The following is a 72,089-nucleotide window of genomic DNA, read 5'->3' on the forward strand; positions in this document are numbered from 1 at the left end:
TGTGTGTGTGTGTTGTTTTGGTGATGGGGGGTGCCTTTCTTGGGTGGTGGGTTGAGAAGGTCAATGAAAGATGCCAAGATTGCTTCTCGGCCAAAACGCACTCCTCCGCAACGATTAGAAACAAAAGAGATAATTGTCAATAAACCCCCCCCGCCCCCACCACCGCCGGCACACCTATGAAGCCAGAGGTGTTCCAAACTGGCGAGCCAATCAGAAGGTCAGTCAGCCAGTCAGGGATCATTTCGGGCGGCTAACCAGCAGGTAAGCCAATCATGCAGCCAGTCAGCCAGTTAAACAGAAATACATCAAACTCATTAATACTCATAATTCACCTTCCAACCTGCTATTGTCTGGGAGTTTCAAACCTTAACACAAATCAAAATAGTTGAATGCACATTAAATGGGACCGATTATGCTTTTCCTGTTGTTAAAATGTGGGATGTTCATATTAGACGTGACCAAAGTGTCAAATAATGAGGTCAACTAATGACAAAGCAATCGTTGTGAACAAAACACTCCGCCCGGTTTGCGACCCTATTTTTTTCTACTCTCTGCACGAGCTGACGTCCACTTGTCACAGATATACCAATAAAAATAGTGGGTTTTTATTGTAGATGTATATATTTTATATATTTTGTATATATATTATATGGGGTGAGGGTAAGAAAAAATCCCCGCGCGCCCCGGTGCGTCGGGTTGCGGTGTCCCCCCCGGCAACGAAAGTCAGAACAAACTTTGAAATGAGGCCTCGTAGATCTAATGTGAGTGATGACTCAGCAACTGGATTGGTTATTTCTCATCTCAAATTTGTTCAGAAATTTTGGTCGACCGATGAGGGGAATTCAGTGAAAGTTACGCGGTAAATACAACGAAAGCCGGAAGCCACGCTCAAATGCCATTGGCTCACATACCTGGGGGCCTCGGGAGGGAGGCTCCTCCCACTCAAACAGCCCGTTTTGGAACAAGAGGGTGATAGAGGCATGTTAGAATGGCTCCAATGCATCATCTGAGTGGTATTTACAGCAACACACTTCAGAAACATGTTTTGGGGACCTCAGAGATTAATATGCACTTATTTAAAAAGGAGCACAATAGGTCCCCTTTAATGGATATTAAATGAAAGAAATATATTCATATGAAATAAACATATTCATAAATACATATATTTCCAAAGGAGTGGTAAACTGCTTTTTAACACTTTTTTTTTTTCTTTTAACCAAACTGCCAATTGATGACTTGGGGTTCAAAAGTAAATCATATTTTTATGTCTTTAGATGGGAACCACAAATCTTTCATGCAAAGTGTCAATAATCATTGTTTTTGTTCGTCGAGTGTTTGCCACTCCCTTCGTTTGACTCCTTGTCAGGACCTTGACAACATTTCCAGAGGTCCCAGGCAGGTGACTCCCCTTTCTCTCTGTCTCTCTAAAATCTGGACTCTGTCTACCCTTTGTTTCTCATCCTTTTTCTCCGTCAGCAGGTCCCGTCCATCAATACACGACTGTCCGTCATCCCAGTGACAATTGGCAGCTGTCGATACAGGAGGCCGGGGCTGCCTGTCTGGATATCGGCTTCAACCCTGAACTTTTATCAGCTGCCAATACACACACACACACACACACACACACACGCACACGCACACACCCAACATTCATGCTCATAGATTACTACATAAACGAACATTCCGCCATCTACACGCACAAACACACACAGAGTCAAGCAGACAAACACACACACACACAGGCACAGACACTTGTTCACTCTCTTTCTACATCACAACCTACCATCGCTGACGCAGGAAGATTTTGAATGGAACGTCGTTATGTGTGTGCCATGTGTGTGTGGTAAAATCAGATTAGAGAGGAGACAAAGAACCACCTTCTGACTATTCAATTGCAGTGAAAATACGTGCAAGCACACACACACACACTACCACACACACAACCACACACACACAAAAAGACACGAACACACTCTCACACACACACACACACACACACACACTTTACAGATAAAGGTCTTTGAGACGTGAAAAATAGCTCCCCCTACTGGAGACCTATTAGACCTTTGGCGGCTGCACTTGTCTGTGGATATGTTAAGCCTTTGCTCCCCTGCTCCATTCCTTCATCAGCTCCATTTTCATCTTCATCACTCTAAATCCCAAATTCTTTCTTTCTATCTTTCTTTCTGTCTCCATCCCCCCTCTCTCCATTCCTTCCATCCTTCATTTACTTATTCAGAGTTTAGGTGTGAAGTAGAAAGGAGGCTATGAATTTAGACACCTAAATTGGGTGTGTGTTAATAAGTAGAATTTCAATTGTTAGCTGAGAACAGATGAGAGCCGGCCAGCGTGGAGTTCACCACAGAACCGAACGGACTGTAGATATGTGCAGAACAAAAAAAAATCTCCGCAGCGGCCAGTGGAAGTGGACTGTCGAAACATTGCTAAAATCGGACGCGGATGACGGGTGTTTGTCTGGCTGCCACTTCCCCTTTTACGCGCGAGGTGTCAGTCTGTGTGAGAAATGTGATTACAAATGAGTGCGAGAGTGCGAGCGCTCGGCTCCACAGCTGGCATGGCATCTGGCTTGGCATAGCGCTGCCCAGCCTCGCCCGCTGCCGACGCTCTCTAATGTGACTGTCGACAAGCCCATTAAGAAGCCATTACTAAATGCTCCATCTCCGCTCAACTTCCACGCCTTACAGCACGGGCCCGGGGGGACGCCAGAGATACGGAGCAGAGGGAGGGCACAGCGACGGAGAGGAGAGGAGAGGAATGGAGGGAGAGAGAGGATTGGGGTGAGGGGAGGGCGGGGGAGCAACGGAAGTAAAGGTGTGGGAGAGGTGATGACAGTGGGGAAGTAGAGAAGGAGGGGAATTCTTTCAAAGAAAGAAAAAAGGTGGCGAGGGAGCGTCTAACTGTACATACTATAAAGTACAACAACTGTGTGTGTTTGTCCATGAGGGAGGAATTCTAATGCACGCCATGTTCGAGACCTGTTAATAACCTCAATGTCAGCTTCTGACCTTCTGACCTTCATTCAAAGGCGCAACGACCTGTTAATTTCTCATGAAGTGAATGTGGAGTAATAGTGTTTTTTTATACATATATTTGTGATAAAATATGGATATAAGAGTGGGTCGAGGTGATTATTAAACTTGCACTCTACTTGACCTCCCGATACAGATTTTAAAACACATGCAATAGACACAAGCTAATTGACACGGTATATAATATAATATCATTTTACATAATATACTTTTGATAAAAATGTATTTTTTATGTTTTTGACTTTGATAGGTTAATGTTAAAAGCATTGATAATTGAGCGTTCTTCAAATATGCCTATGTATAAATTAAATTAATTATTATTATTATTATTATTAATAATAATAATAATAATAATAATAATAATAAACGACAGCGTCTTGTAGAGAACCGTTATGTCGACTCAGGAAATGTATTACTCAGCAATGTCAGACTGCATTTTTTTTGTGGAGTGTCCAATCAGAGAGGATGATTCATCATTGAGGCTTCAGAAGTGCCCTAACCCTTTCAGACTGATAGTTCTGCTCTGGCAGCGCTGCTAGAGCGCAACAAGAACAAGGAGGAATTTATTTTCGGCTGTGTGGAAGCCCAGTGTGTACCGTAGGTGTGGGTTATGGGAGATTAAATGGAATAATAAAGGTGTGATGCGTCCTTTTTTTATAGCTATCTATTATTATGAGTGTGTCCACACGTCTGTAACATAATAAACCGTCTTTACAAAAATAACTTAGTTCAATGCTGTAATCCAACCTCTCAGTTGTTAGCTACAAAATTGTGTATAGCATCCCATCTAGGACCTTAAGTCTTCCCCAAGCGGTGATAAATGAGAGCACAAATCATTATAAAGAAACAAACGTAAAAATGTTTTGGCGCTTTTTATTGGTGTTATTGACTTTGGATGAGTAATAATACCTACGTGTGCAACATGGACGTTTCTTTCTTTCTTTCTTTCTTTCTTTCTTGGTCTCTCCGGACTGGACGCAGTATCACACTGTGTTTCCAGCCTTGGAAGGCAGGCGGCCAAAGTTTTCAGTGACGTCACATGGTGTGAACACTGTTCTGAAAGGCTTGAGAAGAGGAGGAAACAGGAGGTGGGTGGACACAGAGGAAAGGGGAGAGAAGAGAAGAAACGGAAAGTTAAGGATGGCAAATCTGATTTTCATGTTTATAGTTCCATAAACCAGGTTAGGCTGCATTAAGACCATGTGGGTGCGCACCACCTCTAACAACCCCAAAATAAATAACAACCATATACATGTGCAGTATGTTCTGTGGCTTAACAATTGTTTCCTTGAAAAAAAGATTTGGGGAAAGTGAAGTGTGTGTACTGCACACACTGAAAAAGCTTGTTGGAGTTTTCTAGCTGTCAAGAGAACGCAAATGTACAGTACATCCATCATTATTTTGATATACAATGACTAAACCTCTGTGAAACGCTCCACAGTGATTGTGTCCACGTGTGTGTCTGAGTGTGCCTGTGTGTGTGTGTGTGTGTGTGTGTGTGTGTGTGTGTGTGTGTGTATGTGTATGTGTGTGTTTCGCTGTGAATTGCTCTTTTCATGAGTGATTGTGACAGGTTTGTCATCGGGCCCTGAAGCCCCCTCACAGTGAGAGACTGTACAGTACAGCCCTCAAACAACAAAAGCTAACACACACACACACACACACACACACACACACACACACACACACACACACACACACACACACACACACACACACACACACACACACACACACACACACACACACACAGTTAAGTGATGTCCACATACCTGTTTGTGCCTGTGTGTCTGTGGGGTTGAGGGTTTGAAAACATATTCTCCATAAACCAAGGAGCACAGAGGAACATTAGTTGGTACCGCGTTATGAGTGTGTTCGTGTGTATGTGTGTGTGTCCACACCGGCTGCTGGAACTAAGCGGGGCTCTTAATCATGGCTGTAACGGGCAACATTACCGGCAGCGGCAGCAGGCTAATGATGAATGCCCGAATCTCCGTGCAAAACCTGACCTCCTTTTCTGCTGCGCTGCACAAAAACCTCATTCTCACCAGCACACACGCCTACACAAGCCCCCATAGAAATAAATACATTCATACACAAGAAAAACACACACACACAGGTTTTCATAGAGACATGCACATTACCTTAAAAATAAAAAATATATATATAACTGAAGTGCCCGAACAAAATCACTCCCTCCATATACACACACAGGCGCATGCACGCACGCGCGCACACACACACACACACACACACACACACACACACACCAACTCATGTATGTGCACATGTCAGCGTGCAAAAACAAGTACTCACAAATAATATCCACGCTTACTATAGCACACAATTATTGCACACACCTCGCTGTGCCATACTTATATTTTGCCTCTATAATAACTGGCCTAGATGCTCTGTGTGTGAGTCGGTACAACCTGTTCTCTACTCTGCCCTCATGTCTGATCCCTGCGATTACCCATAAGGCTTTGCAGTGTTTTCACAAAAAACCTAAAGCTAAAAACTGAGGCTAGCCGCAGAGGTAAGGAAGAAAGATGGCCTGCAAGGAAAGTAAGTTGAAGAGAGGGAAAGAGTTGGTGCTATCCAGCAGTCAACGTGACGGACGTAGAACACAAGAATGAAAAGAAAATAGAAAACGATAAAATACGTATGAAGTGAGAGAAAAAAATAAGAGAGAGAATGTGCATCTGAGAGGCCGAGGGAGGGGCTAGTTGTAACAGGGTGCAAAGTTTCATGAAGGACAAACTAATGTCAGGGACTCGGGCAGTGGAGGCTCGCTGCTCCCCGGCTACCACATGCCATCCCGCCTGTCACTCACACTACATCACCATGACAATCATCGCCATGCCACCGCCCGGGGGCGGGGACAAGCCTGTCCTTGTAACAAACACAAACCCTCCATGATCTGACGCCCACTGCCAAGAAGCCATCACAAAGATACACGTACACGTACACACGTACACACACACACACACACACACACACACACACACACACACACACACACACACACACACACACACACACACACACACACACACACACACACACACACACAAGGCTATGTGTGACTACATGTGTCAATGTGTACATGTAGTCACCCTTAAAAAGGTACTCTTGCTCTGCACACAGAAATCAGAGACGTAATCATTGAAATGACGGAACAAGAAGGGCTGCGAAATACAGCAATGTAATGAAACAAAACACAAAAACAGTGTGAAAGCCACTTCAGGCTGTAAGCGCAATTATGATGTATAGTGGGGGTTAACCTATACAAAGTTACATAAAGCTGCCAAGACTAAAACAGGTTATATTCTAATTTACACTTAAACTGGTATCTAGGTTTGTTTATTTATTTATGTTTATATATGTTTGTGCACAAGGTGTGTGTGTGAGTGTGTGTGTGTGTGTGTGAGTGTGAAAGAGAGAGAGAGAGAGAGAGAGAGAGAGAGTTGGCCAGGGGTAGGGAGCAGGGACTTGTCATTCTGAGAGAGATGGCAGATGAGATGGTGATGCCAGCCATGTGTGACAACTCTCTCGCTCTCTCGCTCTCCCTCTCTCAGACACATGCACATATACTGTAGAAGAACGCTGCAAACCCCCTCAAACCTGACCTGCCCCCTCTATAGAGCTGTGAAAGCTGGGACAAGGAGTGAAAGCGAGACTGGGGGACCCTCCCTTTACTGGGGGCGGAATGGCTGTTTTTTTTTAGTGTGTGTGTGTGTGCGTGTGTGTGTGTGTGTGTGTGTGTGTGTGTGTGTGTGTGTGTGTGTGTGTGTGTGTGTGTGTGTGTGTGTGTGTGTTCTGTGGGGGAGGGGGTCTATGTGTCATATCAATTTGTGGCTGTGCAGGTCTGAAAGAGGCTAACCCCAGTGCCATTTCAGCTTAGCACAGTACTGGACTGCATCACAAGAGACAGAAGCATACAAGCGCGCATGCAACATACACACGCACGCACGCACACACAGACACACACACACACCATTGACAAATGCAGACAATTATTAAAGTAATATTATTATAGCTTAATACTAAAGTAAAAAAGCACAGCATTGTAATTGATCTAAACACACACACACACACACACACACACACACACACACACACACACACACACACACACACACACACACACACACACACACACACACACACACACACACACACACACGGAGAGAGAGAGAGAGAGAGAGGGAGATGGACTGAAACTTCAACCACCATTGTGTAAATAATAAAACATGAAAGCAGGAAGCAGGAAAGCAACAGTGTTAGCCATTAGAGCCAGTGAGTCTCACTATAGAAGGCCTTGGCAGGCACAGGGTCAGTGCTGCTGATACTGTGGTCTCGGCCGTCTCGGGTTGAAGTCAGCGGAGGAGGGAGGCCGAGGATTGCGACAATGCAGGCCTTACAGTGCACACAGGAAAATGGCCAAGCATGGCCGTTGAATTTAGTTTTGAATGTGTTCTCCTAAAGGTGACCTCGACGAGGCATTGCTCCAAGTGACATACAAAACCAACAACCAACAATATTTTTCTCATTCACAAAAAATGCGTTATGTGATGCGTTATGTGTTTTTCTCATTGAAAATTGTCCTGAAGAACTCGGCTTTCCTACACACATGCCCACATGCATACACATAACCACAAAGTTATGTGGTTATGTGAGTTGAATTGCACTCCGTGCAAATCTATTAATGCAATTGCCAGAATGTGTATTTTGGGATGAGGCTCGGTTGTGCCTCTGAGCCCAAGGTTCTTGCCATCAGAGGAGCTTGCGTTGCCAGTTAGAAATTCCCAGGGGTCACCTGGCCAGGGCCCACAGACCACTTTAACCACTTGCCTCCATTATCAGGCTCCCAGATATCATTATGCTCCCTGGGGACCAGGCGTCATCTAACCAACCATTTACCCTCTCCCTCTGCCTCCCTCTCGTCTATTTCTCTCTGTCTGCGCACCCCCTCTCTGCCCTCATGTTAGCCAATGAAAAAAGACAGCGGGGAAAAAATATGAGATTGATTTATTTGCTTCAGTGTTCTTTGGGATGGAGTACTCTCCCTCTCTTTCTGTCCCTTGATCTTTTGCACACTCTCTCCCTCTCTTTTTCTCAGCAAACTGAAACCAATTAGCGAACAGAGCACTTGTAGCGGGGAATGTAGGGCAAGCAAGGAGTAATAAAAAAGTATTGACTTTTCTGTGACTGTACGCGGCGTGAAAGGGGTGCCGCGGCCTTGTCCGACATGAAAGGAGCTCCATTAATTTCACTTATTTCACCAGAGCCTCTGTCAGGAGGCCCTAATGCGTCCCGGCCACACTTCTCCCATCCAGGCACAGCCACGGCGCACAGCTAGCCCAGATGGGCCTTGCCTAGCAATAAGTTTACATTATACTGTATATCGGAAAGAACGAGAGAGAGAGAGACAGAGAGAGAGAGAGAGAGAGAGAGAGAGCGAAGGGGGGGGTTCATACATGGTTCTTTAGTCCCAACCTTCCCTCCCATCTGTATGTAGTCGTTGTTGCTCTCTGCATCAAGGACGAGACACTCCACAAAGAAAACAAGCAAACACCCACAGTGAAGAATAAGTGAGAAGCATTTGAAGTGGGTGTAACACGAGTTACTATTTGAGCAAATTAATTGCATTAATACGCATGCAAGATTACAAATATCACAAAAACCAATACTACCACTAAACACAAGAGGATCAAATACCTAAAAGATGGATCAGTAAAACAGAATGACCAGAAAAGTAAAAGCATCAACAAAGGATGCGTAAAATCATAATCATAATAATACAGTATACAGTAAGAAATTAAAATGAGTGTTCCAAAGCTTAGGAGTCCTGATCTGGGAGCACCAAGCAAAAGCTTCATCACCTTCACTCTGGGACATAAGTGGTACAGAACGCCAGCTTGATGCTGCTTGAGGCTGCTCAGGCTCATAAATAAATTCAAGTTGAGAACGACAGCAAGGGGCCAGGCCATGCAAGGCCCTTAAAGTAAAACACCAGAAAATCACGGACAAGAAGGTAGCCAGCTAAAAGACTTTGTGAGGGGAAAGGGGACAGAGAGAGGATGACATGCAGCAAATGGCCACGTGCCAGAATCGAACCCGGGCTGCTGTGGTAAGGACTCAGGTGCACTCTACCCGCTGCCCCTGGAGGAACTTTTTTGTTGTGTTGCTGAAAACCTTGGGTCAAGTAGACACCCTTTCTACAGTACGAGACAGGCCTAATGTTCTCAATGAATGTGCTCAAGTCACATTCTCAATTGCTATGAACACTAAGTGGATACCAATTACTTAAATTGTGCAAACTACAAACTAATATTTACATTTACAAACCGGGGCCAGGTACCAGAGTCCCCAAGATGACGCCGGGAGACCCTGCACTAGTGAACCGTCTGGACCGAATGACAGAAGAGCTCCAGCTGATGAAGAATCAGGCTTCAGCAGCCAGTCAGCTCAGACAACACCCAGCAAGTGCAGCCCCGCCTCCTACACTCCATGGCCCTAAACCAGTAATGGGCCTTGGGAACTCAGCTAGTCATATCAGCAGCTGGATTCACGATGAAACCAGGAAAGAGCAGCTACAGCTGCATCCTACAGCTCCTGTCTCTCAGCGACCACCTATGGGGGCCCCCACTGATATGCCTCGGCTACCTACAGCCCAGACACGATCTAGCTACCCCCCACCTCCTCCATGACCTACAACATTGCCACAGGGACCCCAGCCACAAGCCACTGCCCATCCCCCCTACGTGGCCGCTGACATGGTTGAACCAACATAGAGGGGCCCAAGGCTGACTATAACAAACTTCAGCCATCGGGAACCCAGCGAGTTCACCCATCTAAAGATAGCCCGGGAGAACCTCCTGCCAATAAACGATACAGAACTTTTCAAATATCAGATCCTGCTGGATCAATTAAAGTTGGAAAAAGCAAAACTAGTGGTCGATTCTTACTTTAACTCGCCGACCCCCTATACCGATACTATGGCTGCTCTCAATGATATGGACACCCCAGATGTCTGGTGTAGTGACCACACTGCCTTCAAAAGGTTTGCTCTACACGTTCAGTCTTTGGGGGGGCTGCTTAAGACCCTGGTCCCAGAAGGAGATGTGGAACTGCGGTGTGGGTCTCATGTGGCGCGCCTGCTGAGCAAGCTACCACCAGAACAGCAAGCAGACTTCCGTCGTGGTACCCTTTGTCGGCCAGGGACAACATACTCCCTCCTGGAATTCTCACAGTGGCTTCAGTAAAAGTCCTGGTGCCAAGGGTATGACTGGCAGTTGTCCACCAAGGGAGGGAAGGAGAGACCAGCCTTCAAGCTAGATGGCCACCAGTGAAGACAGTCAGTCACGGTTCTCCACGGGGCCACGGGACGAGAGAGCCCAAACAAGAAAATGGGTAAAGCTAAACCCTACTGTTCCTACTGCGAGACTGCTGACTATTTCCTTAGCCAATATAAGGAGGTTTCGAAGCTGTCCAAGGAAGGGCTAACAGAGTGGATAAAGATGAACCGCAGGTGCTGGCGCAGCGCTAGATCCCACTAACAGCCCAGTGTGACCTGAAGAAGCCACAGGGCCACAGGGTTAAAGTCCAAGTCCAAAGGTTAAAGTCCAAGCTAACAGAGAGCCTACGAGGCCCGAGAAGGAGGAGAGCTACCTGGTGAGCACTACAGGAGTCCTGTACGTCGACCGTCCCGCTGATGGAAGTCGGGTCCAGCTCAAGGTGGCTCGAGTGCTCCTCTACTATGGGAACTATATGTTGGACCCATTCACTATCCTGTACGATGCATCCGGATGTCTGATCTGGGACTACAAGGGACTCCCCAAGACATACCATTGAGGATCATCCGGCAGGATGTCCAGGCCCTTTGGTGTCATTCTACATCTCCCCAGCCACCAGACCAGGGAATAGATACCTCCACATGCCTCACACATGCCTCACACACGCCTCAGGCTGGCATACAACTCAAACACAATGAGCAGCCTTCAGAAGAATTACCTGGCCAGCCTGCCAATCCCGAGCTTCAGGTATGCCAAACCCTTGGTTCTCATTGGCGCTGACCACCCCCACCTCATCACCCTGGTAGAGCCTGTACGGTTGGGCCCTAGAGGAGGGAGCAGTTCGGACTCGGCTAGGGTAGACTCTCCGGGGCCCTGGCAAGGCTAGTTAGACAGCACCTAAGGTCACAGCAGTGCCTGGCAATGTCAGTTTCCCCCCAGACCTCAGAACTCTTTAAGAACGCAGAGAAGCTCTAGCAGATCAATACATTGCCATATTGGACTGAGAAGCTAGTGGTCCCGGTCAAAGCAGGACCGCAAAACTATCGAACTGCTTGAGCCCAAGACCCCCTGTGTGGAGGTAGACGGGACCTTCCGCTATGCCACCCCTCTGAAGTGGCACACTACCCAAGCTGACAACACGGAAGGCTCCGTTGTAATGCTGATGAACCCCAAGGTGCCTCGGGCCCTGTGGCCCATCAGACACGTTACTAAGGTCCACCCCAGTGCGGATGGACATGTAAGGTCCGGTGACCTGAAGATTGGTGATTGAGAGTGCACCAGACCAGTGCCCGGCCTGTTGTCCTGTCGGAAATCCCAGCGGAGAAGGATGGCGATAACACTAAACTTGCCTATTCTTAGCTACGCTTTTTCACCTTTCGTAGGGGGTGAATCAGGGGTGGCTGTTAAAAAGGCTCAGGCGGTTTCGTTCAGAATTTGATAATTATTTACTGTTTATTTAACTTACAATTTACGGGGGTAAATGCCGCTAGAGTGCGAGTGCGCTGTTTAGTGTCGGCATATATTGTGTCCCTTACCGGGCGCCCCTTACCGGGTGCCCCTTACTACTACTACCTACTTTCGGGTTACCGCGTCATCCGGGTCAGAGCTTAGAGGTGAGAGGTTAAGAGCAAGAGTTCGGAGCAAATGTGTCCCAAAAGCAATATGTCTGGTCTTTAATGTTGTGCGTCATTGACAAGATACCACACACACCCATATAAACACATATTTGTATCGGAACGATATACCACCTTGCCTTGAATTAAAGCCACTGAATGCCACTCAGTGCCTCCCTGCATTTTGACTGATTCCCTGGGGGGGAGATACTACATTAACTAAGCCAACACCACACTTATATATATATATATATACACACATATATTATAGTTTTACTCATACTATTTAAATGTTTTATAGTCACTCCACATAAACTTAAAAATACGAAGTAAAACCCAGGGTCCCCACCCGGAGACGCGCAACGAGTAATACAGGGTGCCATACAAGGCAGGCCCACTGTATAGGTACATTGCAAGGCATGGTATTTGGTCTGTAGTTGTTACTTGTAACTGTCACATAGTGTGTTTTGGCTGGTTTTAAAGGTGCGTAGAATTTTGTGGAAGGTTCTCTGTTCAAGTCACTACCTGGAACCCTCTTATCTGGGTCTGGTCATCCCACGGTCATCTCATTTACCTGAAAACCAAGAGCTTTCCAAGCATTTCAATGTTCTTGTGAGTGTATGTGAATGTTTTCTTATGTGTATGTGGCGCTTCTATGAGTGTACACGAGACTGCAGAGCCTTGCTTGTATGTGTGCTCATGTCCAGAAAATGTGTGTGTGCGCGTGTGTGTGTGTGTGCGCGCGCCGCGTCGAACATTTTGCGATGAATGTTAAGAGAAAGAGTGAGAGGCTATCTGCAGACAGAAACTAATCAGTGTGTGTGAGATAAGGAAGCAGCCTTTATGGTGTATGGTAATCACCCCCACCCCTCCTCTCCCCGGCCGGCCACCTCCATGCATAATCACCAGGACTTATTCACATGATTGATGAAATATGCATCTGTGAAATCTGAGCTGCTTTTGTTATCATCTTGTTTTTTCACCCCCTCTTGGTACCCACTTTCCCTCTCTTTCACTCCTCTCTCTAAATATTTGTCTTTCTTGTCTTGTTCAACGTCTCTCACTCTTTTTACATTCCCCCCCTTTGCTGCAGCCAAAGATGTTTGAGCCGAAAACACAAACAGGAAATTACACACACAGTGAGGGGTCCCCCTTGAAACCATGTATTGGGACAACACACACTCACACATACATTTGTGCTCTTATAAGGCGATAATATATGAGATGCATGAGAAAGGCAATGTCCTCTGAAGAGGAAAATTAAGGATGGAGAGAGAGAGTGAAAAAGAAATAGAAAGGAAAGAGGGGTGAAGGGAATTAATTTCCCTCAAATAGAAGTGTTGGCTGAATTAGAGCAGGGGATGAGAGGATGGTGAGAAAAAAGGATAGAGAGAGGGAGTTAGATAGATGGACAGATGTTTCACAGAGCTCTTGTCGTTGACACTTGACCACATTATTCAGGGGACGGAAAAATTATTCCAAATTAGGACACACCGGCACCGGAGAAGAAACAATTTTAAGTAAAGAAACATAACCATCAGGTCTATACTACAATAGAGGCATAAAAACAACAACATTATGAAAACACTGACTGTTGTTTATGAACTTTTGTCTTTGGAAATCCTATATCTTTATATCTTATCTAACAGAGACGTGCCATTGGTTAAATCACAGTTTAACCCACATCAACAACCCGAAACAACAATCTTTATGCGCAACTGTACATAAGGAGGTTTGCAGTCCATGGTATCTAACGCTAGACTTTGACTGGAATGATGTTGCAGCTCAGGTTAGGCCCCACCTTTCACTGTCACAAAAATTTTACATTTCTTCCATGCAATCTTTTTCTGTCACTTTCCCTTGTGTGTGGAGGACTGAAGCTGGTAGAATGATGTTGGTGACTGGAGTTCAGGGCCTTCACTGAGGCAGAAGGCAGTGGGGTAAGGTTTAGACCCAGACCTCACATTGAAGACGACAGCTAGGGCTGCGCAAAAAGTGCACGAGCACACAGTGAAGGTTTTAAGAGAGCAGGCTGATGGAGAGGTAGTGGGAGAGGGCAGAGGGTGGAGGCTAGAAGGCTGGAGCTGATGAAGAGGTTAGGGCAGGCCTGAGCAGCGGTGTGCTGGAGAAAAAAGGGGGAAAGACTAGAGCCACGGTTAAAAGAAAAAAGAAAAAGGCGTCCATCTAGGGAATGGAAACAGAGCTGAGTAAGACAGGGCTGCGTGTGTGACGGAGCCGGGCTGACAAGGGACCGGTGGAAGGGTGGGAGCTTGGATGAGGGTGAGATTAAGACTGAGGCTCGGACTGGTGAATTAAGGTCCACAGCCTCAGGGTGCTATTACACATCCATAATGAGAAAGGGTGGGTGGGGGTGGGGGGTGTCTTCAGCACCTCCACACACCTTAGATTAAATATGCACAATTCCCATGCAAAGCGGGCCGGTGGCAGCCGGGACCGGCGCTGGTGTCTAATCCCCTGTGCTGGGGCTGTTTCAGTCAGGGTTAACAGGCTCATCAGTCAACACAGGCTGCTTAGCATGGGACATCAAGGCCATTTGCAGGTTTAAGTGTTTGTGATTGCCTCCCCATCCAGGCCCTCCCCAGCCCCCAACGCCAAAGCTAGCGAGAGTATGTCTACAGGACAGTCACACCCGCATAACGCATAGGAAATAGTTTGCGTACACAGGCACACATCCACAAACAGGCAGGGAGAGAGTGATGGAATAGGTTTGTTTCCTGTCCTCTGTTTAGAGTACTGCTACAGAGATAATTTACTACAGAGTACAAATAGAAGTTGTGATCAGGAAAATGATGGGATAAGAGTATAAAATTACCAAACTACTACTCAAGTAATTACTAATTGAGTTATTTTTTTAGCAATGCATTTTAGGGGGGGGGGGGGGGGGGTGCTATTCTTGAGTTAACATGAGATATAACCAAAATAAGTAAATACCATCAACAAGCAAAACTTATTTTGTTTTGGCTAAATAAATCATCCCTAAAAAAAAACACCTGGCTATTTCACACTTATGACGGTTCTTTCATTTAAAAAGGACGAAAACTTTCCCAAAATTCAACTATAGACATTTGACAGCTCTTGAGAATACTGTTGCCTCTGATGTATTTCAGACCATCTGGGACTGCAGACTTTCATCTTCTGTATTGTAACGAGCAGCATTCAATTTTGTCCACACAATAGTGTGGAGTGCACACACACACACACACACACACACACACACATACACATACACATACACACACACACACACCCACACACACACACACACACACACACACAGCCAAACTGCAGTTTGCATACAAGCATAGACAATGCTTTGCTTTGATTGCTTTGGAATGTAAATATTTCAAAATGTCCCCTTAATTTCTTGTTTAGTCTATACAGTTTGATAGACAGATAGAAAGATACCCCTACATCCCAACACCCCTGCAGAACATGACAGTGCAAGGTAATGAAGGCACCTGTTTTCCTGCAATCATAAAATGTATTCTTGGAAGATTTACGTAAAGTTTGTGTATCCTGTCCACTACATCCTGTGTGTCAGTCTGCAGCATAGCTTCATCTGCATTTCACAGCCAGACTTGACTTCTATCACCAATACACTGCTGTTTGAGAGGGCTGTCATGTTCTTCAGGAAGATGAGTGTGCATGTCTGTGTGTCTTTGAGTGTGTGTGTGTCTCCGTTTTGTAGGTGTGCGTGTGTGTGCGCGTGTGTGTGTGTGTGTGTGTGTGTGTGTGTGTGTGTGTGAGAGAGGGATTTTGGAAGCAGTCAGAAAAATTCACACACACACACACACACACACACACACACACACACACACACACACACACACACACACACACACACACAGTATATATTGTATATATACAGTATATATATACAGTGAAAACTGTGTGTACAGAGTGATTGGCTGCTTAAGTCTAAGAAAAAAGGAAGTGAGTAATAAAGGAAGAGACAATGAGCGGCCGGCAGCAGAATACAAATAAACGAGGCGGTCGTAGAGGAAAGAAAGAGAGACGGCGGCAGTGATAGAGATATGCGGTGATCCTACAACCATACGCACAGTATGGTTCAGTGGAGCATGTCCGCGCTGGGACAGCCGGTCCATTAAAGCACAGGCATCCTTATCCAGCGGGCCTGCCTGCATCCTTCTGATTTCCATGTACACACGCAGTGGAAAATAGCTAAATATCCCCAATAACATTTCCCCATTCTGCCTCCAAAATAAATTGATGTCAAGGCATTTTCTTTTGATTTTTTTATTTATGCGGCATCAATGTCCAAAGTTGTCAACATTTAGTTTATTTTTATATATATATGTATATGTTTCTAATCTCTTTATGCATTTGAGTGATAATGGCCATATTATCCCAGTAATGTACCAGTAATATTTGTCAGTCCTCAAGGAAATATATCAGCCTATTTCGATTTTTTTTATCCTTCCTTCTACCTTAATAGTTACTCTACAGGCAGTATAAGCGGTGTTGCTTATGCCGTAATGGAACGAAATTGTCGAGTTAATTGATAAAGGTGTGGGCCATTGAAGGAAGGAGCAGTGGCAGTGGAATGCTTTATGGCTGTGCAAATGAAGGGGGCCGCAGAGTTTTACACATGCTGTAAAACAGTTATGGAGAATTAGCCCTCGCCAGTGCTCTCTCTCCCTTTCACCCAGACACGGCTGCAGCATGGAGGTGGATAGACCAAGGGATGAACTCCATACACATTACATGGTGATCTATCTATCTATCTATCTGTCTATCTATCTATATATATATACTGTATATATTATAGTCTATGGAGTGTGGCTCTTTGTTGGTAAGTTTTTATAATGTCTGGTTCCTTCCTTGGAGTAGTGGGGATTTTATTAATGCTTTGGCAGGAGAATACAGGCAACTGTATCATTACACTCGGGCTAACTAGGCTACGTTTTTCTAATTCACTGACTGTGAAAAGAGCTATAATTAGACAAAACATTGGCTAATTGCGTATCGAACCTCCCTGACTTCCACCTACCCAGGGTGCAACACTGTGAGTAAGCTACAAGCAGAATTTACAGTGCAACATGTTGAATATTTTTAGTTCACCCCATTCAGCTGTTCAAATGAGGCCCCAATCATTCAAAAATAAATTAAAGTTATTTATTTTCCTTATTTTTAAAATGTATTTTCCCTGTTACACCAAAAACCTGAACTCTGACACCAAAACTGAGGTCCATATCCAACCATTTGTGTGTGTGTGTGTGTGTGTGTGTGTGTGTGTGTGTGTGTGTGTGTGTGTGTGTATATATATATATATATATATATGTATATATAGTTGGTTCTATTGAGATGAGTTTTAGCTAAGTTGAGATGGGTATCAGTCTAATGCGAGAGGAAGGGAAAGCTTGGAGCACATAGAGACACAGATGTGACCACTCATTGTAGTGTACTTGATTAGCACATCTCCTCCTAATTAGCCAGTTTTTGTGGTTACAGGCAGCACCGCCGGTGACACTGCTAATGACACAATCATAAAATTAGCAAAGGATGTAGAGGGCTTTCCCAGATTTGAATTCTGAATCTCACTCAGTGCATTTGAGAGAGACCTTTACTTTACTAACTTGCAATGGACCTTTCAGTGCCTGTTTTTTCTGTATTGTCCTTTCTTTAAGGACCCTGGCAATCCAGAATCTTGCCATTTAAAAAAAATGTAATTGTGAGTAATATCTCACAGACAGTAGAGTCTTTAAATCACAGACTAGGGTTTGAACCTTTCAAATTTTAGATCTGAGTCAGAGCACTGGGGCTAATGCTGATGTGAAGTCTCTGTATGGAGACCGAGGCTTGGGGTAAAGAAGTCGGCCTGGGGCGCAGAACCTTAATGTAGTTGGAGGCAGGGACGCATGAGGGCTAGGGCAAGGGCAATCATGACGCAGCCCCACTTAGCGCAGGAAACAAGTTGGGTTCCTGGTTAATTGAGGATCAGCCTTTGTACGCGCAAGCATGCAATCGTGTGCGCAAGCATGTGCGAGTGTCCGTGTGAGGTCAAACTGAGGTGCGCTTGGCGTGATGCGTGGTCTTGCTGTAACAACATGGCTGAGTTATAAAAGAAAGCCTGAACATCGGCAGCCATGTCTATGGCCCAGTCTGTACTGAGGACACTGTGTGCATGCTGCTGTGAAGGCAGAGCTGGAACACCAGGCGGTAAGGCCTGAAGTCAGACAAGAAAACAGGACAACATTCCTAATGAGGCCCTGGGCCACAGCGAGGAACACAGCGAGGCTTCTGGTGACGATAACAAGAGCAACTAGGTAATATGTCAGGGGCTGGGGTAGGGCGCCATGGACTGGGTTTAGAAATAATTAGGATCCCGGCTAGAGAATGCCGCTACACAATGCGGCTGATGGGAGGCGGGGGTATGTTGATGATGAGTACCAGCGCCGAGCTGTCCACTCCATTGGCTCTTTGAGCTGTGACAAGAGGCTCTGCTGGCTGCTGCTTTAGCTGGGGGTGATGCCAGCGATAGGACTAACACACTAATTACAACAAAGAGAGATAGAGAGAGAGAGAGAGAGAGAGCGGGGAAAGTGAGAGACTGTATATAGAGAAAAATAAACAGAATGATGGCCTTCGTCAGGGGTCTGATGTGCTGTGATTGACAGTGGTCTGACATGGCGGAGGTGCAGACAAAATAGATTAACTTCATCACCATTGAAAATCATCTGAGGAGCAGAGCCGCTACCATAGGAAGCAAATGGGAAGCAGGAACACTCTTCAGCTTTGGATTTATATGACGATAATTAGAGATATAAGATAATAACAGATACGGCCGTTGCCATTTGTACAAAAAAATACAAATCTGTATCTCTCAATTTAACTCCAAAGAAAAAAAAATTGAAAACACTAATACATAATATATTTTGCATGTAGACACAGGCTTAAACACATCGAAAACTCAGTGATCACAACCTCACGGACGAGAAAATGCAACTAATCCCACCTGGCACCTTACAACGCGTCATAAGTGTGGCACTAAATGTAAAGGAAATATTATAAGAATAATATTATATACAAGAGGTTCTACAATGTGGTTTAATAAAGACCATTAAAAATGTTCACACACGCATACCCTGCCACCACCCCCTCCAGAAACAAACAAGAGCACGCACACACACACACACACACACACAAACGCACACACACGCACACATACAGGCTGGATACATCTTGTTCCAAAGAGGCATAAACCAACAGAGACACTCTAAATCAAAACCGTCCCTCCTTTCCTCCATCCTCGCCAAGCTTGTCCTCTCAACTGCAGAAGACCGCTGGCATCTCAATATACACACACACGCGTACACACACACACACACACCCACCCACCCACCCCCCCCCCCCACACACACACACACACACACACACACACACACACACACACACACACACACACACACACACACACACACACATACACACACACATTCTTATTTATCTCCCCTTCCCCAGGCCTTGGAATAGCTGGTTCCCCTGCCACTGCTCTCCTGTTCTTCCCTTGCTCCCCTTTATTCTCTGGTTTTGCTACTCGTTTACGGGCAATTGGGTCTGGGAGGCGGCCGGGAGGGGTGGGATGGTTGGGGGCTGCTGGGAACTTTCTGTATGTGTGTGTGTGTGCGTATGTGTGTGCATGCTCGGAAGTGAGCTAATAAAGGACGGTGATCCATGAAAGGCCTTGAGCAAAGACACAGTCAATTACCTAATGCCTGGACCAGACCGCAGGGCCTGTGCACACTCTCACACACACCTCATTTACGTATACATGAAGAGAGGGCAGTCGAGGGCTTGAGTGGGAATTGCTCGTATATGTGTGTGTGTGTAAGTGTGTGGGTGGGTGTGCATACACGTGTGATGAAGAACGGCGATTTATTAAATTGCTGTCACTTTTGACAAATTTGTACAGTGAAAGTTGGAGGGGCTGGTGCATGGTGCTTTTTTTTTTCTATCAGAGGAGAGAAACCATTGGTTCCTCTTGGAGAATGTTTTTAGCAAGTGCATGCAGGAAAGGGAGCGTTCTTGGGCGATATGTCTCTTCACAGTTGGGTGGTTGGGTGAGAGTGGGAGGGGCTCTGGTAACAAAGACTTCATGGAGGTGGCCAAAATCCTAGCCTGTGTATGAGTGTGTGTGTGAGAGAAGGAGGGTATACTGTATTGCCTACTTCCTTCTCCTTAAGGCGGTCGGTGTCCTCTCTGAAGTGCTTGGTGCCATAGTCTAATGAATGGATGGAGGAGGTGCAATGGAGGAGACGCTCGTACTTCCTGCTTCTTTGGTGGGCTTTGGAGAAAGGCAGAAACCTGTGATAGGAGAAGGGTCAGGAGCTGGATTGATGAAGGATCTAAAAAAAATCTGAAGACAGTATATATCAAGATAATGATGATTGGGTGTAATGTATAAGCAAGGTCATTCATTTACATTCCATGTATAAATATATATTTTATGTATATTGTATTTTATTATATGTATATTTTATTTTATTGTTCATTAACATGTGGCCTAAAAATGTTCATTCCACATCTCATGTCGCTGCATTTATTTCAATGTTCTAAAATTCGGACCTGTCTTTTATGCAAGTTGTGCATAACATCTTATTCCTAACCCTAGCAAAAAACGACATCTCCTCACGATCAGCTTTACATATCACATATATCACATATCGATAATGCCTTTGAGAAAAACTGATAAAATGTCAAAAACTTTCTTTATTAAGTCTCAACGAATCAACGTATTTACCAATCAAATCACATGATATCGTCCTAAAGGTATGGATTGTCTAATCAATTCCAGATAAAGACCAGGTAGAATAGAGGTGTGTGCAGTAGACACCCTTGGCCTGCTCTTCTGGAGGACAAATCCAAATTGGAGCAGATCTGCTTTTCCCCGGGACAGGGATCTGATGCTCAAATAATGCAAATAATATGAGGGTCTTTTTGTGTGTGTGTGTGTGTGTGTGTGTGTGTGTGTGTGTGTGTGTGTGTGTGTGTGTGTGTGTGTGTGTGTGTGCGTATGTATGTATGTGCATGTGTGTCGATGTGTGTGAGAGAGCATGAATAGCAAGCTGTGCCTTAAGATACGTGTCAGCTGTTAATTACACTCAAGTTGATTTTCTAAATTATACCCAAGACTCTGCCTCGGGAACAAGTAAAAAAATAATTCCCTTGGTTTAACCCAGCACATCATGTGATGACACCAAATGACATGTTATAAAATCAATTAAATGTTTGGCTGCCGTCTTTTACTCAGCGTTCCCACTGATGGTGAGTGGAGTTTGAAAGTAAGCTGGAATATTAAAAAAATATAAATAAATAAGAACATTTAAGTAAGCATGAAATCAACATTAGGTAAAAATGCTGTAAAAACAAATAAAGCCGAAACTGAACAATTGCACAATTAGCGGATTGAAATTTCTAACAAATGGAACGCTGAACACAAATAAAAGCCCAGAATAGTTCTAAACAGTGCTGTTGCAGATGAGCAACTGATTTGAACTGATTAACGCAGAGCATAAAAATTTGATTAGCGGCAAATGGTTTGATCTCACCCAATTTGTCACATTTACATACATATTGAAAGCAAAATATATTCATTTTGGGAGTGAGGGTTAGGGTGAGCGTTACGATAAAGTCAAGTGTTCAGAAGAGCAAACTACCCAGTACCTTGAGATGCTGACACTGAGACAAAAATATGTGCACATTTGCATTTTAATGTGAGTTAGTATCTGCATGTGTAACACTATGAAAATGTTGGTGTGTGTGTGTGTGTGTGTGTGTGTGTGTGTGTGTGTGTGTGTGTGTGTGTGTGTGCGTGTGCGTGTGCGAGTGCGTGTGCGCGTGTGTGTTTGAGTGTGAGTGTGCGTGTGCGCTCCGTACGGTGTGTCGCTGAGGCTCACTGTAGCCTCCCCTCTCTGCAGCTCCTCATGGGCGTCCTCCAGGCGAGTGTATGGCATCTGAAGACGCAGCGACGGCTCAGGGGAGCGAAGGCGCTGCTCCCAAACCTCCTTCGGCTCCTTAAACGGACCCTAGAACACACACACAGACAAGAAAACATCTGTATGATGTCTTCATTACAAAGAGAAAAGGTCCTCTAAGGTCCTCTTTAAAATGTTCTCTCCATCTCAGCCCCCCTCGCCCCCCACACCAGTTCTATCTTTCTCTGATCTTTTCTTCCCCAGGTAGTGATGGCTTACTGGTAAATCCAGGGGCCAATCCCCTTCATCTCCCCAATGGAACAGTGATAGATAGAAAAGAGAGAGAGAGAGAGAGAGAGAGAGAGAGAGAGAGAGAGAGAGAGAGAGACAGTGAGGGACCGAGGCTGATAGAGCAGAAAGAGAGGGTGAGAGAATGATTGATAAGGCAGCAGGGAAAAAGAGAGAGAGAAGGGACACGAAATACCAAAGGAAACATAATAGTTGGGCGGGAGGGGCAGTGACAAAGCGGCAGACGCAGGCGGAATGAGAGAGAAGCAGACAGGTCTCGACAGATAGGTATTTTACAAAAAACAAAGACACACACAGAGGCAGCTCCCTCCATGAGTTGCTCGTGAATAGTTACTAATAAAGAACATTTTTTCCACAACAACCAAAGCTGACAACGTCGGAAGCTTGAAACTTCTATCGTCCAGTGTGGTTAGCAATACTTACTGAATTGGAATGGGAATCAGATATCATTATAATATTGAATTGGGATGTCCCTGCCGATTCTGTCCTTACATCTAACAATGTGCACCTGTCTGAAGAAGAAAACAACAGTGAGGATGAAAACGCTCCCCCATATTCATCAAACCTTGACGGGAAAAAAAACAAAAAAACTTTGTATGTCCCACGCGCTGCCTTCTCGACGATAACCTGTTCACTTTGGGACAAGCGCATCAAGTTAAATGTTGTTGTTTTGTTTGGTGTGACCTTGAGATGTTGTTTGGTTGTTAAAAAAAGGGGGGGTGGGAATGGGAGGGTTGGACTTGTGTGCCAGAGGACCCCGTCCTTGCTCCTATCGCCACGGGATCAGTGGCCTGGCCTGACCACTTTCACAGCCAGAACCTCTGCCTTATCCATCACCACGAGATAGTTATCACACCAGGGAGGGAGAGAGAAAGGAGAGACTGAGGGAGAGAGATAGAGAGAGAGAGAGGGGGAGAGATAGAGTGGGGTGGACTTCCTACACTAATAAAAAATGCAAATGGCAGGTAGAATGGGGATAGAAGAGGGGTCCAGAGAAAATTAACGTAAGAAAAAAGCAAAACACACACAGGCGCACGCAAGCACGCACGCACACACACACACACACACACACACACACACACACACACACACACACACACACACACACACACACACACACACTCACACACACACACACACACACACACACAAACACAGCATGGAGAGACTGCTGGAGTAGTTTAGCATGTTTGTAAGAAAGGAAAAAAAAACGACACTGATGGCTGAAAGGACACCAGAGAGTTGTGAGAATGGAGAAAGAAAGAGGGAGAAATGGAGGGAGAGGAATAGGTCTAAATGTAGATAAATAACTTCTCCTCCATGCAGCACCTAGAGACTCTCTCGCCTCCATTAATGAACTCACCCTAACTAGTGCCAGCTGGAGATGAGTGTGTGTGTGTGTGTGTGTGTGTGTGTGTGTGTGTGTGTGTGTGTGTGTGTGTGTGTGTGTGTATGAACTGTGGGCCAATAAAACGAGGCAAATCCACGGCTCATTTCTGCTCACTTATGTTTTACATTACTAGAAACCAATAATAGGGAAAGCACTTTGCCATTAAGAGCTACCAAGCGTAAATAACACAAATGGCAAAGTGGCCTCTCACCAAATCATCAACAAACACACAAACACACACAACCCCACGCACACACGCACGCGCTGCATCAATAATTCCTCTTAAACATCCACTATTAAAACTGGAAAACTGCATCCCCAAAGCAGGACCTTCTGCTTAGTCTTGACTATTGAATATTTTCCTAACATTTAGAGTCTATTTGAGTGAGTAATCTTACGTAAGGAGGCAGTTCTATTCTGATTAGGATCATTTGAATCTATTTTTGAAAAGTAAAAAAAAAAAATACTATGATATGAAACAAAACCTACGATATAGTTTCAACAAAGGTTTTAAAAGGACAGCATCTAGGAATCGGTAGATATAGTTTTTGTATATATAACACACATAACGCCTGTCTTTTCTTTTTACAAATCGTGTCATATAGTGCAAAAACATCTCTCCCATCTAAAAGTGGAATAAAGACACGCACGCACACACACGCACGTACACACACACACACACGCACACGCGGTCATACGTACGCGCACATTAAACAGACTCTTGAACGGTCCGCTGAGGCATCCCCAAGAGAGCCGTCTACCACCTTTTAATGATGTCATCCTTCTTAAAGAGGAATTTTAAAGGATCTGGGCTTTCATCAGGAAGCCTCCTGTCCTAATGGGGGGCCGGGTGTGAGCGGCGGTGGCGGGTGGGGGGGTGGTAGCCGTTCATTAATATGGCACTCAGTTAGCCTAATAATAACAATGTCTCCCTAAGTCTTTGACTCTTGTTCTCTTGCTCCTAGATTTATTTTCACTGCCTTGTCAAATTGTCCCTTTTACTCTCAGTGTTAACCTGTTTGTCTCCCTGTGTTGCTGTTCACTTCCAGTTATTATACACAATCCTCTTTGTATATACTTGGGGTATTTTTTTACTCTGTAACTTGTGTTGTAAATTGCGACAACTGAATTACCACCTGTAAACCGCGAAAACTAAATTTCCACCAGAGACGTTCATTGAATAACTTTAATAATCTTATCATTCTGTCTATTGGCCTGCCTCCCTTTGTTTCCAGGGCACAGATAGAATTTTCACCCAACTCACCTGTGGTTTCTGGCTGGTTATGGGTGGGAGGCAGAGCCATGAGGAGCAGCCGGATTTCGTGCTTTTGACGCCAGGGGGCCTGGATGCCCCGGGGAGGGAGGAGACCGGGCTGTCCCTGGGGGGGAGTCGGATGGAGGGCTGGGGCTTGGCCTGTCTCAGCAGCAGCTCCATCTGATGTGGGGATGACCTGAAGGGAGAGTTGAAAACCCCTGGGCTCTGCAGAGAGAGAGCGAGAAAGAGAGAGAGAGAGAGAGAGAGAGAGAGAGAGAGAGAGAGTAAGAGAACGCTTCACGAATTGATTGACTACTCCAAATGAAGAAATGAAAACTCTCTGCAAAAAATAATGTAAGCAAGATAAGCAAAATGACACAGCACATATATCAGGTATGCTAAATGATATTAGCTCTTTGCTTTATGTCTTTCTCCTCACTACAAATTCACACACCACTGGAGAGTGGAGGTAGCTACTTGTGACCTGAGGTAATGGAGCTGGAAATGCTACCGCTTTGCTCCACGGTGGCTGCTAATGACACCAAAAAAAATCCCAAATCACTTTTATTGCCTTTAATTACAACTTAATAAGAAGTGACGTGGTTAATATGTGCAGATACTTTGCTCGCCTTATTTATACTAGGAAATCAACTGTTTACTGTGCATTGGAGAGTATATTTTCAATCGACAGACAGACAGACAGACAGACAGACAGACAGATAGACAGATAGACAGATAGACAGATAGACAGACATAGATAGATAGATAGATAGATAGATAGATAGATAGATAGATAGATAGACAGACAGACCAACAGACACCGACATATAGATAGATAGATAGATAGATAGATAGATAGATAGATAGATAGATAGATAGATAGATAGATAGATAGATAGATAGATAGATAGATAGATAGATAGATAGATAGATAGATTAAATGAACAAAAAAGATGTAAACCATCTGTCTCCCTCTCTTTTTCTCTCTGTAACTATCCTTCTTTCTCTCTTCCACACACACAAACAGACACACATGCAGACACACGCAGAAACACACTGAAATGGGATAGGAGATTTGCCACAGAGTGCCCCAGTAATAATTATTCAAATCACAATGATCCTTTTGGCTGTGTGTTAATTACCAGACCAAAGCTTAGAGTTGGAGTACTCTCTATCTACTCTATATGCTAATAACAGTGTCTGCTATTTAGGCCACTCTAAATGACTGGGGCAACAGAGAGAGGGAGAGGAGACGGAGAGGAGAAGTGGGAAATTGCTCTAACTCTATTGACCTGGGCCCCGCTCCTTTTAAAATAACACATTAACAGAATGGTTAATTAGTAAATGTGTTATTATTAGACTGCGAGTACCTCTGATGTAAATGTCAAGTATTCAAATGTGTGTAAAGGGAAATTACGGCAACCCCATTGACTCTGGTTCTTTTAACTAAGGGTGCAACCCAAAATCATCAGCGGGCCCGTTGCTGGCGGTGTCCCACATGATCTTGGTGATACAGTGACGCTAGTTTTTGCTCCCATGAAAAAAAAAGTTGAAGAGCCACTTAAGATAAGCTTCATCCAAAATGAAAAAATGTGATTAAAGAACCCCTCCTCCCATGCAAAAAATAAAACGACAATAACAACAAAATAGACACCAAGATGCAAAATGCGACACAAGGTTTCCCTTTATATCTATGTTGTCAACCATATCCACTCTGTTGTATGAACGATCAACCATTTTTTAATATATTTTGTTTTATGGATAAAATACTTTACCTTTATATTTGTACACATTTTACTTTAATACAATCAGCAGCCTGTAGCATTCTGTTAAAATGGGCTGTGCACCACATTGATTTCTGCAGAATGTAAGTTTTCCACTGTGTCCGTTAAGTAAAGGTAGAGTTGTCGGAGTCGGGTATGACATGGAAACAAAAAACTCCATGGGGGGGTCCAAGAATTTTGTCCTACGGCATGTCGCAATCGAGTACACACACACACACACACGTTTACACACATAGACACAAATGCATTTGCGTATCTATAAACACATATAAACCTGCACACCCTGATATAAACACACACACACACACACACACACACACACGCGCGCTCACAAGCGGAGAGTTCTAACCTAGGCAGAGGAAGAGCAATGATGTTGACCCCGGCAACACATCGTCTCTGTCTCTGTCAGAGAGACTTGGGGCTTTTCGGCTGGCTATGTGTGTGTGTGTGCAACTGTGTTCGTGTGTCTTCTTCTGTGTGTGCGTGTGTGTGTGTGTGTGTGTGTGTGTGTGTGCGTGTGTGTGTGTGTGTGTGTGTGTGAGAGTGTGTGTGTGTGTGTGGGCCTGGGTCCGAGAAGTGAGAAAGGATGAACTGTGTGGGAGAGCCATCCATTCACTGCTGACAAGGTCACAGCTATGCAGGGAAAGACTCCCCTGCCATATGTAGAGATAGAGAGAGCCAAAGAGAGACACTTCCCACAGTAAACTTTCTTCTCCGCTTCTTTAACTATCTGATTATTTTGTTCTTTCTTTCTTTCTTTCTTCTTTCTTTGCTCAAAGGAATAGCTTTGAAAACATGTGTGTGTGTCATAAATGCATGTATTTCTCCCTTTCATGGGTATTTGCATTTGTCTTGTCTGGATGACCTGCTAAGCAGTATTAACTTAATAACTCTGAATAAAAAAAAGAACAAACAGAGAGACAGACTGACACACAGACAGACACGGACATGAATGAATAGATAGACAGATAAAAAAAAGAGCAAACACCTACTTAAGAAAGTGTCCTGCATCAATCAAAATAATGGAAAGACGTATCTTTGAATCCTTTACAGCTTTAGAAAACACTATTTTGGATACCTTAAATAATTACAAGAACATTTTAAAAGTAAAAATGAAAATATTTGCATTGCTCCCATAGGAGTCCAGGTAGCGGTACCACAGCACGGACATGCAGGTGTGAGGCAGCGAGAGAGTCATATGGTAAACATACAAAAAAAACTGTGTTGTGACGCTGAATCAACAGTGACCAGTGTCCTTTGTCTTCATTATGATCCTAGTGGTGAGTCACATATGTACACACACACACACACACACACACACACACACACACACACACACACACACACACACACACACACACACACACACACACACACACACACACACACACACACACACACACACACACACACACACACACACACACACAGCTGTGTCAGGGGAAGTACTAAAACATTCCACTCAGCACATCAAAAGAGCTATGAGGAGATGCACAACGTACCCCACTGCACACACACACACACACACACACACACACACACACACACACACACACACACACACACACACACACACACACACACACACACACACACACACACACACACACACACACTGTGTAAACAGGGTTTGTCACAATGAAGAGTAGAATAAAAAGAGAAAGAAATACCAGCAGGGTTGTGTTTTTTGACCTATTTATTTCTCTCTCTTCACCTCTTGCTAACTTTGGAAGACTTGAGCCAAATTCCTGCTTTCTTGTAACCTGTGTGCAGGCCTACTGAGCACTGTGTGAATTAAAATGAGAAACTCCAGGTCTTTCTCTTTGATTCTCTCTGTACGTGTGTGTGTGTGTGTGTGTGTGTGTGTGTGTGTGTGTGTGTGTGTGTGTGTGTGTGTGCGTGTGTAGACCTACTGTGTTAGTACTGAGGAGGTAGTGCAGTTGGTGAGCTCGGTGGATATTTGCCACTTGCTCTTTCTGTAACTCCAGGTGCTCTCGCTGTCTTTTCCGGAGGTCCTCAAGCTCATCCAAACCCTTCCTACAGGGCAGAATTCACACACACACACACACACACACACACACACACACACACACACACACACACACACACACACACACACACACACACACACACACACACACAAGCACACTTAACTACACTTCGTTACAGTTTTCCGAGTTCGCCACTTCCTGCTTGGCGAACTCGAGTGTGGCACCGCTCAAAGCGGGGCATTTGCCCCAAGAAGCGATCTGCGATCTGCTACAAAGCAGTAGGAAATGGAGTAAATCAAATACAACTACAATAAAAACACAATGTTTTTATTTGCTTTGTTTCTGAGCAGCACTCTCTGCTCAGCAGCACCGCAGCTCCAATCCATTTTTTCCCCAGTCTGTATTTGATGCAGGCTTGAATTTGTTTGTGTAGACCACGCACCCGGCATTTTTTAGAGGCCCGGTTTTTATTTGACTACCGATTTATATTTGAGGAGATATGGTAATTTTTAAGATTTTGTTCCTGAGCTAATTTGTTTATTTCATCCATTCAACCATCACTGTTTAATGTGCAAAAGAGATGTAGTGGCAGAAGGTAAAGCCATCAAGGTGATGCATGTTTATTTATATTCAACTGCGATACAAAGGTCACAGACACACGTTTGAACCTTATTGTGTTTTAAACATTTACCTATGAGCTATGGGGTGATCTGCCATTGGGATTTTCACAACTTTTCACAGCATCCTATTTGCCATGACTTACAGACACGGGTGATGGGCTTTTCTCTATCGATTACGGAGCATGTCACTGGCCAAGGGAACCCTCATGTTTATGAAGAACTTCCAAGATGAGTGGGTTGACACATAATATTTTTAAAATCACTTCAGTGTGATAATACTTCATGCGAGTGTGTTTGTATAAGTGTTCTTTTGGAACTTGGCCATCTCTGGTAAAAAAACACCCCTTTCCTGAGCTGTCCTTCAGAAAACAAAGTGCTTAATGGTTGTTATCAGCAAGATACACAAAAAAAAGAAGAGAAGAACAAAAGAGGAAGAGACATAGAAAGAAAGAGAGGCCGGCCTAGTGGGAGACAAAGAAAGAAGGGAGGAAAGAGTGAGAGCGAGAGAGAGAGAGAGAGGGGCCATAAGTGGGAGGATGATGGATATATTTCATCAGCACACCCAGGACAGGTCTGTCTGTGACATCTGTTAGGCGAAGCTGGCTAAATGGAATGCATTAAAAGCCCATGCACAGCAATCTCATTCTGCAATCACACAGCCTTATTGTTGCAAGGGGGTAATAACTTAAACTGGGAATCAGAAACAATTACTAAAACACACAAACCATGCTGATGGGAAAGCCATACATGCGCACAAACGCCCACACACACGAACACATGCACGAACACACACACAAACACATGCACGAACACACACACGCAAGCGCGCACGCACGCACGCACGCACACACACACACACACACACACACATTACGTTTAATGTTAAACCAACCTAATTCTTCAGACCCAGGCAGCACCAAAAATAATTTAGACATTTGCTCATCAGGAATCCTTCCTTTCTTTTCTCTCGTACCCGCTCTCCTTTCTTTCTCTCCTTCTATACTTTTTCCTCTGTCTCTGTGTTCCAAACTTCCCATTTCAATTACAAGTGTGCACAGAGTTATCAGAGAATTCACAGTGTGTGTGTAATGGGAGGTTAACACATTCTGCAGCTGCTGACATTTAAAAAGAAATCACCACACCACTCCCTTTGCCTTTGCATTTTTATTTCTTCCTTGCAACCAGATTAAATTACAAAATAAATGAAATATGCAGAGCAGTCTGTGCGCGTTTGTGTGCATGCATGTGTGCCATGAGTGTTTGTACGCAGTGCTAAGCAGAGTAATACATCCCAGTGCGGTAAAGTGTTTGATGGAGAGAGAGAGAGAGAGAGAGAGAGAGAGAGAGAGAGAGAGAGAGAGAGAGAAAAAGAGAGAGAGAGAGAGAGGGAGGGAGAGTAGCATGCCCCCTATTTGGGCAGCTAAATTGGTTGTTGCTTAGTTTATTATGTAACTTACAACTCAACACATCAGTGCATATTTATATATATATATATATATATATATATATATACGGTATATACACATACATACACATTTATGTGTACGTTTGTGTCACACTGAGCGGGTGACCTTTGCTTCCCTGCCCAGGCGCAGTGTTATTAATTGCTATGTAGTGGACAAAAGCCAAACAGATTTGTAACGGCTGAAGGCACCTCGATCTGTGTCGACCCAACCGACCGCCACAACATGCAACCCTCATTAGTCCTGATCGGCACACTGGTCATGCCTCTGTGTGCGACGGTGTGCGTGGAAGCGTTAGCGGGAAAACTGTAATTGCTCACAGAAGGCGTTTTTGCACCGCAGGAAGTTCTCAGAACCTTTGGAGAAACCGTCCCACGACATGTTTTACAAAACCTCGGAAACCTGTAATACGTAACTAACATGACTAAACTGGACCCCGTGTATTGCTGCCTGCAGCTATATTTAGGGGTAGATACCGTAGGGATGGAACCCTGTTGTTATTGTTCGTATTCTTGTTATTCTTCTTGGCCCTTTTTGGTGTCTGGGACAGGGCAACCACTGAACACGGTTGAGGTGTCGTTAGAACCGGGACATCATTTTGGCATTTTGCCAGCTGAAAGACTCTGGCGCACAGCAACTGCCAAACCCACAGACATGCATAAAGTCTTGTCTGATTCAGGGTATTCCACAGATTTTGTGGTCCAAGTTTGATCCAAATCGATCTATATTTGGAGCAGGAATTAGTGAAAAACTATGGCCGACATACCGAAAGTAGCTGAACAATGGCGGAGCAGGGAGGGCTAGGCTGGTTGAGCGGGCTAGGGCGGTGGAGCGGGGCGCTTTGTGACATCATCATCATCCAATTTGTTATATATCAGGGGGTGGCGCGGGGGGGGCTTTCCCTATGGAGGTGCGCGGTGCGCTGCGGTCTTGACTCCATTGGTGTGTATTTGCTGCTTCGCGCAGGATTTGTGCCAGGTCAAGACGACAGACAGCAGAAGCCGATGCTGCGTGTTCCACGGGAACTCAAAAAACTGTAACTCGTGTCGGTAGGAAGTAATGCTGAGTTTCACGAGAACTTGGAAAACTGTTATTGGTCAGAGAGAGTTGTCACCGTGTCATTGCGTCACCATTGCTTGACACGATACACAAGAGAATATAAGACACAAACTCCATAAATACCAGCAGTTAATTAATTGTCCGAGCAGGGGGAGAACAGATTGGTTGCTTGCTTCCATGTGAACCTCAGAAAACTGTAATTTGTGTCAGTTGGAAGTGAGTGTCAGTTGCTGCGTTTCACAGGAACTGAAAAAACTCTAATTCGTGCCTGACGCGACTCACCTGGACCCCGTGCATTGCTGCCTGCAGCTATAATAATAATAATTATTATTTCTCACTTTACAGTAATTTTCTAAAGAAATACTGCACTTTAAAAAAACGGTTTAAATTTGGTTATGTAAAGAAAATGGTGCAGGTAAGGATCGACTCGGAGTTAACTGTCGTTCTGAAGTTGCATTTTAAGTGGCTATTCATGGACATTGGTAATATGTTTCAAAATGTTGTACTTATGATAATTGTAATCTAAATTTGGTACCAGTAAGTCACAACAGTTATTGTAAAATCAAACCCATCTTAAATGGTTTACATTCTTCAAATCATTTGGAGGCGAGATGTGACATGTATTCACTTTCACCCAGGCCTTTGAAATTATTATAATGGCTTAAAGAGAGCAGCTAAAGTCTTTCCTTTCTTATCAATAATTCACTTTCTGGGTCAAAGTGAAGAAGTGAGAACTGATAGGATATCAGAGAGTGAGGCATTGTGGCACAGCAGGCCAGCGCTGCAGTCGTCCGGAACAGCTAATTGGTCAGGGTATTAATACTTAATGAAGACTTGACCTGATTGGCTGTTTTAATTGTTTAAATCAGATGTTTCAACAGCTGGCAAGTAGGGCACCGTGAGCCAGTCCATTATTTCTAGCAGAAGGTGAACAAATCAATGTATTGAGCCATTGTGTATTAGTCGCTGACACACACACAGATACCAATTCATTACCAGGATCAAATATCAGAACCAATATCAACCGCAAAGGGAACGGATATTCAGGGAGTTTAGAGACAGTCACAGTGTCTCCCTTAAGTCCCTTTTGAGTCCTTCATTCATTTCAAACCACCGAGTAATAGTGAAATGAAAATATGAAAAGGTCTGACCTCTGGAGCTGACCTGATTCAATACAACTAAAAAATGAGGAAAAATTTCCCCTCTCAATCATACATCTTCCTCCTGTTTCCCTCATTGTTTTCTCCCTCTCTGAAGAAAGAAGCTTACTAAAGCCGAAGGGTGAGTACAGCTTGCAGATTATGCTCAAACACACACATGCGCGCACACACGCGGTGCGCACGCACACACGCGGTGCGCACACGCATGCACGCGCGCGCACACGCACACACACACAACACACACACACACACACACACACACACACACACACACACACACACACACACACACACACACAAATCCAATCAAAGACACAAGTGAACTTGTCTCCACCCTGACTGGATCAGAAAGAAATAGGAGCAAAAGAAAGACTGACGCTAAGAATAGGAAAGTGATCGCGGGGCAGGCCCACACTCTCTCTATTGCATTGCAGCTCTTCTTTCATGAATGTCCTTGAGAGGGACGCAAGAGAACGAGAGGAAAGAGAGAGGAAAGAAGTACAGAGTGAGAGAGAGAGAGAGACAGCAGAGAAAGAGAGAGAAACGCAGAGCGTAAAAAAAAATCACAAAGAAAAACAAAACAAAACACATAAAACAGTACTGTTCTGCTCAGCCACTCCAAGTCCATAAATTCGTTGTCAGCCCCTCTTCTCCGCTATCCTCATCACAAGTTAAAAGTGGCAACATCACAGGAAGAAATATTTATCTGATTAGGGCAGTAATAATTACCCAGCTGTTTATTGCAGATAGAGGAATAATTCATAGAGCCAACGGGCCGTGGTGGTGGCGGCAGCAATGACACCGGCGCATTTAGTAAATATGCAAAGCGGGCTCGCTCTGCTTTCCTAATTGCCCCCCTCGTCCCACAGCATGCCCTTATTAAAGCCTAGGAACTTTAAGTGTCTCCCTGACAAAGTGATAAATTGTTGGGGTACCAAGGAAAAGTGTGGCGGAGTGGGGATTGCGTCGGGGTCCTGACTTCATTAGGCTGTGCGGGACGAGAGGGGCAATGGATGTGGACAGCCACATAGCAACGTGAACCTGTGGCCTACCTCGGTGGAGGGGGAGACGGCGGGAGGCAGAGAGCGATGGAAGGTGAGGGAGAGACAGGGATAGTGTAAGCATGTATTAGCCGGGCATCGCGGCTAATAAAATGACAGAGATGGTTTCGCGCGGAGGTGGATCCATCAGGGGACGGAGAGAGGGACGCCGGCCACGGTGATTCATGTGCGGTTCCCATATCATTACCATGCGTGGCCAGTCAGTCTGTTCTAAATGGAGACCATTAGTCCAACTTTGAATAATTTATTTGGTCGGACGGACAGACTAACAGACTTACAGATGGAGGAAGGGTGCCGGTGGATTAAAAAGCGCCCCTTTCGCGGGGTGAGTGATTGGTCAGCGTAAGATCCAAGGGCTTCACGGCAAACATGGAGAGGATATTTTAAATAAACTGCGGCGCAGCGTTAATTGATTGCGACCCCGGCAGCACTAAATAAACAAGTGATTAACTGGCGAGAGAGTGACCTCCGCACCTTGAACCGCTGCCGAGGGGGCTCCGTGTGTGCGTGTATGTCCGTCCGTGCAATTTTGTGTTAATGGGGAAACCAAGGATGTTACACGGCTGATAATGGAACAGTAGCAATTGTTCAGATGAATGACAATGACACACCTATTTATTAACTATTAACAATTCATTCCTAAAATGGATTTTCCCCGACACCCCTCATTTCCTCCTTCTTCTAAGCTATGCGTTCAAATCAAACGTTTTACTCAGCTTTTAATCTTTACTGAAACAGTTGGGGAGAGATTCTGAAGATTTTTATTATCGAGGAGCGTGAAGTTGAATCAAATGATAAAAAAAAATAATAATCTGAAATACTTCTACACACATTATTTAAGTAAAGTGTTTATTTTAGACTGTGTCCTGCACTTCCTCTTCTAGGAGACGATAAAACAATTAAAAAACAGTGTGAAGGTGCATGATGGTGAAATCAAAACCTTTACATTTACAGTAGAATTGTGTGTGTGGTTGTGTGTGTGTGCGTACATGCGTGCGTGTGTGCGTGCGCATGCGTGTGTGTATTGTGTGTGCGTGCGTGCGTGCGTGTGTGTTGTGTGTGCTAATTTGCGGTAACATAGTCCAAGGGTGGTTCCACCTCCCTAATGGACATCAACATCCCACTTCCCTCTCCCTCCAAAGATGAACAGGAGAAGGAAGGCGGAGGGGAAGAATGAGGGAGAAGGGGAAATCAGTGATCCAAGGTACACCTTAACAAATTAATATTTAATTTTAGAAGAGGCCTTGAGATATTTTCCAGCAAAATATATTTGCAACATTAAAAATGCGACTATTAGCTAAATGTAAAGGTTTTTTTTTTTTTGTAAAAAATAAAGTATCTCTAGCGGTAGGCCCTGGAGCTCAGGATGTTTTATTAATGTGCTACCGTGGTTCAAATCAGAGGCTAATTTTTAATTTCTTCACATCGTTTACTTCTATCCTTCTCAGCCTCAGGCACTTTAGAGGGCTTTCTCTCTCTCTCTCTCTCTCTCTCTCTCTCTCTCTCTCTCTCTCTCTCTCTCTCTCTCTCTCTCTCTCTCTCTCTCTCTCTCTCTCATTACAGAAACACAAGTTAAGAGACGCCTCTATGACTGGCTGTCTCTTCTTCTTTATCTGTCTTTCTCTCACTCTAAGGAGATGAGTACACAAACATGTAAATTCATCCTTTATGGATCAAACTAGTTCACCTACTACTTGACTATCTAAAAGTAGGTGAACGTATTGGACAAGGGGGGATCCAATGGGTCCTTTGTCTCCAATTCATAATAAAACCATATATAAGATAAGATAATATAAAATATACTATATCATCTGATTGATTATATTACTATTATTATTATTATTACTATTATTATTATTATTATTATTACTAGTAGTAGTAGTAGAAGTAGTAATAGTAGTAGTGGTAGTAGTAGTAGTAGCAGCAGTAGTAGTACAGTATTTAACTAAATACCTTTTAATAATTAAAAATGTGTGTAGCATGTGCATATACCACTAAAATAACTTTTTGACAGATTTTTGAAAGAAATAATAGGAATGAGACATGTTGTCACTCAGCTAAACATTGAAAAAAAAAAATATATATATATATATATATATATTATATATATATATATATATATATATATTATATATATATATATATATATATATATGTTTGGATTTGATGTACCTGACAAATGCATTTTTCATGGCCAGTCCATTGAGAAACCTCTTGCGTGCATAGTAGTTATGGACGTATTTTCTCACATAAAAGCCTCTCCATCTGCGCTGGATCTGCAAGAGGTAAAGACACAAAAAAATATCAAAACCTATCAAGCAGCCCGGGTGAACTTAAAAGACAGGTTTATCAAGGTAAATTTGGCAGACATAAAATTTTTCCTTTGTGCTATTTGGCATTCGCTAGATCACATCGACCCAGAGAGGGAAGAAATAATTCATCAGGACTCGACAAAGTCCTAAAATAGATTTATCTCTGACACTATGACGGGACATGCCGAGGTAGGACAGAGAGCTTCTACACCTTTAACTGTATCACTCCACATTGATTGTGGAGGCTTTAGATTAGTTGCCATAGACATGCAAAATGCACACACACACACACACACACACACACACACACACACACACATACACATACACATACACATACACACACACACACACACACACACACACACACACACACACACACTCACACACTCACACACTCACTAGTGGACCATTGTAAAGCAAGAGTGCGGATGTCCTTCAGACTAATTAGGAGATTAAAACATAGCAGGTAAAAGAATAATCAAAAGAGAAGGAGAAGAACAAGAGGATGGGGAAAAAAACAACAAAGAGTAAAATTAGAATTAGCATTGATCTCCCAGTCAATAGATAATTTTAAATAAAGTAATTGCCACCACCCGACTTCTCTCTGACCTTTTTTGACTAGTGAAATCGATGCTGTTGAATCTAATACAAATCCGTGGCGCGGCATGTAAACACTGGTTTCTATTACGGCGCTAATACATTATCCTCTGTTAGCCACCACGCCGCGATGAAGACAACAAGGAGGGGAGAGGAGAGAGGCCTGAAATCAAAATTGATTCAAAGAGGGTGTCACAAGGGGATCCAGAGATGATTGTTTCTCGGTTTCTTTTCCCCTCTCTCGCTCGCACATAAAGACCCTTTCCTCCACTATTCCGTTCGGTCAACAACTTGGTTGGGCGGAGACGTCCTTCACTCACTTCCCTCCCCGGCTTACCGGCAAACTCTGCCAAACTCATAGGTACACACGTGCGCGCAGCCCGACCACCTCGCTTTTCTCTGGACTATGGAACGCCGATGTCAGGGTTGAATGTACAATGGCCCGAAAAACGCTTGAGATTATAAATATTTATAATTCTAAGTTAATGCACATGCTTAAATAATTGCCCTATAAAGACTCTCATCAATCTCATTAGAAATAAAGGTAGTCATAATAATGAACTGGGAAAAGCGCTTTCCTTGATGAGATTCAGTTTTCTAGTTTTATTTGTCTATTTATCTACACCTATTTTTCTCGTCCCTATTATTCCCCCTTCTTCCTGCCGTCGACTCTGTGGTAAATTTGCAGCTAAGGTGCTCTGTTCCCAGCCTCCAGGAGCCTCTACTATCAACCTCTACCTTCAGCCCAGTGACCTCTAACTGGGGTCAGACATCGACTCCAAGGTCTACCGTCCCAGAGGCCGACCCGGCCGGAACAAACCGGGTGGTCCAGTTTTTTTTTTGCTTTGATTCCACTCTTAAATAAAACCTGAAACCCGGCTTTATACCCTTTTTTCCCCCCCGGTAAGTCGACGACACACTCACTTCAATAAGCGCAATGAGATTTTTTTTTTTGTGAGGCCATAAATAAATTCACAGATTTCAGCTGAGCCATATTGTTAGCCGACGGGGAAGGTTTTGTAGAATTGTAAAACACATAAGGTTTCCATGAAGTATCGTCGTGTAAAAATGCCAAAACATCAGTCAAAGCCAATTCTCCATGATTTATGGTTTAAAGAGAAGAAAATGTCAAGGCAATAAGAGGAAGAGAGGGCCTTTTTATGAGGAGAATACATTGCGGACAGAATATGATACAAATGGACTTGCACTCTGGCCCGACTGGGAGCAACGGGAAGCTTCACATTTTTTGGCATATTTATATTTCACTGAGGATTGAGGAATACGGTTACATTTTTTGAAGTTATATGGATAAAAATGTGTGAGTGCAAGATATGAGTGTAAGGAGGGGGAGAGAAATATATTGCATAATTATGGTATTAGTATCAACCATGCTGGTAAAAAGAAATAAATGAAATATGGAACATGAATAAAATCACAACACCGTAAGGTAAATGAGACATAGAAAAGAAAAGATCCATAAGGCTAATTAACTTTATATTTACCTTTATGAAGATGCTTGAAATGATTTAGTCAAAAATCAAGAAAAATAAATAATATTCTTTTTTTTTTTTTGCTTTACTCATTCGGACTGCTATACCGTATGTGAGGCCTCTCACTCCCAGCACACATTGGGAGCAAGTCTCCCGGTGCAACGGCACTCCCAATGCGAGGCGCAGGCGTGATATTTACCCTGACCGCCATCTCTTCGTAGAAATTCATCTTCATGATAAAATATGCCTCCTGTGAACACAAAGGAAAAGACAGTGTTACTTCTTGTCTCCTGGCCCTGTGATCTGTCCACAGCAGGCATCAAAGATAAAGAGCTCTTAATACATAATACATTGCACACACAGGCAAAACAGATAGGGGGCCACAGTAGAAGGAAGGAGGGGAGGAGGGAGACGGAGGGGGTTAGGCGATTCAGTGAGAAGCAAGAGAAAGTAGGAGAAAGAGAGGAAGAGGTGCGAGAGAGAGAGAGCGAGAGAGAGAGAGAGAGCGAGAGAGAGCAGGAGTGGTTAGTGGGACTTTGTACCGAGGGGAAGGACTGTGCGGTGCGTGCCTCTCTTTTAATACCCCGACGCAGACAAGGGCCAAGAAAATCTATGGTAGTCAAGCTGCGAGCTAATGGAGATGTATGACGGCCAAACGCTCTCCACTGGGCTTCATAATCAATGACAGCGCTGCCAGAAGAGACCAACAAAAAGGGCCAGAGAATATTCAGCGGGCATGCCGAGCGTGCCGCTCAGCCGCCGCGAGACGGACGTGCCGGGGCGACCACTTGGGGCACATTTTCGGGGAGCGTGCCGGAGAGCCGGTCATAAAAGGGATTCATATCTCAACACATCCTCTTTAATAAAGACAAGGGAGGGAGAGAAAGAGAGATAGAGAGAGAGAGAGAGAGAGAGAGGGGAGAGCAACGGGTGAACGGGAGACAAAAGACCTGAAAGGAGGTTGTAAATTTGGCTTGATGTTTTGAAATGAGGCTTCACGCGTGTCACAGTGCGCGTGATAGCATCACCAAGACGGTGAAGGGGGAAAAAAAAAAAAAAAGGAATACAGTGAGCGTACGGTGGGAGGGGACGGGGGAGTATCTCTTAGGGCTAATTTAAAGTACTGGGCTCTGGCAATTTTGAGCCATTAAAATTAGCGCTCGTCTGTTTCTAAATGAGACCAAACAGCCTCTTTTTAGCCCATGCGCGCCGTGACACATCCTTCATTGTTTATCTGCCCCGTTTCCATTTCTTGAAAGCCTCCCAAATGGCGGCTGGCAGTTATGCTTTAGCAAACAGTCAATTTAGAAGGGTGATAAATAGCTTGTTGTGATACGTTTACAAAACTCCATCCAGGGGAAAATTATACGTGAGAGCACTGGGTATTGGATCCGGTATCAACAATCTGTTCAATTAAGAAGCAGTTGGAGGCAATATGCTGAAAACAGGTCTTCGTTTCACTAAAGCATTTTAGCCCCCCGCACCCCGCACCCCAATCAACCACATGCGCACATACAGACACAGCCCCCCCCTTCCTACCCTCCATCCCTCCCTCGCTGCTTCTATATGCATCCCAGCACGAGTGATATAGATGGAATTCCATATCATATCACATCATATTTCCTAAGTGCTAATTTCCCAATGTGTAATGGGTGAATTATATTTCTTAAGGTCAGAGGCAGGGGCTTAGAAATATAGCAATTGAATTCTAATGTGTGCTATCATAACATAATCAATATATCCATAGCCGTTCCGGCAGCTGGCTTACCTTCACCATTTGTCTGAAACATGCCCTTGCAGTGAATCCCCGCCATATCTTCTGGATAATGGTCGCCTTCTTGTGCAAAAGGCTATTATGAAGTCAAATTGGGGAGAGAATTGGACGCGTAATTTATTTAGACGTTTATAGCACTCAAATGGATGAAAACGCTGAAAATAAAAATATATACAGGGTATAATGAATAGCATTGGTGATTTTACATTCGATGTCAGCGTTTTCGGGTTTTTTTTAGGCCGGGGAATACGACAACAAGAAAAAAAGAATGGTCTTTTTAAAATAAGAAAATATGTAATTAACTTCAAATTAACAATTTTCTAATTAATATAGTTGCTGTACATTCAGGAGATAGGATCAATAGTGAAACAGCAACATATCAATAAACATATGCAGAATATTTCATAGCAAAGTGCTTTCACTGCACACACACGGACACAGACACACACACACTAAAGATCATAAACTAAGCCAGTACGTGGTTCTCATGCTCGATGAAAGGTCAGACTCTGACCTATGCATGTACGTATGTATGCGCGCCCCTACACGCAAACCCACGCTCACCAAGGGTTTGTGCTCCTCTCGGCTTTTCGATCACGTCTGACAAGACTTTTGCCTCTTTAGCCGTCGCCACACATTTGTATTCATCTTCAAACATATTCTAAATGCAAGTCCACTGCGATGCGAGGCCATCGATGCGAGGCCATCAATTTCCTAAAGGCCATTTATACGCTCAGAAAATCAATGCTTATAGCGGGGATACCACAACCCCGGAGTTACACTTAGGCGGCTAAAATTGATGCTAATTATCCACTTAACGCGTTGATCAATTAACTTAAGTAATCTGAATTAACCTACTGTCTGGAAGTTTGTCTGCTGACCCTGCAGAATGGCGCTGGGGTCACAGCACAGGACCAAGTACAAAGTTAGAGACATTCATTTCTCCTGTGCAACGGAACTGACATTTATTCCCCGAGTCCATTTGCAAAGCTCTGGGAGGTGGATAATTATAGCAGAGGGCTAATATTAGGGTTTTCCCCCTGTAAATGAGTTATCAGGGGCACGCCTAAATGCTTTCCCCCACCCTCCCATGGATCTACCGCAGGCCTCACGATGTGCAATGAAATATTATTTATTTTCTTTACGTATATATATATATCTCCTTTTCATATAGCCTCATGGATACTTTATTAATTGTTTAGAAGAAAGAAAGAAAAAGTACAATTCATGAGAATGAAATACAATCAAAATAATGAAAAAAAAATAGAAAAACGAATACTTTAGCTTTTATTACTACTACTACTACTACTAGAAATAATAATACTAATAATAATAATAATAATAATAATAATACAATTCATGAGGTGTACACGTCACGTACCCGAGGTAAGCCCGCACTTGGCAGCCTTTGAACCAGCTCTGAATCTGCAACGCCGCTCGATTCTCTTTCTGTCTGCTGTCCTCCGCAAGACTAAACAAACAAACAAACAAACAAACAAACAAACAGCTATGAACACGTTTCACATTCGCATAACCGCCAAAATGATTCTCGTCGCCATTGTATTCCGAGACCTGGAACCCGTCACGTTCACTGTGCACTAAAACACCAGGGCGATGGGGGGGGGGGGGGGCGCGGTGCGTTTGGGTACGTTATGTCGCTTCGTTTGTTTGAGGGACACCCGCTCACGTACCAGTTTCTGCGAAAGCATTCCGCCTCGATTTGCGCTATTTTACTTCGCAATTTCACGAAGTCCGCCATGCCGATGGGCGAAGTTTGGACGTCGCCCCGGCAACGCGGCGGCGCGCAGCCGTTTCCGTTTCGGGGGGCGATGGGTTGACGTCACGCCACGTCACTGTTGTTTTTTTTTTTTTTTTATCCTCCCGATTTCCGCGCCACGAACGCGCCTTCCGCGGGGAACGATAAAGTTCCTGTTTTTTTGCCAACAGAAGAATTATGAAACACGCCTTATTCCAGAATTTACCAAAGACGTTTGATAAGTATGGATGCCTTTGTGATTGTGTATTTTAATATCAATACATTTATAATAATAATAATAATAATAAAAAAATCTCTGTAGACTTTTGCGTAATGAAGTGATGGAGGCGGTTTTATCCCTCCGGAAAAAATGGCTTAAAATGGTGACATTGCGGTTTTGAATTTAATGTTTTCCTTATTCAAAATAGCAATAAGTAAATAATAATATAATCAATCATCCTAATTTCACTTTCGCCATTCAAATTTTTGATTTGCCACATATTTGCCAATATATATTCCATTATTACTTTACTTCCTTCTTCTTGAAAACATATTTGTTGTTATTATTATTATTATTATTATTATTATTATTATTATTATTATTATTATTATTGTTGTTGTTGTTGTTATAATCCTGAATTCCCTCCGGGGATTAATAAAGCTATCTTATTATTACTATTATCATTGTTGTTTTTGTTATTATTTTGTTATTATTGTCTTTCATAGCTTCAAACTTAAATTCTGTCGCCCGGCATTTTTCTGCTAATTTATTTTTCAAAATCCATTTGATATTGACTGAATTAGTCCATGAACCTCCCCTCCATCATTCCATCCCTGCCTCCCTCTTTATCCCACCCCTCTCTCTCTCTCTCTCTCTCTCTCTCTACCTCTGGACTCTGAGTTTTAAAATACAATCTGCTTTTTTTTTTTTTTACTATCCCTCCTAAATCTTACCCCACACTCTTCGTCCCTGTGCATTTGAGCTCCTGAATGAAGTTAAAAATCACATAAAAATGCAGGCGGTGCTTCAAACCCCGTGCTGATCTGTGGATGCAGGTTGCCCGCCCGCCCATTGATTTGCCGTTCAGCAGTCCCGATCCCTCCATCCACCCTTCCATCTGTTTTCCTCCTTTCCTGATGTTATCATTCCTCATCACACAGTTATCAGTTTATTTCTCGCCATTCTTCCCTCCCCCCTTCGCCTCCCTCCCTCTATCTGCACTCCCGCTCCCCTCTCCTCTCCTCAGTCATATTCACTTGTCATTATGATGGCTTCACTACGGGACCGTCCGTGTTGGTTTTCGTGTCTGAAAGTGTGAGCATGTAAGGGCTTGGAGTGAGACAAGATGTCCAGCTAGTCAAAGGTCAGGGGAACATTCTGTCTGTATTAGGAAGAAGTCTCAGCAAGTGATGACGGAAAGGGCGAGTGTGTGTATTCCCTCTCCAGGGATATTTAATGGTCATATCGGCACAACTTTATTTCCTACACGCCATCGCGCTTGTGTTCGTGCAACCCTGTCTTATCCTGTTCTCGTCTTCTTTTTCTCCGTCCCCCTCTTTCTCTTTTCTCTCACTCTTACAGGCCAATTTGCCATCCGAGGGCCGCGGCAGCCAAAGATTGGTGGACAGGCAGCGGCTGGTGGAGTTATGACTGGAGGGTCGAGCCTACGGCTCCTCCACCCATCCATCCAGGGGTAGCAGGAGGGCGGCCACCCTGGTAATTACCAGAGAAATGTTGTTTTGACAAGGAGGTGAGGACGCCTGTGAGTGTGTGTGTGTGTGTGTGTGTGTCTGTGTGTCTGTGTGTGTCTGTGTTTGTGTGTCTGTGTGCGTGTGTGTGTGAGAGATTTCTGAGGAAGTGTTGTTTTTGACAAGACAGTAAGGGCGACTTGAAACCATTTATCCTGGTGCAACACTGATGAGGTGTCACGAGGTGTATAGGTGTGTGTGTGTGTGTGTGTTTGCGTGTGTGTGCATGCGAGAGATATAAAGCAATGGATACAGAGGGTAAAATAGCGAGGTTCCACTGGAAAGACATGCTGCTTACACACTGTCTGATGACCCACTTAAACACCCTGGAAAACCCTCCATACCCTTCCCCGCTCTTCTCTTCCTCCGCTTCGTCTAGACACTTGTCTTTTCTTCACTCCGACTCCTGTCCATCCCTGTCCTCTCTCGGGGTATTTTGGGTCTCCTCACTTTTCTGTTGCTCTATTTGTGTCTCTCTTTTCTATACTCTCTCACACCCTCTCTCTCTATCTCTCTCTCTCTCTCTCTCTCTCTCAAGCCCTCACCCACTCTCACTCGTGTTTTGCCCACCGTGAAGTAAAACGATGAATCCATGTTGTTTGCATCATCTGTTTCTCTCTTTTCTGCTCTCTCTCTCCCTCTCTCTCCCTCTCTCTCTCACACTCTCTCTCTCTCTCTCTCTCTCTCTCTCTCTTTCTCTCTCGCTCCTCCTCTCACTCTCTCCATATGGGGCATGTCATTTTACATGCTTGCAGTCACCTCTCGCAGCCAGGAAGCTCATCCAGTCATTCTCCATGCCTATTGTCCCTAAATGAGGGCCATATGCACTGTGGCCAGCACTGGTCATAAAGCCGCGCAGACACAGACAGTGGGCGGCCACGTGGAAGCGTCTGTATCCGAGTGTCAGTGTGTGCACGTGTGTGTCAGAGTGTGAAGGATTTCACATGTGTGTGCGTGCGCGCGCGTGTCTGTGTGTGTGTGCACGCGCGCGTGCTCCAGTTGCCACAGCGGGGTGCGGTGGGTGGGGTGTGTGTTTCTCGGCGGGGCCAGTCCGGCCATTATTATTAAACATCTGTCCGCAGCACATTAATTCCCCTGCACTGACGCATCCCTCTCTGCCCAGGGACCACTTAATTGAAATCCGTAATGACTCTTTCTTCGCCGCCGTCTCCCACTCTGTGAAAAGTGAGGAGGGGAAAAGATTTGTTTTTAGACCAAAAATAAATAAATGCAATAGCCTCTGAAGTGTCAGAATATGATGTGCCTGTAGTGCCGTGTGCTGCAGCGGGCCTCTGACGGCGGGAGAAGGCTTTTCTGATTCAGCTGGTATTTAGTGCCTGGTGCCTATAGTGTGATGAAACAGTGACAAAGTAGGATTCGAGATAATTCAAAGGCATTATAAGTAGCAACTCATCGTGTTTCCCGCTCACGCGCACGTTTGTCCTTTTGTGTGAGTTTCGTAAGGACTTTACCTCATAAATTCCACTAATTCACTTTAGATAATTTGCGCCGTGCTTTGTACTGTGCGTTATCAAGCAGCAGCAACAACAACAACCTTATTTGTGGCGGGGCTGTCAGCAGTTGTCCCCTCCGTGGGCTGCCGCTATATTTCTTTATTGTCTAAATTGCTAAATTAGCGCAGGACGCATTATCTGGTCATCATGACTCAATACTGCTGGGCCCCTGACCGTGTCGGTCTGCTGCTGCTCTTTTTGCACTTATACGGTTTATTGCCTAATTTTCAAGGTATATTAATGTAGTACATTCTTGAATTTATGTTCTGCATCTTGTCACACAAACACACATACAGCAGGTAAATGTTTTCCTTCAAATTCCACGATATTTAACCTAAGTTCAAATTCACCAATGGCAATGTAGATATATGACCTTTGGAATATCTAACCAACAAACTGTTGAACTAATATCTCCCTAATAATTGAATCCTGGAACTACTGTTACGTTTACAGTGGAAATGCTTTTAGTCCAATTTGAAACAATCTCTTCTCCATTTCTCCCAGGTCTCCGCATTCCCCCTATCCTAATGTCCTACTAATGGATAAAAAGTATGATTCTGCCGGCAGAGGGGAAATATCATACCTTTATTAGCTCACCTATATTGATAGAGAGGGAGAGAGGAATGAGGGGAGGTGGTAATGAATTGAGCATTGTGTAAAATAGTTTAATGCAGAGGTGGTTCATCATTATTTGTGGCGGATTGCATGCAGACAGAGGCGATCCATTAGTTTGGTCATTTGTAGTTTGGTGTATGTGTGTCTCTGACTATTAAAGTGTGTGTGTGTGTGTGTGTGTGTGTGTGTGTGTGTGTGTGTGTGTGTGTGTGTGTGTGTGTGTGTGTGTGTGTGTGTGTGTGTGTGTGTGTGTGTGTGTGTGTGCGCTGTGTCCCACTCAGAAGGACATCCGCTGCTGCCGGCCCCACTGTCACATGAGAGATTCATCACCGCACGCACACACACACAGACACACACACACACACACACACACACACACACACACACACACACACACACACACACACACACACACACACACACACACACACACACACACACACACACACACACACACACTTTAACAGTCAGAGACACACGTGTTACATGTTTACTATGTAATAGTAAACATGCTACATTATTGTACCATTATTACTTTTCTTATATTTCTTTTGACTGATATGTCTTTTATGTTGTTGTTTTCACATGTGCGCTCACACAAACACGCACAGGGAGAATTGCATCAAACAGATATATTTTGATGATTAATTACTCTCTAAAGTGACTTAGGGGAGTGATTAATAATAATAATAATGATGATACCACCACTTTTTTAATAAGTATAGGTGTAAAAAATTGCACAATTCACAATCCAGAAATGTACAAGCTGCATTTTCCATTTTCAAGCCGGTCACGACTCCCTCGTCCCTCATCTTTTCCCTTTAAAGGCTCTTTCATCCCTTTCCTCCTCTCTCTCTTTGCTCCTCTTCTTACACTTCCTCCAAACTCATAACCCTCAGTAGTTTAATGGAATGTACATTTTTTTTTTTTTTTTTTTATCATCCAGTAGACCCAATTTTAGAGGGGGGGGGGGGTCAATCATGTGATCTGCTTCCTGATCATGGCAGGAAGTGGGCAACATCTGAAGAGGCTCTTCTCTCCTCCACTCTCTGCAGCCGTTCTCCATTCATACATCACTTGTTCTTTTCATCTGCCCTTCGTTCCATGGCTGTTGTTACATCCCTCTCTCCCTGGCCGCCTGAAACTCGTGTCTGTCTTTTGTGTTTCTTTCCTTTTGGGTGAAATGTGTTGTTGTATTTTACTTCTAGTGCTTTGTTTTCTCTCTCTCCTTTCCTCTTAGACATTTTTCTCTCTCTCTCTCCCTCTCTCTCTCTCTCTCTCTCTCTCCATCGCTTTTTGAAATGCATGCAGGGCACTCATTTATAACACAAAATACTTGTTGGTGACTATCAGGTGTTAACAGTGACTGAAGCATTAACGTGTTTCAATCTGTACTTGTGTGTGTGTGTGTTGTGTGTGTGTGTGTGTGTGTGTGTGTGTGCGCGCGCGTGTGTGTGCGCGCGTGCGTGTGTGTGCATATGTTTTCATGTGTGCATTTGTCTGTCGGTTGGTCCTGTCACCACAGAAGCTCATCCGTCTCCCTCTGCTTCCGACTAATTGGTTGGATCATGGTAACAGAGAGGCTGGAGAGGTGGCCAGACATGACAGTGAGTGTGTGCGTGTGTGCGTGTGTGCGTGTGTGCGTGTGTGCGTGTGTGCGTGTGTGTGTGTGTGTGTGTGTGTGTGTGTGTGTGTGTGTGTGTGTGTGTGTGTGTGTGTGCGCGTGTGCGTGTGTGTGTGTTTGTCTGTCGGTGCTGGATGTCCTCTGGCGAACCACCGAAAGCTAATCATAACCACACTGCAGAGATTAATGAAGTCAAGAGCAATCAGTCCTGACACACAAAACAGGGATGCACCAACACACACTTGTACATACTGAGAGACACACACACACACACACACACACACACACGGGATGTATAGAGCTTCTGGCTCAGATAGATTGAACCTGGTTTGGTCGGGGCTGTGGCATGTGGGACTGACTTTGTGATTAATTTGGACTTCTTCTTGTACGAACATCTGTACCTACAGATGTTGGCGTAGTACAAGTCCCATTTTCTCAGCTTGTTGCACTGCTGCACCGTCCCTCCCAAGGAGAAGAACACAGAATAATGATGAAACACATGCACGCGATTATGGGGGATTTGCACCTCAGTGCTCACTGTACCTAATTATGTGTCAAATACAACCTGGAGGAAATTTGAATGAAGAATAACTCCGGCGTATATTGGCATTTGTATCATGTGTTTGATACTATTGTGGGACTGCAGCATCAAGAACACTGAGTTCCCATTCACTTCATGTACCCTAAGCCGCTTTTCATCGAGGGGGAGAGAATTTCACAAAGGGGATCAATAAGAAACACATTAATGTTGGGAAGGAAGGAGGAATCTCCTCAACCTTAATTTAATAATAATGTGGTATTTTATCATTACATCAAGGGTGAGGGTGAGGATTCCAAAGCTAGTTGCCAATTTATACTTTATATATGATTTTTTTCCTCACTTGCAAAGTGTGGAAACAATATTGCATGAAGGCAGGTCAAGACATTTTTTTATTTATTTTTTATAATGATGTGAACCACTCTCTTTTGAAGAGTAACGTATAATATTTTATCGTGTTAATATGCTGGGGAGAATTCCTACAGAACAGGCGTCAGACAAATACACCACTCCAATGTAACCGGTACAATTTATTAAGGAAGGCTTGTGGGTCCCTACAGGACGACCTACGTCTTTTTAGTGATGATGCTTTTGAAGGAAAATGTTTCTTGGGTTCTTCATCGTAGGTTTTTTTTATTTTTCCCCTTTTTGTAAGTTGAGCTTCTCAGCTCAAAGCTTTCAAGGTTGAGAATGTGCTTGAAATGTGAATGAACTAGAAAATACTGGAATTGTTTTTATATATACAGTATATATATAATGCACCAACTGATCAGAGAATGGTAACATCATCTATGTCATCAGTTTGAGTTTGAGTTTTCTCATATAATGAGAAAACTGTTTGCAACTATAATAGTTTGCATATATCATACTAAAGCACTGGAGAAAGTTTGTTCATGCACATTGAAGATGCTGGAAAGGGCTTGAATTCCACTTCATTCTACTTTTATGATTCTATACTTGCCCAGCTCCAAGGATACTTGACCAGAATTTGAAAACCACTGCCATAGTTATTCTTCAACATTATTATAATTTTTCTGAGATAAGGGGACTCAATCAAACAGCTCACATCAGCTATAATCTGGGTGGAGTTTTCTATTTCCTGAATTCACTTTTCCAGTAATTGCAGAGGATTGACTTTAATCCCAACAAATACCATGACAGCAGTTGTAAAACGATCTCAGCTTTGGTGTTCTCTCTCGCTTTCTATCGGTCTCTCTCTCTCTCTCTCCCCCCTTCTCTCCCTCTTTGTGATGTATTGTGATCATGGCTGCATGGGAGTACTAAGAGGGGAGGCAGGATGTATCAGCTACCCTTCTTTCGACCAAGGGGGGTTCAGCTCCTCATTTAGACCTTGACCTTTCCCCCCCATGGGCCCCTGTGCATGAAGCTAGGTCCACCCCAGTCCCTGATCCCATTTATCTGTGTGTCTACATTTAGTGAGTATGTGTATGTCTGTGTGCATGTCTGTGGTTGTGTGTATTAGGCTTGGGCCAATATTCAATAATATAGAATATTGCGATATTTGCCACCATATTCAATATTTTCACAGTATCGAAATACCCCTCCGTCCGTCCGTCCATCCGTCCATCAGGGGGGCCACGGGGAGCGATGGACAGAGCAGCAGAATGCACAGACAAAGCTCATTCACTTGCGCTCAGTGAGATGATGTACAGTATGTTGACATGCTGTATGCGTGCAACAGTGAGGAAGCAGATGGAGGATTTGGATGCGGTGGCGCAGATGGTCCGGTGATGAAGTTGTGGCCCCAGGTTATAACTTGCATTACTAAAATTCTATTATAAAAATGTATTTTGATAATTGTTATACATAGCAAGTCTCACGTTTGACCGTGAAACTCAAGGCACATCAACCAGTTCAGACACCACACCCGCTATTTCGCGTATCACGCTGAGCATCCCAAAATAAGTCAAATTCCTTTTTATTTTTTTATTCTACGCATATATGTCCTCACTTGTGCTTGCTTGGTTCCCGTCACTGTTCGCGTAGTGAACGGGAGATCTTTTCTGCACCCGCTCCGGTCCACCCGCAACTTCCTAGTTGGAGTGTGTGGGGCGTGGCCAAGGGGCGTGGTCAAGCACCGGCTACAGACGACAGTGGGAACCGTGCTGTCCTCTGTAGCCGGTGCTTGACCACGCCTTCCCGCAGCCGCCAAGGCAGGGAGCTTCCTTATTGTTTGTCTGTCTTGCGATGGGATCGGTGCAGGGCTCGTCAGATAACCAGGAGATAGAGCGAAACGGCATTCCTCCTGCGCCCAAAATTATAATTGTTAATATCATCATCATCATCATCATCATCATCATCATTGTTATTATTTATTATTTATTATTCATAATTCTGGCCATTTTTGTTCCTCTGTCCAATAAAAACTCTCGCCGTGTTGGCGCACCACGGCAGGAAATACTCAGTCTCCCTCCCTGAGACTCCCACAGAGTGGCATAAAGCGATCTGTTCTCCGCGATCCGCATCAATGACGATTAAATTGTGTATCGCGATATTTTTGCGTGACTGCATCGCGATGTGAAATTTTGAATAAAGCCCAAGCCTAGTCTGTATGTGTGAGTGTGTGTATACATGTTTAAGTGAATGTCCAGTGGTCATCCCCGCTGTGTGTGGCCCTGGGGCTTTGCTAAGTTTTCCTGTTTGTCCACAATGCCATGACACGATGGCTGGATCACTCATTACCATTACACATAGCTTTGCTTACTCAACATCCTGGATCCTGGACCCGTCGCACGCATTGGTATCTCAGTTGTAACTATTTACTGGAGTGTATGTATACAGTAATACTATAAGTAATTGGCCACACTGCGTATGTACAAAGAGCTCAGTTCACATTGTGTATTCATGAATTGTATGTCACATTCAAAAATTTCTTTGAATACTTTAATACAAGAACCTACGTATGGACATATTGCTAAAGAGCTGGTTTATAAGTGTGTGTGTGTGTGTGTGTGTGTGTGTGTGTGTGTGTGTGTGTGTGTGTGTGTGTGCATGTGTGTGTGTGTGTGTGTGTGTGTGTGTGTGTGTGTGTGTGTGTGTGTGTGTGTGTGTCTGCAGGGGTGGGGGGGGGGGTCATGCTGGGGTCAAGGGCTGAATGTGAATCGCTTTGGCCAGTGACCATGGGTTTTACTAACACTATAACATGCTTGGATACACTTGTATTTGAATTCACCATGTGTGTCCAAACTGTTTGGAGTCGCTTTGGCTATTTTGGCCACAATGAGCGAGTGGAAGACATTTGTCCGAATCAACATACCGATAAATTCAGGTTTGAAAAGTTGAATGGAATCTGTGAAGTGTTTTACTGAAATTACTCAGCATTATACAATAGTATAACAGTACAACAAAAGTATAAGTATCATACAAATTATTAGTGAAAATATTGTACGTTTTTAAATTGAAACTGGTCTTTTGTCACTGCACCGACAGTAATTTGGTCTTATATTACAGTGAAAACTTGCAAAGCTTTAAGTCATTTACAACAATAAGCATTTTTTAAAACCTTTATAACGTCCCCCCATTTTTGCAATGCATAAGTCACCGCTTTGAATTGAATTACAATAATAGTTACATGTAATCCATTACACTACCGCCCTACCCTGACTCCACCAAGTACTCCATTCATCACAAGGCCAATCTAACTTTTAAATCAACAGAAATCGGTCCTGGCCACAGGTGACCAGCCTGGCCAAATAGCTTCTGTGTGTGTGTCTGTCTTTCTGTGTGTGTGTGTGTGTGTGTGTGTGTGTGTGTGTGTGTGTGTGTGTGTGTGTGTGTGTGTGTGTGTGTGTGTGTGTGTGTGTGTGTGTGTGTGTGTGTGTGTGTGTGTGTGTGTGTGTGTGTGTGTGTGCGTGCGTGCGTGTGTGCGTGTGGATTTAGGGTCTTAGATCGAGGGCATGAGGGAACTAACCAAAGTGAAGGCTAAATTGAACTGTTATTTAGAAGTGGAAGTACAAATGGAAAAGTAGAAAACAAACAGAGACAAATAGATTATTTTAAAATTTGAACTAACCCTTAGACTTGTGATTCACATAAAATGCAAACCAAATGCAACAGACCACCAAAGCGGTGAATAAACAAAACTATTCACTTCATATCTGACTAAAAGACGAAACAAAGTTTTTGAGTTTCTTAACAGGACCTTCAGTTTTTTCTCTACTGTTTCCCAATATTTCAAGCTCCCCTTTTTCCAATTTAACCCCCTACACATGCGTAACAGAGCGTAGTTGATCCGTTATCCGTACGGTTCCCAAGCTTCAGTTTAAATCCAGATCAATTACAAAATTTAACCCTCATAGTGAAATACAGTTTTATTGCCGCTGTAACCTTTTAAAGTAATAATTCCATAAATCTCGATGCAGATTTGCGCTGAAAAGAAGATAGACAAGACAGATGCGTGCTGTGTTTTACTCTGAAGCGCAGTGATTAGTTTTGCAGTACTCTGTGCTGTGTTGCTGCTGCTTTACGACAAATCGTGAAGCAAATGCCGCCGCTGTGCATCTGCTCGTCCGCCATGTTGGAGCGGTAAAGAGCCGCTAGTAAACAAGACAATGTGTATTAAGACAATGTGAAACAAGACCATGTGTATTGATGTGTATCAATTAATTCTGAACCGATTTTAATGAAATTTAGTTTGTTATAAACGTGAGAAATGCAACATGATAATGGAATTAAATTCAGTTACTGGGCTAATCATATCTTTTCATTCACTACAATGTTTTTATTTTAATTTTTTTATTTTGTTAAACACTACCATTGTTAAAGGAAGAAGGTATCTTGCATGCCTCATATTGCACTTTAATTTAACAATTGAGTATTGAATATTTTATGTATTTAAAGATTTTATTTAAACATTAGACATCTTGTATGTTGTTTTCATTTAAGGCCATGGGCAAAAGTTCCTTTCTTTAAGTGTTACAAAATAAATGGAAAGCAAAGATATATTTGTCTCCCTTTTTTTTTAATTAAAAAAAAATAAAATTTTGCACATCCGAAAAATGATCCGATCCGTGGCTCAAAACCGTGATACCATCCGAACCGTTAGCTTCGTGATCTGTTGCACCCCTACTTTTTCTTGAACTTGGAGCCCCTGCAGGATCTTCCTTATATACAGTTTTATAGAGCTCTCCATAGCCCTCTCCCCTAACCCTAACACCAGCACAGCACTGGGGAATCGACATGTCCAAGTGAAACTTGTCCATATCTACCATGCTCTCTCTCTCTAACAATTTCTTTCTTCTGAACAGAGGGACATCATCCGAAATCATTATTTTCTTTGCTGGACCAACCATCAGGAAAGTAAGGAGTAAAAGTATTATTTACTACGACAGCGTTTTCAACAGTCAATCCAAAATAATAACCACAACATCGTTCATTCTTAGAGCAGACATAATAACGCTATGGCCCACTATTTTCCTCCGCCGCTAAACTGCACTCCACTACGGAGCGGTTGACAGCCAGGAGAGTATACACTTGTGCCGGCGTGTCAACCTCTCAGAGCCATTTCCTCTACACCTGTAGTGGGTAAACCGCCCATCTACACGGGTAGTAAACACTACCAAACAAACTCAAAGACACCATCAAACTCGAGCCTAGTGGCAAAGAGACAGCAAATCAAATAAAAATATATGAATAGATAGGAAGACCGTTTAAGGATAGAGAGAGAGAGTGAGAGAGAGAGTGAGAGAGAGAGAGAGAGAGAGGTGAGAGAGAGAGAGAGAGAGAGAGAGAGAGAGAGGTGAGAGAGGCGGTAACAGATGCACCATTAGAAAACAAAGCAATTTGCATGGATGCAAACAGAGTGGAAATAACCAGCTGTCAACCCACGGACGGGGCTGAAGTATATGCAGAAAATGGAGCTAATGACAGGCGTGGAGACGACTCTTCACATGTCAGCGGCGGCAGCAGAGGTCACTGAGCAGTGAGGAAGGATTAGAAGCTGTTAGGGAGGAGGAAAACACTAAATACTCCTAATCCCCAGTTTATTTGCCGCATGGCTGGTTAAAAGCTACTCTCAGCCTCATAAAATTAAAACGCTGTGAGCACCCAGCTGTAGTGAAGAGGTATAGGGGGAGATGAGGAGAGAGAGAGAAAGAACGAGCGGGGTAAGTGGGGAAAGAATGGGGGTGGGGGGCGGACGTTGGTGACGGCCGAGAGAGGGAGAGACAGGGATGGAGGGAGAACAGGGGATGGAGAGGCGGCGTCGTGCACCACCAAAACATTCCTAAGCAGAATGAGCTGTCAGCTGTACCTCCTTTGCCTGGCGATCTATGGTTCACACTGGCTGGCTTTGATTAATACATCTCACCTAAATCATTGGAAGTTCCCCTTCTCTTCTTGGCCATAAAATGCAATACACAACACAAATCAGCCCCTTAAACACTGAAGCCGGATAACAATCGGAAAATAATGCATCTTCCCTGGGCCATCCCGATAAATTGTTCCTTATAACACCCATCCTACAACAAAAATCAATTCATCTGCTCCGATTTTTATTAAAATCCCCAGTAATAAATCTTCCCCCAATGTTTGTTCATCTGTTTTTTGATACATTTATATCACTTTCAGTTCTGCACCAGTGTTTCCCCTGCCCGCGCAGCGTAAAATGGGAAAATCTATTTGGGGCCGATAGAATAGTTAAAGGGGTGTTATGGGTGCCTGTGAGCTTGGTGTAAATAGCTGTCAATTTGTGTGCGTGTGTGTGAGTGTGAGTGTGTGTGTGTGTGTGTGTGTGAAAGAGAGAGAGAGAGAGGGGGAGAGAATGAGAAAGAGAGAGAGGGAGAGAGAGAGAGAGGTGGTGAGTTTAAATGGGATCGATAAATGTGGCAGTTTGAGAAGATAGTACCCTTCCCCTCACGTCTCTGATTAGCCCACGCCGCGGGAGCCCTGGCCGAGACATGGTACGCTTACGGGAGTATTTGTGCACGTCTTGTGTCCGTCGTCTCCTTCAAGACATTGCACTTTATCTTAACGCATTTTGATTTCCTAGAATAATTCAAGGAGATGGGAACACAAAATAAACACAATACAATAAACCCTATTGCTCAACATTGCCTCAATGGTTGTCTGATCGATGAGTTGCTGAATGGAAAGACGCTCGATTTGATAAATGATAAGTGTTGGAGAAATTATTTTGGGAGGGATTGATTAATGCTAATGAATTGTGGTAATTGAGTGGAAACAGATGCCTTCTGAGTGCTCTCACACCCTTTCCCTCAGTATGAATGGACCTTTAATTACAAAAATGTTTGGCTTATCTCATGATAGCTCTGTGGCACGTGCACTTGTACATATTATTTCGTGGCCATAACCATGGGCAGCCAAAACCTGCACGTTTAAGCTGACCGCTTCGGCCGTGTAAAAATCGAACCAAAAAAAAACAAAAACATGAAATGGTTGCTGAGCTGAATCATGATGACTCTGTGGTTAAAAGGGCTGTTTCGCACCGGACTTACTGCCAGAGCTGACTTACAGCTTCTCAAAGAGCAAATGGGTTGGAATTAACACTCATTATTGATCAGCGGCATAATTTATAGACATGACTACAACTGCAGTAGTGAGGCAGGGTTTAGTACAGCAGAGTTCAGGGTAGACTAAAATAAAAAAAAAAGGTGGTGGATAAAAAAGGATATTAGAAACAGGTTGGAAATATGGAATGAGCGGAATAAATATGGGGAATTAACTCCTTCCTTCTTTTGTTCCCTTTGCCCCTTTCCGCGTATCTTTATTTTTGTTGCCGCATTTCCATCTCTGTTTCCCTCATCTCTCCGTCCACTTTCAGGGATGCCCTGACCGAGGCCTCACTGAGTGACCCAGAAAATGACTGGGTCAAGTCTGTCCTCGAGCACGGGTTAGAATTCACACGCACGCAGACACACACGCGCGCACGCACGACGCAAGCATGCGCGCGCGCTCACACACACACACACACACACACACACACACACACACACACACACACACACACACACACACACACACACACACACACACACACACAAACACACACACACACACACACACACACACACACACAAACACACACACACACACACAGGCAGGTACTCGCCAGTACACTAAGTTTTAAAGGGGACCTATTATTCAAAACGCACTTTTTCAGTGCTTGTGGACATACATTTGGGTCTCTGATGGGCTTTCTAACACACTTACTTGGAAATAAACTCAGTCCGTTTTTTTGTGAGCTGTCTATTCCAGAAAACATGTGGTGAAATAATTCAGGTTTGCAGCCCCTTACTACATCAAGTGGGGCTTCAGTAGCTTGAGAACCGCCCGCCATCTGGGAGTAACTCCACTCACGGAGAAATGACACAGAGAATAACAAGCGCTGCTGGGAAGACCAAGACAAATATTTTAAAAGAAAGAGGAATGAATACCACCTGTCTGTGAAGAAAATGCAGACAATGGAAAAGTTAGTATTTAAAAAATGATTCTGCTGTGTTTCTTTCTTAAGAAAAATAAAACGTATGCGGTACATAGAGGGCAGGCTGCGACATGTGATCCACTGTGCTTTTTGGCCTAACAAAACCAATAAGAATAGTGTGTTTTTATTCTAGATGTATTGATTTTATTTTCCGACGTTCACGTGAAACAAAAAGTCCCCGCGGCGTCACGGTGCGGTGTCCCCCACAAGCTTGCAGAGCGGTTACGAAAGTAAAAACAAACTTTTAAACGAGGCCTTGTAGACCTAATATGGGTGAAGATTAGCAGCTGGATTGCTTATTTCTCTCCTCAAATTGGTTTAGAAACTTGCAATACCGAGGGAATTGCAAGTGGGCCGCCAAATCATGGTCAAAATACATAGAATTTATTGGAAAAAAATATATATATATTAATTACAAAAATGTTTTTAAATGTAAAATAAAAATAATAATATTTTTTATTTTTAAATTGTCTTTTTTCTTTAAAACCTTCAAAAATGCATTATTACTGATAGATAGGAACTTATGTTAGGGCATACTACGTCCAAGCCGGACCACGGTCGACGTGCACCTGTACATTTTTGAACTTGCGGTGATAATCAAAATGGATGGTTGGCTAGCATCAGGCACACTGAAAAGGAAAGAAGCCATTGGTACATCATCTACAAGCGAAGTCCCCGCAGAACATCGGACAAACAAAAAAGAAGAGAGAAAAAGTAAGGGAGAAAGTATAGCGCTGAATATTTATCAATGGGATATTTTTGGACAGGCACAGAAGACGAACCGTTACCGCTGTGCGTGGTGTGTCCCGAGATTTTATCAAACGAAGCTCTGAAGCCATGGAAAATGCGCCGTCACTCTGAGACAAAATACCAACAGTACATGTCCAAGCCTCTTGAATTATTCGATAATAAACTCATGGAGTATCACGGCAAGAAGAAAGTCATCGAAACGTCGTGTTCGGGAACCGAGAACGCAAATCCCGATCTGTCCGACAGAGCTGTGCGATTTCTGATGCCTCTCCCGACGTCGTATCTCGGTGAGACGGGCTTTTCAGCGCTTGTGGCATTGAAGACGAAATACAGGAATAAAGTGAATGTTGTCGTCCGTAATGCCAGACATCAAGCATTTGTTGTCTGCCATGCAACGTCAGCCTTCTCATGAGGTCAGTTAATATTAATGTGCTCCTGTAATTGTTAGTTTTATCAGCGCTGGCGTGAGTCGTAAGTTTTAACCCACCTCTTTTTTTGTTTTACCACTACTGCACTGTATGTATGAGAATGCATATGATTGTTAAACTATACGTCCTCTGAGAACGCACTGTTTGCCTCCTGTATTACTTCTGGTCAGAGAGATTTTCGAGTGGGCCGCGAGTCCGAAAAGGTTGGGAACCGCTGGTTTAGAGGCATGTTAGAATGGTAAGAATGCATTAACTGAGTGGTATTTTCAGTAAAAAAAATCAAAAACATGTTTTAGGGACCTCAAAGACCTATATTAACGTATGTAAAAAGGAGCATAATATGTCCTCTTTAACTAATGTTATTATATATCCTCCTTTTTACTTTCTGAGTGAGATTATTGTGCCTGCTAACTTTTTAAAGATCTATTCACATATTCTGTAGGATTTAAGTTGACTTCAGCTATAAAATCATAGGCACACTCTCTCTCAAAAACACACAGAGACACACATATAATCCTACTGAAAATGATAATCACGCAAGTATCTGTCAACTTCATCCATTTAACCTGAGAGTTTTAAACCCATTTTGGATTTTGATTTTGGAAACAAGGGAAATGAAACAAAGCACTGAGGCTGTCGTTTCACTGAACCACATCACCTACAACTGTGTTTTGTAGTAATTTGCAGGGGTCGCCAGAGATCTCAATTCAATGTGAAGCCGCCATGTCCATGTTTGTGAAATAAATATTTGGCAAACATTGGGGTTAAAATGACAATTTTAATCCTGTACACGTAGCCATCTGTAATTCAGTGTTTTGGATGTTGGCAATGGAGAGCTGAAAAAAGGGAAGGATTAAGGATATAAGGATTTATAATGTGTCACTAATTTTGTTATTTAGGTGTCACTTCATTAATTTTTGTCTGTCTTTTGATCCATCTTAGCTGCATATATTTTTCTATTCCATTCCACCTATTGCTTGTGTGTACTGTAAATTTGTGTGTGTGTGTGTGTGTGTGTGTGTGTGCGTGCGTGAGTGTGTGTGTGCGTGTGTGTGTGTGTGTGTGTGTGTGTGCGTGTGTGTTGTGATCAAAGCGATTTTCCAAGGCGCTATCTCTGTCAACCAAATAATTTTGTGTGTGAGAGCAGCTGTGTGCACAAATGGGTGCGAGATCGTGTGTGTGTGTGTGTGTGTGTGTGTGTGCGTGTGTGTGTGTGTGCGTGTGCGTATGTGTGTGTACGCGCTGTGTTGAGCCTCATGGATTTGCTGCTAAAGTTTGAACAGTTTTAAATTAAAATGTATTGCCCATTCTCAATGTATTGATTCCAGGCCCAGCTGTGTCAATACGCCGCCCCAGCTATTTTTCCAATAACTTATAAAGATCTGCCAGCCAGGCATAAATTCATTACAAAGCTCTGTATGTTTTCTCTCTCCTTCTTCATCTCTCTTTCTATCACCCTCTCCCCCTATCCCTCGCCCCTATCTACGCCATATCTGCACTCCTTCTCTTTCTTTATTTCATTCTTTCTTTCTTTCTTTCTTTCCTTCTTTTGTTCTTTCATTCTCATGTCACTTTCTCTGGAACTTTCACTTAACATTTTTTCCTCCTCAGAAAACTTCCGACAGAGTTTAAGGCAAAATTTTTATTTTATTTTATAATTTTTTAAATATTATTGTCCCCCCACCATTTCTCAGTATTTCAGAATTTGCTTATTTTCATTTATGTGGAAAATGCTTAACTTTTCATTTATTCCTTTTACGAGAATTTTTTTATTGCAGGGAAGTATTAGTGGCCATAGAGAAAATATTTGTTTATACTCATACAGCGGAACCTGGCACTAGGAGTGTACCAGTAAACGAGTAATTTGTTCTACGAGCCGAGGCTCATGCAAATTTTTGTTTTGTTTTACGAGTGGAAATCCACATTTCGAGCGAGGTTCATACAGCGACTGCTAGGCTCGCACACGCTCTCCCGACAAGCGTGTTTTCCCCAGTGTTTATCTTTTAGTTTTGTGCGTTTTTTGCTTGATAAACATGAAAAAGGAAGGCGTGTAGTGTAACTACACCTTTTCTGTTTTAAAACCCATAAAAAAAAGATTTTTGGGTGATTTTTGGGTGATTTTTGGGACTTGGAACAGATTCATTATATTTCAATTTATTTCAATGGGGAAAATTCATTTGTAAAAGGAGCATATCGTAAAACGAGCTCGGTCATGGAACGAATTAAAGTCGTAATGCGAGGTTCCACTGTAATAAGTATTCTCTACTTCATATTATGTTCATTTATGCAGTAGATCTTTCAGGCAATTTTATGTTGTGTGAAAAAAGTTTGTTTGAGCCAATAATTGGGATGCCACCTTACAGGGCAGGCGTCATCTTAATTTGCAATCCGTCGTCTTCTTCAACTCATCCTGCGTCTTCCCTGACTTCTGTATTCTAACTCATTGAATAATACATCACCTCTCCTCTCCTCTGCTCCCCTCTCCCTCGTTTATGTTCTCTCCACACTCGCGCTCTACTCCCTTCTTCTCCCGCCCTCTCCTCTTCTAACTCGACTCCCCATCTCTCCCCTAATCTCCCTCCTCCTCCTCCTCCTCTCATTGTCAATACCCATCTAATTCCACTTTAGCACCAGTAATTGGCTGATGGATAGAAGCTATGGATTGGCCTCTTCCTGATGACTGCGTGACATTTTCCCCCCCTCCCCTGTAGCTGGTAATACTAATAGAATTCCAAATCCGTGGAACTGGGATCCTGTCATGAGTAGGTCAACTGCCGTGTCAAGGTCCTATTGGAAAGCCGGCATCCAACATCTTAATTTAGACTTAGCCATCTCTTGCCTTTTTTTTTTTTCTACCTCTGCCAGACTGGATGAGTCCGGCTGTGACTATGTATGTGCGTTTTTGTGCTCACGGCCCAATGCGTCTCCGTGAGTCATTCCAGTTTGGTGTTTCATCCAGTGCTGCAGCCCAATGTGCTCCCAATGTGCTGTGCATGGTTTCGTGGTATTTGTGTTTGTTTGTATGTGTTGAAGTTTGCATTTGTTGTTTACATTATTGTGACTTGCATGCATATATGCACGTGTGTGTGTGTGTGTGTGTGTGTGTGTGTGTGTGTGTGTGTGTGTGTGTGTGTGTGTGTGTGTGTGTGTGTGTGTGTGTGTGTGTGTATTTCAAACAGTGCAGCGCCTTTATTTCTATCTATAGACTTTGAATTGAATTTCTGATCAATTGTTAGGACGTCTTGTTCCTCCTGCTCTCTCTCTCTCTCTCTCTCTCTCTCTCTCTCTCTCTCTCTCTCTCTCCCTCCCTCTCCCTCTCTCCCTCTCGCTCTCTCACTGTCCCTCTTTCTGGGCTATGAACTTCAACGGCAGCCAACAAAGACGGCAGGAACTTATTGGATTGGTTGGGTGAAACCCATGATGTACCTCGAGGCGTGGCGTTCCTTGACACCCGCAGTTCAAGAACATTGCATTGTTTTTCAAGTGGTGCTGCTTACCTGGTTACATTTAAAGTAAAGCTATTTTAGCCAAGCTGGAAGGGTGAATTAATGGTTTTTTTTAGATCATGGTGTTTCAGGTTTTTCAGAAAATAAATGGCTGCAGAGATGGAACTCCTTTGTTTATAGTTGAAGTCAATTTCATTTAATAGAGTGTAATGTGACACCAGGTTGTTCATGTTGACAATGAAGCAATGGTTTCTGTAGAATTTTTTTATTAAACTTTTAAATGTGTATACTTCTATTCTATTCCATTTCTATTTCAAACTGTATTTCTGTCCATATGTGCATGACTTTTGGCCTCCATGCGCCTGTCTGTGTGTCTTCCAGGGGTGAAATAGGTTAAAGAAGTAAAACTAAATCAGGTTGTCATGCTAATTCAGTGAGCTGCCTGCATAATGGAATGCAATAGGGAGAGGGACTGAACTTGACCCTGTTAAAACTGACCTTGGCCTCCGTTCTTTAACTTCATCTATTTCTCTCTCTGTCTGTCTCCGTCTGTCTCTCTCTCTCTCTCTCTCTCTCTCTTTGTCTGCTTCCCACATGCAGACACACGTGTCACATGCAAGGCTAATAAATCTGTTTTGTGGGATTGAAACTGTGTGTTTGCTGTTTGCGGTTTCAATTCCAAGAGATAACACTAACAGCGGGCAGAGATGAATTGTATTCTTTTCCATGCATACAATGTTCAATGTATGTTTTTATTAATGTTTATTTCTTTTTTGATTACATAGTCTCTTGTTATCCCATTTAAGCCTTTTTTTGTATGTATGATTTGAATCGCATTTACATTGAAAGTCTGTTGTTCTAATTTGCTGAATGGTGTGCCGCTTTGGTTGACCTGGTATGAAGGTTTTTTTTTTTTGCATGTTCCACTGGCTGACATGTTAAATGAAGCGCACCCTCACTTAACAACTGCACTCCAAGCAAAGAGTACCTTATTGAATGGCTATCTATAATAATTTAATTGTCTGTCATTCATTGTTCACCATGGTGAAATGTATACCTTTAATCCTTCAAGCCCTTAATCCTCTAAATAAAGCATCCAACCCCTTAATCCTCAAAATAATTAATTTTAAATTATATTATTTATAACATTGTGGCAGGCATGGGGGGGCGTGGTTAAGCCATGGTTTGCAGTTGACGCTGACGACGCGCTGGGTTGTCTGGACAGGACCCTGATGCTGATTATGTTGTTCTATGTTCACGTCTTGGCCAGTGAGCCTTTTTGTCTATCCCTTTAATAAAACTCTCGACGTGTCGGCACCTTCCTGCCCGAAAGTTTCCGTTTCCCTCCCTGGACCCTATCTGTGGGTAGAGTCTCCCACAGATATGCTGTGTATAGGAATGTTAGGATTAATAAAGAATAACTTTATTTCGGAGCTTCTTGATTTGAAGGACAATCTGGTTGTTTTCCATTCCCTTAACAAAGATATTCCATATAATATTATTTGTTATCTTATTATTCATTAATCATTTCACATATTAGTGACATAGCGACATAGTGACATATCTTACAATACATATGGGTGATTTTTCACACTACATTTTATAGTCAAATTGTCCGAAGTGGTTGGTGACTAGATGGCTGTCTCCATCTGCTACCACCATCTCCGCCCCCGGCCTACGGATCACCCTGAACTTAAAGGGCTGAGGAGCCAGCTACCAACTGGTGATCCGCGCAGTTGGTATCCCTCATGCTGTAGATGGCTGTCTCCACCACCACTTACCAAAAAATAAATCACAAAAAGTTGAATATCATGGTCACATGGTCACAACTCAACTGCACATATCCAAAGAGAAACACAATCAAGCAACTAATGGCTTTGAATCATCCATTCAGCTGAAGACGGGGGAAATGTTTATTTGTTTTATCCGGTTTTCTGACTGCAGGGTTACACGCCTGTGCAGAATGTCCCTTTAAATTATTCAAGCCCCAATCAGGTATCTCTTTTTTCTCTCCTGCTGATCTAAAGATGGGTATCAGAGGTCATTCATTCTTCCTTCCACGGTCACCTTTCTCCCTTTTAATACCAACACTCCCGTGGCCTCCCTTTGCTGTGCGCTCCCTTCTTTCAGACACTCTCATAATGTGTGTGTGTGTGTGTGTGTGTGTGTGTGTGTGTGTGTGTGTTTTTGTGTGTGTTAGTGTGTGTGTGTGTGTGTGTGTGTGTGTGTGTGTGTGTGTGTGTGTGTGTGAGAGAGAGAGGGATGGGACATGCACATATAGTAAATAACCAGATGTAAATACACAGCCAGTTCCTCTCTACATAGAAGCACAGACACAAAGCCTCCTAACCTTCTTCGAGACCTCGATGACTCACAGGATTATTGCTTCTTGTGCAACTTCCTTTGTAAACTGCCAACAATTGGTGATGGCGATCTGTAGCTGACTGGGAACACGAGTGTGTGTGTGTGTGTGTGTGTGTGTGTGTGTGTGTGTGTGAGGGGCGGGGGTGGTGCTCAATTTTGTGAAATTTGTTCAGTGCTGATAGTCAAGGGGTTTCACACCAATGTCCTGAAAGTTCTAAATAGCGCCCTACCTCCCGCGTCCATCAAATACAGCTGTTCCAGTGTAGAATGGGTACAGTAGAGAGCAAGAAGAAGTTAGGGAGGCAGGAGGCCAGAATTTGGGAACTTAGTCAAGTGATGTGTATATGAATGTGTATTTCCCCCTTTTGGTATGCCCTACAGTAAATCACAGTTCCTTCCCCTAACACTGCATGTTTAAATTATATTTTACATCATAGCTCTAAATATCATAGAGGTTAGATCATATGGGTTGAATATCTATTTTTTATTTGCAAAAATAACATTACCATATCTCCTAGTTTATGTTGGCAAAGTTTTCTTTTTATTTAGTACACATAAAACTCTGACATTTTTTCCTTGGCTTTATTTTTCCATGTGTGTGTGCCATTTGTGTGATTTCACGACTTGCTTGTGTATTTGTACTTACCGCTTTGTGTTTTGTGTGCGTGCACGTGCTCACACATTTGTGGACACGCGTTCACGTGCACCGCAGGGGGCTTACTGTCAGAGCTTCCCTCGGCCGGCCAATTAATTATCATGGCCTATTTATGATGTGTAATGGCGTGATTTATTGGTAAACACACGACCGGCGAGCGGTCCCAGTCTCAGGTTGCATTCTGCGATACTGGAACGTACGTCGGGGAAAGATCGTATGCCGCCTCCGGCAGAGTCTCCCAAATCCTGCGTTTCTAAGAGGACAACTTCCCATCCCACAGGCTAATCATATGATGCACATTGTGTCCATGTCAGCCATTATCAATCTCATACCGTTAAAGGAAGGAAATTCGATTTTTAATTTTTTTTTCCTGTATCCGGGTCTTTCTACCCTCACACATGCATCAGATCGGTTCTGTAATATTTTGGGGGGAAAAAACAAGTCTGCGTAGTGCCAATGCATTTCTGCACGCATGGGTTGAAGGAGTGTGTTTCCAATTCTTTGTGGGAAAGAACATGCTTTTTTTTTGTGTGTGGTTTAGTGTTTTTGTGTGTGTTTGTGTTTTTAAAGGTGTGTGTGTGTGTGTGTGTGTGTGTGTGTGTGCGCGCACGTTTGGGAAGGGGAAGAGGCAGCAGGTCTGCGTGAGGCAGGTCTGTCCGGGTGCAGGGGAGGGCTATTTGTTTCCTGGGCTAGCTGTCGGACTAGCTGGGTGGGTGTCCTATTTCTGGATCTCACACACACACACACACACACACACACACACACACACACACACACACATGCACACGTGTGCGCACACACATACGTGCACACGTGCGTGCACAAACTCACACGTACCACACCTCACGCCTCCCTACCATACATTGTTGGGACATAATTTATGATGGCACGGTAACATATGGACTTTTCATCACTCAATGGCACCAAACTCTCTTTTCAGTGTTGTGGCATTTTCTTTCTTGCCCACCTTCTCTCTTCACTTTAAAATCTCTTTTTCTCTTTCTCTTTGCTAAACTTTCTCTCTCTCTCTCTCTTTCTCCCCTCTCTGAAAGAAAAACACATTCAATTCATGCTATTTCAATGTTCACAGTTTTGTGCACAATTAAGGTATCAATACAGCTGAACTTAGTTACTTCACTAGTTCTTTAATGATTCAGAGTGTTCCTCTTGGTTATCTGATGCATGTTAAACTTCAGGGTTAAGGGTTGTTTCCAAAATTCACAGGAAAAGGCAGGTTCCTGTCATGAACGGATATGACCCAAACGCAGCACACACCACGGGGAGAGTATAAAAGGTTTATTTAACAAAGGGGGGAATACAATGATGTGGGAATGGAATAAAGGGCAGGTGGGCCGTTCAGGGGTCCAGGCTGGCACGAGGGTGGTTTTCTGGAGACGAGGGGAGGCCGCGGTCAGGCAAGGCAAGGAGCGACAGAGTCTTTGAAAGGTGCAAAGATTACAAAAAAATTCACAGCGCGAGGTCTGGTGAACACCACGCTAGGTGACGGCGCAATCAGACAAGGTCTGTATGAGGAGCCGGGGTTCTTACGGTTCTTACGGAGGGTGGCAATGAGTGTGACGAGGAACAGCTGTGCCAGCCAAACCTGGAACCAGCAGCCACGCCCGCGCTGCACTGTCCAGGCATAGACATAGACACACTAGATACAAGAGGGAAAGGGAGGAAAGACACGCAAGGCACGGCTGGGGCCATGGCAGTTCCTGGTAAATATATTTTCCTGCCCTTAAGTATTTTTGAAAACCTTAGATTGAATGTTTCTCTACATAAGATTATTATTTTTCTCACATGTAACATACATGTTTGATTCAATCATTATTATAGGAATATTAATATACTGTGAGCATTATGAGCCTTCATATTTATTATGTATAATTTTGCTGAAGCTTATTTTCCTGTTCTAGTCGCGGCTAATTACTTCTAAATGAGGTAATCGAGAGAATACCAACCTGTTTAAATGTCTGTATTGTATTGTTTTATTCACATCATATAGACACATCAACGTACATCATATACAACATTTCCTGTGTAATATTTGTGTGTGTGTGTGTGTGTGTGTGTGTGTGTGTGTGTGTGTGTGTGTGTGTGTGTGTGTGTGTGTGTGTGTGTGTGTGTGTGTGTGTGTGTGTGCTTGCATGTTTTTGTTGTGCAGATATTAAATCTAAGGTCGCAGTACTGCGACACATGTAATGTCTGCTTTATGGCTTTATGTGTGTGTGTGTGTGTGTGTGTGTGTGTGTGTGTGTGTTAGGCACACATGCACATGCCTGTTTGCTTAAATGCAGCCACGTTGGCATTCCATCCTCATTCGATGAAAGTGTCGCCATGGTGATTACAATAAAACACTTGCTAAGTGCATAAAGGCTGTGATCGTTACGGTTTTATTAGAAGACACACATATATAAACACAGCGCAAAATGGCCGTATCTATAGACACACGTGCGCACACGCACACACACATACACACACACACACACACACACACACACACAGACTCTGCAAATGTCCCTGTTTTAGATTTATCATGCAGGCCTCTAGAAATTCTATAAAGATCAAAGGGCCTGATTACAATGTTGACCTTTGCATTAAGTTGTCTATATTTAAATGCAACCAGTTTGATTTTTCTAGAATAAGTCTATTTATCACTGAGCCTGCCAGGCAGGGTGTGTGTGTATGTGTGTGTGCGTGCGTGCGTGCGTGCGTGCGTGCGTTTAGTCTATACTGTTGGTGCTTTTACGCTCAGGGAAGGATGAGCTGCATTAAAAATAAGCTCACACACAGAACATAGGCTTTTTAACTCCATGTCTTTTACCTCAAATTGAAATAATTCTGATTATCTAACTATAATGCTTGGAAAATGTCTCTCTGTCTGTCTTTCTGCATGTATGCCCTTCCATTATCTCGACAACCGTTCATCCGATCTACTTCACACTTGGCGGGTGTAGTGCTGGGGACCCAAAGACGTGCAATCTTGAATCTGGTGCAATTTGGACACGCGACACTTGTAATATTAATAAATGTTAAATAAACAGTGAACAGGGAGTCAGTGGGGGGCGGGGCTTCAGGTCTCTGCGACTGATATTGTTTGTACACCAACCTGCTAAAAAAAAGCGATTGACATCTTTCCCATTGCCAGGAGAAATGCCGTATTTATTTACACGCCGGAAAAGGGTCGTGTCATGGCGGAGGTGTGATAGGGAGACGGCAACTTAAACGACGACCTAAAATTGTAAAACTTGGCAAAAAAAAAATCTATTTTGAGCGGTTTAAAAGAATCGGATCGTTCGCGAACGACCCAACACTACGGTAGAAGCAGCATGGAGCATCCATGCCCCCGCACCGGCTGGTGTGCGTACCGATCCTTCTGTGGTGCGGAGCGGAGCCGCTCCTACGGTTCTGAGACCGGCTTGGGGCGGTGCTGGAGCGTCCGGGAGCCCGGCGGGAAACATTTCACGGTCCCCCGTGCGGTAAAAAAAATCTGATTTTGGATTCTCCATCGGATATGAAATGATTGAGTGATATATAAATATTCATGTCTATTACGAGTCAACATCCAAAACCTAAACGCGCATCGCATCGCGCCAGTAAAGGGGCCAATATGAGCGGGTCGACCCGGGTGTCCTGTTCACATCAGAGCCGATCTGAGGCAGAGCTGACTAAAACCCGTGTGTATTTCAGGGTCATTTGTACCGGGACTGAGACCCAGGTTTTTCCTTTCCCAGTGGTGACAAATTCCAGCTGTTACCGGGTTCACTGACATTGTGTTAAACTGTGCCATTAGAATGTCTTGGAAAGTCTTACATTTTGAATGGGCATGTATCAGTTCATAATAATATTAAGAGCAGCTTCACAGGTAATTTTTTTTTTTTGCCCACTACACACTTTTCAATTCTATTCTGTTCTCACCACGTGGAAGTATTGATGCGGCTCGGTGCTACTGATGAAGCAAGTGGCCCTTGTTGGGTCGATGTGTGTCATTGTTATATTGATGGGAGGACACACTCCTGGGGCCTACAGCCTTCTGCTCCCTTGAAAGCAATAAATCTATGAGCTACTGTTCCCTGTACTGTACCCAACATAGCCTCAAACCTGCACGCACACACACACACACACACAAAAATACTATGCGTTTGTATGTGAGAACCAGCGCTCCGTTCTTTTTCTCTGTGAATCACATTAATTCCCTTCCATCAGCCAGTAGAGGCCACTCACAGCATTCAGTACAGACAGCCCTCTCTCAGTGCGAATGCACACGCACCCACACACACACAGACACACACACACACACACACACACACACACACACACACACGTGCAATTGACAGCTATGTATTAGAAAGACCTGGAGGATGCAAAGGAGATGATAGATAAGTGTGTGTGTGGGTGTGTGTGCGCGCATGCGTGTGTGTGTGTGTGTTTGTATGTGAGGGAGAGGGAGAGGGAGAGAGAGAGCTGTAGAAAGGTTAGGCAGTAGCGTTAAAACAGGGGAATAATCAAATGGGGAGGAGAAAAAGAAGCGAGAAGGTGAGTGGGAGTACAGTTTAAAATTGGGTGATAATCCTGGTGTAAGTCGCTTGATTTTTCTTTTATTTCTTTCTATATTTTTCCCAGCGCAGCTTTGAGGGATTGGCGGAGAGAAAGAGAGAGGGGGGATATAGAGAGAAATTGGTGAGAAATTCAAATTGACACTCGAAACAGTTTTTCACAGGAGGAGTGACGGATGGCGTTTCCTTCCCTGTTGGGACTGTAATAATGTCACCGCTGTGCATTCACACAACTGTAAGAATATTGTATTTGTTTTGCCGCCTGTCACTGGCATGAGCCGATGTGGCGATGGGAGAGGAAAGAGATTCACAGAGAGAGAGATACCTGGAGAGACAAGAATAAAAAGTGAAACACAGGCATCCATCAGTCCACGATAAAACCCGATAAATGGTGTGTTCCGCCGAAAATATGGCACGCAGCCTGCGTGGCCTGCGCCCCGATCTCAAACTGAGGCACCCAGCGACGCTTCAGCTTGAGAATGCAAGAGTGCTGTGTGTGTGTGTGTGTGTGTGTGTGTGTGTGTGTGTGTGTGTGTGTGTGTGTGTGTGTGTGTGTGTGTGTGTGTGTGTGTGTGTGTGTGTGTTCAATTATTATTATTATATTTGTCCATAATGTGCTGTGGTGTATCGCATTGTATCAATTATGAACATACTGTAAATGTGTGTGTGTGTGTGTGTGTGTGTGTGTGTGTGTGTCTGCTCAGAGACTTATTAATGAAATCATCTTAATCCTTCCAGGCGCTCTCTAGAAAACCTCCAGGAAAACAGGTCTTTCCCTCGCTCCCCTGTCTTTGACGCTGCTTTTGTTTTCCTCCTACTCTTCTTCTGTTGTTGACTTTTAATATTTATTTTTCCTCTCATTCTCCTGTATCCCTTGCTTATATCATCCCTCGCGTGGAAAGGGGCTTTGAGGTGAGACAGCAAATCAATGTACATATCGAGGTCAGGAAGGAATGGGGAAGTTATGATGGAGGAATGACACTAATGAGGCAAATATATATATTTTTTTCTCAACCTATCATCTCCAGAATATATGCCATATTTATGTCCCGCAATTGAAGTAGTGCTGATAAATTGGCTTTCAGTTAAATTGGCTATCATCCATATTAAAAGCATTACCCACATGATAAATAAAAGTCCTTGTGTCGCTGCTGTTTAAATTTTACATTTAGGAAACATTTGTTCCCACTGCACTATTTCCTGACTTCTGATGGTCGATCCCCGAAATATATTCCCGATTTTTTTTTTAATCTTGTCTTTTCTATTAAGCTCAGTTTGTTTCAAGAATTTACGATTTTATTTTTTCTTCAGATATTTTTAAATTATAAATATCTATTTGGCGTTATTGAGCCGTTGTGATATAGTATGAACCTCCTCACCTTGCTGTCACTGAAGTCGACGACAAAACTCTAACGGTGTTCTGCAAGTAATTGGGGGAAGCTTATGTGTCTCTTCTGTTTGTGTAGTAATTTCTCTCAAGTACTTTTTGGTATTTGTAGGTTTTTGTATATTTACAAGCACCAGAAGCAGAATGGGAACAGAAGTACAGTTTTAGGAATTGCGGAACATTAAACACACTTTGAAACTGCAAGTTGACCTTCAAGAGCTCTAAAGGAGAGAAGCTTTTTTTTTCAAATTAGATCTTCAGCATTCTTTTTGATATACGCTACAGCTCGAGCATTTTTGGGGTTTTGTATTGTGTGAAGATTTCCCTCTGTGACTAATCCATTGCTCGTCAAATCCAAACTCTCGCCTGCCAAACCCACCTGCTCCCAAAGCCCAAGTGGTTAAGTTTTCGCACTTACAGTACTTTATTTTCAAAATAATTGATCATCTGTGTTCAGTTTTATAGTTATGTTTTTTTGTTGTTTTCTTTGCCTGTTCTGTTGTCCAGCCCACCTGCAGGTAAACAAGCAAGTTTGTGTGTGTGTGTGTGTGCGTGTGTGTGTGTGTGTGTGTGTGTGTGTGTGTGTGTGTGTGTGAATTCCACACCTGCACAGGGTGCTATCTGTGCTGCGATAACACTGTAAACCAGATTAATCTGGCATAGAAAAGCTTGTCAGTAGGACCACCGTGTCCTGTGTATGTGTGCGCACTGCTTTTCACCCACCGGTCTCAACCAAACCATTGAGAGAGACACTCGTGTGTGTGTGTGTGTGTGTGTGTGTGTGTGTGTGTGTGTGTGTGTGTGTGTGTGTGTGTGTGTATTGAGTAAATCGACAGGGATGTGTGTGTATAGTCCACCACTAGATAATGTGATCACGCCTCCATGTAACGCAGCATGACAAGTGTGTGTGTGTGTGTGTGTGTGTGTGTGTGTGTGTGTGTGTGTGTGTGTGTGTGTGTGTGTGTGTGCCTGTGGGCTTGTGTGTGGCATGTACAGTATGTATGTCTATGCTTGTGTGTGTGTGTGTGTGTGTGTGTGTGTGTGTGTGTGTGAGAGAGAAATGTACCATGTCAACAGTATCTCTCCATGCTGCCGTGGAGAGAATGGATTATACTGCTCCTCGACTCAAAACCACACACACACGCTACTGACTGCACACCTGAGATAATGCATACTGTACCCCAAACTTTGGGTATACATACAATATGTAGCCTCCAAAGATACACAACTATACAACAGGGTCTGCACAGAAGACACTAAGACTTCATTCAAACACACTCACTTCAGTCATGCAATGTTGTTACTATTCCTCAAACTAAAATGAAAGTAAAATACAAAGAAGTAGTATCAATCACCACACCCAATACCCCTGAATCTATGGATATCCATTTTCCAATTACCAGAATTGAAGCCATCTGTATGCTCGCTGGCTTTTTTTGGGATAGAAGTTTCACTGTTTTCCCAGTTTGTTTTCAGCCAGTCCAGGGCCGGGGAAGGGGGGTGCTGAGGGCACTGCAGCACCCCCTAGCTGCGGGCAGGAGGAGCAAAACAACAAAAACAAGTGTTAGTAATTTTCGAAGTATATATATATATATACACACACATATATATAACGATATGATAAATCATTTTGCTTCTAGCCGGTTGTGGTATGGCGGCCCTGTGGCCCGTGCCTGGCGTCCACGGCCCGGGTTCTGCGACTGCTGTCTGTCTTATGCCTTCAGCCTGCACATGGGGGTGGGTTGTATGTGGGCGCTTCGGGGGTGCAGGGTCTCCTTGCTCGCTCTGGGACTTTTTTATGCTCCCCGGGGCCTTGTGGGTGTTCCTCAGCAGGCTCCAGGCTTCTTTGGGGGCTGGGGCATCTTCTGTGGCTATATGGCTGCGGGACTCAGGGGTGACTGCGGGGCCTTTTCCACTGCTTGGAGGGGCTGCGATATAATTCCAGCCTTATACACCACAACTAATTGGGACACACCCCCGAACACCCTCCTGGTAACATCCCTCTCCTTTTCTCCCTCATTTACTGCCATAACTATAACAGGAAGAGGCCATGTGCCA

General features: G+C 43.7%; 1 protein-coding gene across 1 annotated transcript; it reads right to left on the bottom strand.

Annotated features, from left to right (window-relative positions):
- Positions 1-18,345: 18,345 nt before the first annotated feature.
- spata17 (spermatogenesis associated 17) lies at positions 18,346-41,944 on the bottom strand (the record flags this gene model as incomplete). Its single annotated transcript, XM_079997228.1, has 9 exons — positions 18,346-18,462; positions 20,172-20,307; positions 21,880-22,028; positions 24,881-25,096; positions 36,187-36,285; positions 38,611-38,661; positions 40,180-40,261; positions 41,567-41,656; positions 41,877-41,944. The coding sequence occupies 9 exons, from the start codon at positions 41,942-41,944 to the stop codon at positions 18,346-18,348; spliced, it is 1,008 nt and encodes a 335-aa protein (XP_079853354.1).
- Positions 41,945-72,089: the final 30,145 nt, after the last annotated feature.

Source organism: Zeus faber (genome assembly GCF_960531495.2).
Source record: "Zeus faber genome assembly, chromosome: 3".
NCBI classification, from domain to species: Eukaryota; Metazoa; Chordata; class Actinopteri; order Zeiformes; family Zeidae; genus Zeus; species Zeus faber.